The 72,089-nt window shown below is 39.0% G+C and overlaps 3 protein-coding genes across 5 annotated transcripts; 2 read left to right on the plus strand and 1 right to left on the minus strand.

Annotated features, from left to right (window-relative positions):
• Positions 1-5,609: 5,609 nt before the first annotated feature.
• LOC108100495 lies at positions 5,610-42,613 on the minus strand. 3 transcript variants are annotated; one of them, XM_043208441.1, is made up of 6 exons: positions 42,366-42,613; positions 7,665-7,880; positions 7,497-7,608; positions 7,284-7,439; positions 7,059-7,226; positions 5,610-7,006 (listed from the first exon to the last, which is right to left on the minus strand). In XM_043208441.1, the coding sequence occupies exons 2-6, from the start codon at positions 7,869-7,871 to the stop codon at positions 6,843-6,845; spliced, it is 807 nt and encodes a 268-aa protein (XP_043064376.1). In that variant the 5' UTR covers positions 7,872-7,880; positions 42,366-42,613; the 3' UTR covers positions 5,610-6,842. The 3 variants fall into 3 exon arrangements, with proteins under 3 accessions (XP_043064376.1, XP_017059933.1, XP_017059941.1); XM_017204444.2 differs by lacking the exon at positions 42,366-42,613 and adding an exon at positions 35,172-35,498; XM_017204452.2 differs by lacking the exon at positions 42,366-42,613 and adding an exon at positions 35,172-35,498 and having other exon boundaries at positions 6,884-6,996.
• Positions 15,542-18,221, plus strand: LOC108100508 (putative nuclease HARBI1). Its single transcript, XM_017204465.2, is given in 6 exon segments — positions 15,542-15,916; positions 16,202-16,224; positions 16,578-16,655; positions 16,710-17,056; positions 17,059-17,135; positions 17,921-18,221. Coding segments are annotated over 6 exon segments (1,191 nt in total). The 3' UTR covers positions 18,212-18,221.
• On the plus strand, positions 32,062-32,475 carry LOC122320288. The gene has a single exon (XM_043208452.1). It carries the CDS (start codon positions 32,062-32,064, stop codon positions 32,473-32,475), a length of 414 nt encoding a protein of 137 aa, XP_043064387.1.
• Positions 42,614-72,089: the final 29,476 nt, after the last annotated feature.

The following is a 72,089-nucleotide window of genomic DNA, read 5'->3' on the forward strand; positions in this document are numbered from 1 at the left end:
TATTAAGCAATCACAAGAGATGATGTATAAGGCGGAAAGAGAAACAATAAATAAAATACCATTCCGGAAACCGAGCAAGAGTACAGAATGCGGTAGATGTGGTCGAATGGGTCACTCTGACGATAACTTGACCTGCCCAGCGCGAAAAGTTAAATGCAACAAATGCTTGCGGTTCGGGCTTTTCGCCCGCAAGTGCAGAACGAATCTCAAACGCCAATCCACACAGCCAAACAACAATGGCATAAAGCGATCACGGATAGATGTGCGGGAAGTGCAAGATGAATGCGCTCCTTCCGGAACGAAACTGACCAAGGAAGAATGTTTCCGGATTTGCAGCGATGATGATGAAAGTGATGAACTAATAGATTGTTCGATTGGAGGACAGCTTGTCCCCCTTATCATCGACTCAGGCTCGCGTTTTAATCTGATTAGCCAAGCCGACTGGTTATCTATGAACTCAAACAAAGTTGATGTCTTCAACATCAGATCCAACTCGGAGAGACAATTTCGGGGTTATGCTTCAAACCAATTGCTTAATGTAATTTGTTTATTCGAGGCTCCCATATCAACAGGCTCAGATAAAGAGATCATTGCTTCATTTTATGTGATTGAAAATGGAAAACAATCGTTACTGGGCCGGGAAACAGCGATCAAACTGAACGTCTTAGCATTGGGATTACAGGTCAGCAGAGCTGAGTGCATTACTCCATTTCCCAAGTGGAAAGGAGTAACAGTCAAGTTATTAATTGACCCTAGCATCAGGCCCATACAACAGCCAATGAGACGCATACCGGCTGCCATCGAAGCTAAGGTACTGTCCAAACTGGAGGAGGCTTTAAGCAGTGACATAATAGAGCCAGTGGTCGGTCACAGCCCTTGGATCTCGCCTATCGTAATAGCTTTTAAAGAAAATGGCGACATACGGTTGTGTTTGGATATGCGGATGGCAAATCGAGCGGTGATGAGGGAACACTACCCACTGCCTACTTTTGAATCGTTTATGACAAAGTTGAAGGATGCTACATACTTTTCAAGACTCGATTTGAAAGATGCATATCATCAATTAGAACTGGATGAGGCAAGCCGACAGATAACAACATATACATATAACCTCAAGGAGTTTGTTCCGCTACAAACGATTAATGTTCGGAATAAATTCAGCCCCCGAGATATTCCAACGACGGCTTGAGGAGTTATTGGCACCATGCCGCAACGTTCATAATTATATAGATGATGTCATCATTTTTGGATCACATGAAGATGAGCATGACGAGACCGTCAGAAAAGTTCGGGCAATATTCAAGAATAATAATGTGGTACTGAATGACTCAAAATGCATTTGGAAAGCACACCGGTTAAGATTTGTAGGCCACATTCTATCAGACAAGGGTATTAGTGTCGATCCCGAGAAAAAAGACTCACTTCATTCCGGGACCCGAGAAATAAGGAGGAGACGAGAAGCTTCCTAGGTCTGGTCACTTACGTCGGGAAGTTTATTCCGGACTTAGCCGATTGCACAGAATCATTGAGGAAATGGTTAGGAAAAGACACCAATTTTGTCTGGGGCCCCAAAGAGAAAGAAGCGTTCGACGTTCGTTAAAAACACGCCTGACTGAGATACCCAGACTTTCATACTTCAATATAAAACATCGAACACGTCTGATTGCTGATGCAAGCCCGGTGGCACTGGGAGCAGTACTGCTACAATTCACAGAAGATAGCGAACCAAGTTTATGTCGTGTGTCTACTCCATGCCCAATGTCCCCGTTCCACCACCGATGCCTCTACCAGGCAGGCAACCAACCACCCCCAGCGGAACCCAGAGAAACAAGGCGGCGGCTGGAGCCCTAGCAGAAGCGATTGCGAGGCGGATGACCAAGCCTACTACATGCAGGACGATGCAAACGACGAGCTGCGATTCATGTTGCAGCAGCGGGAGCGACGCAAGGATCTCGATTGTGCCTTTTATTGCTGGTCTGGCTCGCCTATCGTGTTGGCGTGGATTCGGCAACCTCCGTGGGAGTCTAACGTTTTGTATTGTATGACGAAGGGAATGTCTTGGCATCTTGTTCCAACCAATCTCAATCCGGCGGACGTCGTGTCGCGAAGCTGTACCCCTAGAGAATTACTGGAGCATTCCCTTAGGGCTAATGGACCGCTATTTATTTTACAAAACTCGTCGGAATGGCCTTCCCTGCTAGATGTAGTAGATGATCTTCCGGAGCGTCGTTCCGCAGTTCTAATTGGAGCCGTTTGCTTTTATATTTCTATATCTCTATTTCGATACATGTTTCGCTTTATTTCGAATTGCAGAGCCAAAGCTTTACCTTCAGATCGTCATCTTTCCATTGAGGAGAACTCGGGGACCGTACTTCTCCTAAGGAGCATCCAGCAAATTCACTTAGCCAAAGAGTATGGGTTTCTTAGCCAAGGCAATTGGTGCACATCTGTGGTGGGAGTTAGGAGCCGCTCTTCAAGCCTCTCTTTGTTTATCTATGTATGTTATCTATAATCGTCAAAGCGACGGTATAAAGAAGCCGCGTTTTCGGCTTATCTCACCTCAGTTCAAAGCAATTACTTATCTCGCATACATTGTACGCACTAAATACAAAAAAACGAAACATTAAAAGGAATAGTTGCTCCAAATAAATATACATTTAAATTAACTTAACCTACTCGTGCGTTAATTAATTACAAGGGTGGAATATTTGTTGTCTTCAGTGATGGATTACCGCCTAGGCCCGTGAGGCCCGGGCCTAGGGCGGCACAGCTTGGGGGGCGGCAAATTTTTCAGAACGTCAAAATTGTAAATCTGATATAAAATAACGAAAAATCATTTTATTTATTTTATTTATTCTGATTTTTTTTTATATTACAAATAAATTTGCATGAAATAAAACGTAATTCATTTAACGATTAACTTTTTTTACCCGTGAGTGCAATACTGATAAAAAATATTTTATAACAGAAATAACTGAATATTGAAAAGCTGAGGAATTTTCAAAGCTCTGTTGACTTGTTGTATCTTTAGTAAAGTCAATCTTATAATTGAGACGCTTCTAATATTGAACAATGTTTTCTTATTTTATTTTCAATGATTTCGGTGTTTCATATATGAATTGATATATGTAAGTATTCATTTGAAATTCATATTTTTGTTCCTAAATAAAAATATTTTTATTCTTCAAAATGATTTCTATAGAATCAAATAAATATATTCCTTTTATCGTCAATTTTTTGAAAAATAGAAACAATTTGAAGAAAATAAAAATTTAATAACATTGATGTTTCATTTTCGCAATATTGGCAAGTATATTGACGCATATTAACACTTGTATAGCTTAAAGCAATAATTCGTAATTATTGTAAAATTTTATTAAAATTCAAGTACATATTTATGTATATATATATTCGACCGATTGATGTGATATAGTTGCATACATGTAATATTGTTGTGAGTCTGAATAATACATGAATTTTGATCCATAATATTTATTTAACCCGAAAACTTCAGGATGACGAGTCACGGGAAAATGAAAGAACAGCTTTCTTTGGAGAAGAAAAGTTTCGAACCAACGTTTACTATCCAATTTTAGATACTTTAAGTGTACAATTGACAGGACGTAAAAGTGCTTATCATTATCTTTATGAAAAGTTTAATTTTTTTGAAAATTCATATGAAATTGATACCAATGAATTAAAAATTCGCGCAGTGTATTCATTTGGATTGTTAACTCAACGATTCTCTAATAAACCCAAAAGACATTCGTTCCGCGCAGGGGACATACAATTTATTGCATTCTCAAAATCTTAATTTTTTTGAGTATTCTGGCTACGATATGTTCGGGAGAAAAATTTTTTCCACCTTGGAGAGAGCCAAAACTTATTTACGCGCAAGTATGGACCAAGAGAGACTCAATGCTTTACCACTACTGTCAATTGAAGCCAAACTAGTTCAAGAAATTGATTACCACGGTATAATTGATGATTTTGCCCAGACGAAAGCCAGAAAGAAGATATTTAGAAGTCAAGTTATACATTATAGTTTAAGAAAACTGACTGTTATTTATGTTGTTGATATTTATTTGTATTGTTTAACAATTATAGTTTTATGAAATAAATGTTATATCTAAATAATATTAACGGATTCAAAGAAATGAAATGTATTCTCTAAGAAGGGCGGCTAATCAGACAGGGCCTAGGGCGGCAAAATACTTAATCCGCCACTGATTGTCGTCCCCATAAACAATAGGAAAGATCGAAAAATTTATATAGAATTAAGGGCACAACTAGTGTGAAGTTTAAAAAAAAAAACAATTTTTTCATATTACCGTAGATTACACCTTTAAAAATATCATATTACAATTTCAAATCGATATCTCAAATAGTTTTTGAGTTATAGCAATTTAAAGAACTGCCGCTCTTATAGCAGTGCAAACGATCATATGTATTATCTTTAAACGCGTTTTTTTCGAATCAGCATTTTCCGAATTTCTCCATACAATGACCTATCGATTTTTTGATCTGATCAAAAATCGAATTTTGGGAGACCAAACTTTTCGGTAAAATTCGATGATTTTTTTTTTAAACGCCGCCATTTTTTCAATTTTTGATATTTTTTTTGTCGGAACCGCGATCCATCTATACGAAAAATTGGAAAATCTATATGACAATTAGTACCCACCCAAAATCTACCAGCGACCCGCCAGTGCACTGCAGTGGGTCGCGACACACACACTTAGGGAAATTCTGGTACAGACAATATTATCTAGTTTAACGAGAATTTTTTTTTTTTTAATTTCATCCACGGAGAATGCCGAAATCACTGCAGCAGTTAAGGACCTTTTTTTTAACGCCGTTGGAGATCGACTCTAACTTAAAAAATATTTAATTTTTTCTTTAAAAATTTCACTATATATTCTTAAAACATGAAAAAATACATTCTGAAAATTTTGAAATAATTGATAAAGTATTTTTTTTAATAAAAAAATTCGCAAAAATCACCTTTTTTAGGCCGTCACACTAGTTGTGCCCCTTAACGGAAATAAAATTATTACATCGTTGTTTTTCATCAGATAATTATGATTTTTGGAATATAGAGTTTTCTAACAACTCTTGAAAAACAAAATAAATTTCATCAAAATCGAACGACTATATCATATAGCTTCCATATGAAAAATAGTCGAAAATATGGAAAATTAATAGAAAAATCGTCATAGCTCCGACGTTGTTTAGCCTTTGTGTATTCTGTTCGAAATATTTGATGACTGCAAGGGTATATAAGCATCGGCTTGCCGAAGCTAGCTTCCTTTCTTGTTTTTTTTCGATCTTTTCTATAGCAGTTGTATGATAAAGTTATCCCATTTTGATAAACTTTTATCCAAAATTCAATAGTGGTTAAAAAACGCCATATGCAAGAAATCAAGTCGATATGATCAAAAACAACGGAGTAAGAATTTTTTATTTCATTCTCTCGTATAGGAGCTATTCGATATCGTCGGCCAATCCGGCCCGTTCCGACTTATATACTGCGTGCAATAACGTCACAACTTTTGGGAAAGTTTCAGCCAGATTGCTTCAAAACTGAGAGACTAGTTTGCGTAGGAACAGACAGGAGGACAAACGGATAGACGGGCAGACGTACGACGTAATTCGATTCAGATCGTGATGCTGATCAAGAATGGGGTCTGAGGTGTCCCCTCAAAATTATAATACCCTTTGCTCTGCAAGGGTATAACAACATATTTTTTTATGAAAAGTAAAAATTAATTTTAAACAGTGCATTTTTTATATTCGACCTATCATATTAGTAAATATTTTTTTGTTCATAATTAAATTAATATCACATAAATCAATGTTTTTATTTTGCAGATTTTGGTCCCAGGTCGTGATTAGTAAGTATTGACGATATTTATACCCTTGCAGAGAGTATTATAATTAAGCAAGGAGTTTGCCACGAAGTTAAGACACCTCAGACCCCAAAAAACCCCAAACCCCAAAAGACCCCAAAAGTTGTGTAGTTATTGCACGCAGTACAAAATTCGAAATTAATGGCTTAATCGGATGGCGCCCCACAAGCAAGTTGTGTTTTTATCAAATTTACATGGTGTGTTCACGCTTTTTAAAGTTGTTGATCTGAAACCAAATTTATCAAATATCATACATTTTTATTGATTGTATTTATAATAATTAATAATATTATTATTTTAAATGTCAAACACATATACTTTTTAATAAAGAATTTAATGGTATTTGATTAAATGAACAATGTTTATATATAACAAGGGTTAGAGCTTCGAATAATGAAATGTTATCTATATGATTATTAAAAAAGACATACAATAGTTAACAATAAAATTTTAAATTTAAGCCCCAAAGGATACGTTTTCAGTCATAGAGGGGAACCTTTAATAATAATTTAAGTTATAAGTTCTTAAATCAGCTTGTTCATATAGAACAAATTTTTTCCTTTCTATTTTGGGAAAGAAGAGGTTTTGACAAAGCGCTCGATTGTCCCAAGTTTTCATATTGTGTCTTTTAAGAAGTAATCTAATACTGGCGTATTTGCTGTGCTTTCAAAGCTTGTATTTACAAACGTTTATAAGTATATATTTATTTAAGTTATACAATTTTATCTTTTTAGTACCATCTTTTTACACAAATTTGTGACACAGTTATTCTTAGTAATATTGTGCTTAAAAGTGCTAATAAAAACTATTAGCTTATGCCAACCAAAAAAATTTGGCTTTAAAAAAATATTTTTAAAATAATTAAATATATATTTGTAAAACTATGAATACATAAGTTTAACACATATTCATGGTTTTAGATATAGAGTACTTTTATATTCTTGTTATATTGATTGCATCGTTTAAAGTTTCCATTCGTAGTAGCTGCTTTGTATCATTTTCAATTTCAGGAGATAGTCCAGCACTACGGTCATTTAAATAGGAAGTGTCTTCCTCCACAATTTTTTCGAGAATAACATCACCAGAGCTGTTTAAACCTAGAAACATTTTTAATATCTGTTTTCGCTGGGCTAATGGTATTTATTTTACCATTACGTTTAACTATCGGTCCATTGCATAATGTTTCTGTAGAGCCGCAATTCACCACGGCTAAGTCTGTGGGAGACGTATTCCGTCCGTTCTTTTGTAAAGCAACGGCTTTGCGAGCATGACGTGTGGTCAATACACCAGTTTCGACATCTCGCTCAAGTCGATGTCCTTAATAACATTGATTTAGTTTCTTTATGAACGTGAATTCACTATAAAAAGTATTACCAGAACGTGATCGAGTCAGCTGACGTTGAACATAGTCTTCAAGATCTTCCTCTTCCTTGCGACTTATAAGACAATTTAAAATAAGTAAAAATAGTCCCAATCCGAGGGAAAAAAGACCGGTGCAAGTTACTTCATTCCACCAGGCTGAACTAGAACCTAAACAATTGATATACAATTTACAGTAAACGTAGGTTTTTAATTATGATTACTTACTGAATACATTCCAGGACATTGTTTCATCTGGAATAATGCCAGCTCCGCAAAGAAAGACTCCGAAAACGACAAACACAATACCAATATGCAGCATTCCAATACTCGTAACCACCTTTATATAAAAAGTGAAAATAATTTAATTGTTCTTACATGTTTTAAAATGTTAACCTGGCTATCAAGCATTCCAGTACTGGGATTAGACGTTTGATGAGGATTGTGATATTTACGTCTCACAGATCCTGTTGGAGAATGAAAAGTTTCACCACTCTCAGAGCTTTGAGTGCTGTAGCGCCTTTCTCGAGCTCTTTTCTGTTCATCTCGTCGTTTTCGCTGCCGTTTAATGGCCATTGCAGAATGTATTCCTACCGAATGCATGTTTTAGGACTGAAAAGAAATTATTCCTTATTTTGTCAATCTTAAAAATTCAAATAATGCATTTAAATTATAAAAGAGTTTTACAGGTTAGTTAGTTAGTTAGTTATACACGATTAACAAATACCCACACCCAATCAGTTTTTATGCAGACGTGCATTTATTTCTCTTGTGCTCCGGAAGACAATTGTTAAACCGATATAAAATAAAAGTAAACGTCGAAAAGACGCTGCGATGAAAAGTCGCAAGTAAATATTTGTGTTTTTACAAAGTTTAGGCGCAGCGCCAACGTAAGCGTTGGCTCTAGCTGCAAAAGAGCAATGCATACTTCTCTCGACTTCTCTTCGTATCGACAGCAGAAGCACCAACAACAAAAGCTTCTGCAGTAGTCGATCCACCGCGATCGTTAACCCCAACACCTTCCAACGAACTCAAGCCTATTCATAACGAAAGGGCGCGCTCTCTTTCTCCATATATGTCAGCGACGGTGCAAAGCGGGGTAAGCGACAAATGCATTTCCCCTCTTCCTGGCCCTGCCTCACCCCAACTGCCCACATGCCTGGCCACGGTTACCAGCACAGGGACGTCATTAGCAACTGTAAATGCAATGACAACAACATCATCAGTTTCGTCTGTATGCCCGATACAGTCGATCGTTCTACCTGCTGTCCCAGCGGATTTATCAACTGCAGCTAGCGCAGCACAGATGCTTCAATTAAAAAGCAAGGTTCGACCATACTGGCATGGATCGCTACATAAACATTAAAAGAAAACTAAGCCCACAGGGCACGAAAATGGGTAACGTCGCAAAAGTCAATCGGGCTTCCCCAACCCAAGGAACTGTGCAAAACTCTAATACTGCAAATAGATTTGAACTTTTGGCTGACACGTCCGACGAAATCCCTTCTAAAGTCTTGGATACGGACAAAATGAAATCGAGGCCACCTCTGCTTTATATTCGAGAGAAAAACTCCAACAACCTTGTTAATATAATAATCGATCTGATTGGTGAAGATAGCGCCCACATAATCCCCTTGACTAAAGGAGACATACATGAAACAAAGGCCCAAGTCAAAAGCGAAGAAAGCTTTAGAAAATTGTCGGAGACGCCAAGAAAAAGAACTACTTTACCTATCAGCTAAAAAGTAGTAAAGGTCAACAAGTTGTTATAAAAGGAATCGAACCAGACGTAAGCACTGCTGATTTCGAACAGGCACTAAAGGTTTTAACGTAAAAACCGTTTCAAATATACGTAACCGAAACAAACAACCGCAACCTCTCTGTAAAGTGAAACTTGTACCTGACTCCAAGGCGCTTAAGAAAAACGAAGTCCATCTTATCTACAATCTCCGCTTTCTATTGCTTCGCAGAATCACGGTTAAAGAGCCGCATAAGCGCAATGGCCCAGTCCAGTGCGCAACTTGTCAGGAATAGGGACACACCAAATCTTACTGCACACTCCGCTCTGTATGCCTCGCTTGCGGAGGGCTGCATACCTCTGCTAAGTGTGAATTAAAAAATGAGCCAAATAGCAAAAAGTGTAGTAACTGCGGAGGAGACCACACAGCAAACTACAGAGGCTGTCCAATATACAAGGAGTTAAAAAGTCGGATCAACCAAAGAGTGTTAACAGCACGATCTCACCACACACCTTTAATACCCTCCAAATCCACACCTGAAGTTTTCTTTTCGTCAGCAGCCTGATCTTAAATAAAAACGTAAGTTTTGCAAGCGTTATAACAATGTCCAACCACCACCTACAGTCTATTCCCAACCAGCAGAGCACACAGAAAATAAAATGGAAACGATGATATTCAGATTACAACAAAAGTATGGATGAATTCATTGCATTATGCGAACGACCATGCAAAGTATGTTGACAAATCAAAATATTTTGATTTAGATGCTCCAAAACACCTTATCAAAATTGATTAATGGCTCCCCTGTGCATTGCACTGTGGAATGCCAAGGGTGTCTTACGGCACCAAGTTGAGGTTGCACAATTTATGAATGACAATGAATTCGACGTAATGTTACTTGCAGAAACTCATATTATTGACATACAAGAATACGAAAAAAACACTTGAAACAAGAAAGGAAGCTTCAAATATTTCGAACAGAATACACAAAGGCTAAAAAACATCGAAGCTGCGACGACTTTTCTATTAATTTTCCATATTTTTGACTATTGTTCATATGGCAGCTATATGATATAGTCGTCTGATTTTGGTAAAATTTAATTTGTTATTCAAAAATCGTTAGAAAACTATTTATTCCAAAAATCATGATTTTCTGAAGAGAAATAACGATGTTATCATTTTATTTCCGTTAATTCTATATAGATTTTTCGATCTTTCCTATAGTTGTCCAATTTTTATAAAAAATTTTTTATAAATCAAGGCCAGTTCAAAAACTTGATACTCAAAAAATCATAGTCGTGTGATGAAAATCAATGACGTTATCAATTAATTTCCATTAATTCTATATATATTTTTTGATCTCTCCTATGGCAGCTATATGATAGAGATATCCGATTTTGATAAAATTTAAACCTAAATTCAATAGTAGTTGGAAAACGCCATCTGGAAGAAATCAAGTCGATCTGATCAAAACCAACGGAGTGAGAATTTTTTTTCAATCTCTCTTATGGGAGCTATCCGATATAGTCGTCCGATCCGGCTCTTTTTCGGAACTTTTCGGAAAGTTTCAGCACGATAGCTTCAAACTGAGAGACTAGTTTACTTAGAAATAGATGGACGGACAGACGGACAGACGTACAGACGGATTTCGATTCAGATCGTGATGCTGATCAAGAATATCTATACTTTATAGGGTCTTAGGTGTCTCCTTAAGTGCGTTGCAAACTTCTGACTGAAATTAGAATACCCTTTGCTCTGCAAGAGCAATAATTTATAACTGAAGAGATAGGAATTTCACAAAATTTAATTAATAACCTCAAGTTTAGGAGTAAAAGGGAAAGACATAAAGATTTGTTAGGTAACGCTTGGAAATGGTTAGCTGGATCCCCCGACAGTAGAGATTTCAAAATAGTTCAAGAAAAAATAAATTCAGCATTAACTAACAACAACAATCAAGTTATTCTAATCAGACTTATCGTAGAAAAAATAAATAATATCACCAAATAATGCAAATGTAATAAATAGCTTAAAATACGGACGAAACTTTCAAACGGACACTAGCACAACATTAATGTTTAATTAAAATGCTTGCTACTGTCAATGACAACAGACGTGTTTTTATATCGTTCCGCCGTGTAATTAAAAATGCATCGTAAATAGCCGAATTCCATTTCGCGAAAAGATGCTGAGATAACGCATGGGTACATGTACTCGTGTTGCCTATGGAATGGAATGGAGTGCCGTGGAGTGCCCAATGCCCGTCCCCCGACCCCTTCAACATTACCAACGATCTGCTGATAACAACAACGACCAGCACAATGCCATCGTTTAAGACGGTGACATCGACACCAGCGGTGACAACAACCACTACAACAACCACATCAATTGCAGTTTCTGTTTCGTCAGCCCTTACTGACAAGCTAGCCAATACCCAACCCAAAAATAACAAAAATGTTAATGGATCGTTAATTCAAACCGGAATCGATCGGTACGTGCAAATTAAGAGAAAATTAAGCCCACAAGCAGCTAAAAAAAACAAAAGTCACGAAGAAAGTTGAAGCCACTGTACCAAACAATGCGCTAACAAGAAATCGATTTTCTATTTTGAGTGACCCAAAAGAAGATAATACCGCTCAAAAACCTCAGATCAAGCAACTAAGGCCACCACCAATCTTTTTACGTCAGGCAAATTGTTCTGAATTGGTCAAAAAAATAACTGATCAAATAGGAGCAAACAATTTCTATGTTAAATCCTTAAAAAGGGGTAACATAAATGAAACAAAAATACAAGTGAACAACGATCTGCTGCCAAACTACTACACCTACCAACTTAAAAGTTGCAATGGGCAAACAAGTAGTAATAAAAGGTATCGAAGCAACAGTCCCTATTTATGAGATCATAGCTGGATTTAAAGAAAAGGGCTTTAATGTCAAACAGGCTATGAATATATTAAATAAAAACAAAGTTCCGCAGCCAATGTTCAAGTTAGAGTTGGAGCCGGAAACTATGCAACTAAAAAATAATGAAGTCCACCCAATATATAAGCTTCAATATCTGCTGCACTGTAGGATCGCCGTTGATGAGCCCCACAAGCGGAATGGGCCCGTGCAATGTATGAATTCTCAGGAATACGGTCATACGAAGACTTACTGCACTACAGTCTGCGTTGCCTGCGGAAATTTACACTCAACTGAGTGCCCAATAAATAAGGATAACCATTCTGCTATAAATTGTAGTAATTGTGGGGAAAACCACACTGAAAATTACAGAGGTTGTCCTGTCTATAGAGTTGAAAAGTCGACTAGGCCAACACATAACTGCAGCTCGAAATCCTATAACCCGAAACAGTTCCCCATTTATATCATCGACCACGATCCCGGGAGTCTCTTTTGCACAGGCTTTAAGTAACAACAACGGGGCGAACGCCACAGTATCTAAGGTGACAGTTCAGCAAACTACTGCTGATACAGTGCGGCGACAAATATTGAACCAGATTCCAGAAACTACTGGCCAACATGCGAATGCAAATACACAATTGCCTAATGGCGTAGAGGCAATGTTAGTAACTATAACCAACACAATGGTAGCAATACAGCAAGCGCTGCAGGAACTTATGCGCTCTCAAAATCTCCTTTTGGAGCTATTAATTAAACAAAAATCGTTTATATGGTTACCTTAAAAATATGTTTCTGGAATGCGAATGGCATTTCTCAGCACAAATATGAGCTCTTGCAGTTCCTATATCAGTATGACATTGACGCCATGCTTATATCAGAGACTCACTTAACTAACAAAAACTACTTTCACCTAAATGGCTATTCATTTTATAAAACAAATCATCCACCATAGTTGCTAGGCTCAAGGAATTTGTACAGTTCTTTGACCTTTTAGGTGACCGTTTTATAGCGGCTGGTGATTTCAATGCGAAACACCCCCATTGGGGCTTTCGACTCACCAATACGAAAGAAAGACTGCTATACAACTCTATAATAACACCAAGAAAGTAGCTTGACCTTATCTCTCCAGGTAAGCCTACATATTGGCCAACAGATCCTAACAAGAAACCTGACCTGATGGATTTTGCCGTCACAAGAATAGTGCCTAGAGTTCATGTTCATGTGGAACACTTATCAGATCTTTCATCGGATCACTCGCCCATTTTATTTCTTCTCTACGACCATCCACAGCTTTCTAAACGAACACATGTTCTAACTTCCAGTAAAACAGATTGGCTTAAATACAGAAAGTGTGTAAGTACCCATATTGATGGCTTCCCAAACATGTACCAAAAAGAAGAGTTTGACAGCTCAGTTGAAGCACTAGTGTCTGTTATGTCACTAGCTGCTCAACACTTCACACCTATTATATCGGCTTGTAATTTTAATTCTAATTTTAGCAACAGTCGAGCTCCTGGGCATATCAACGAACTGCTACGCAATAAGAGAAGACTTCGGAGGGAGTGGCAAGCCCACAGATCGCCTGCCTCGAAGGAGCAGCTTAAAACAGTCAACTATCTTCTACGCACAGCCCTAGAAGATGAAAGTAATCGATCTCAATTATTCTATTTGCAGAATCTCTCCCCTAACAGCAGACGATATCCACTGTGGAAAGCTAAATCGGGTATATGTCCACCAATCGAAAGCGAATCGCCATTACACACACAAACAGGAGAGTGGGCTCGCAGCAACAAAGAGAGGGCGAATGTATTTGCGGCGCATCTGAAAAACGTCTTCAAACCGCTTCCATCAACAAACAGCTTTGTGCTCCCAACAATCATCACTCCTGCCTATCACATTCGAATCAAGAGAAGTGACAAGAGTGATAGCGGCTCAGCAAAAAAAGAAAGCGCCAGGACACGATCTAATCTCCCCTAAAATGATTATGGAGTTGCCGAGCTGTGCAGTAAATCTTCTCACCACGATATTCAACAGCATTATAAAAATAGGCTATTATCCACAACAATGGATAAAGTCTGTCATCACTATGATCCATAAAGTTGAAAAGGACAAGTCCCAGCCTTCATCATATAGGCCAATCAGTCTTCTGCCGTGCCTATCAAAGAAATTTGAAAAGCTTCTGCTGAATCGTATAAAAGAACACCTGCAGTCCCACAATGCCATCTCAAGCCACCAAGTTGGTTTCCGCGAGAAAAACGGAACCGTTGAACAAGTAAGCCGATAACCTCAGATATACGAAATACATTTGAAAGTCGAGAGTACTGTTCCGCAGTCTTTCTAGATGTCGCACAAGCCTTCGACCGCGTTTGGTTAGACGGCTTGATTTATAAAATTCAAAATTTGCTACCACAGAACACCCACAAAATACTGAAGTCATATCTTGTGCATAGAAGTTTCGCAGTACGGTGTAAAGATTTTCTCTCCGATTACCATCCAATCGAAGCTGGAGTACCTCAAGGAAGCGTGCTTGGACCAACGCTGTATATAATCAATAACTTCAACATTTGCTGATGATACTGCCATTCTAAGTCGATCTAAATGCCCCATCAGAGCAACGCAAAATCTATCAGCTCATCTCGGGCTTTTGGAGAAATGGCTATCAGATTGCGCATAAAGGTTAACAGCGTTGGGGATGTACTGGCTCCCAGACTCCGACTGTTTCAGGTTTAAAATGAATTTTGACTTTCCAGATTGCACGACGAAAAGAACCTTTCTAGCTCCGGTCATAATTGGAAAGCTCATTTTAAAAGAGGTGACTTTGTTCAAGGTGGCGAACAGCGAGGGAGTGCAGGTGCCAGCAGCGATTCTGGAGCGTTGGCGAGCGTTTCGCTCCGACCTCCCACGAATCGAGGACATCGCCGTCAGTCGTTGAACGGAGTACGATCCCGCCCTCGTAGCCGTTATGCAGCTGCATGCGTTCTGCGACGGGTCGTAGTATGCTGCCTCTGTCTACCAGCGAGTCGAGCACGTCAACGGGACCGTCGGCAAGACCTTGCTGGCAGCCAAGACGAAGGTCACGCCAATCAAGCCGTTAACTATACCTATTACAAAACCTATTACAGAACAGTAAATTGGCGGAGTTCCGGTGGAGACTTTCTTTTGGACGGACGCCACTATTGTTTTGCACTGGCTGAATGAAGACGTACAACGGTGGAAGACCTTTGTGGCCAACCGAGTCGAATTTATCCTGGACCATTCTGACCCAAGTCAAGGTCGGCACGTGGGTACCGAAGACAACCCGGCGGACTGCGTGACCAGATGATTGACACCTAAGGAGTTGCAGAACTTTACCCTCTGGAGGAGAGTGCTAGAGTGTGGTTGCCACGCGAGCGAGATTCTTGGCCGAAGCAGTTTCCCAGCTCGATTTTACAATTCGCTCCAGCGCTGGAAGCGAAAGCGGATAATCAGCACTCTTCTCCAGTCCCTGCATTTCATCCCAGCTCATGGGAGACCTGCCACTTTACCGAGTGGCAGCAGAGGCCTTTCGTCACGACAGGAGTCTATTATACCGTAGCCATTGTGCTAAGAGCGGCGCGGATTCGGGGGTCGAGTACATACAAAAACTATATTGCAGTGATGATTTGCCTCGCAACGAAAGCAGTTTATTTAGAGCTGGTAACCGGGCTCAGCACGGAGCACTTCCTGCTGGCATTCGATCGGTTCACTGGACGTCGAGGGATGGTTCAGCATCTTTATAGCGATAACGGCACCATCTTTGTGGGAGCAGACCGTCATCTTAAAGATTTTGTGAAGCAATTCCGCGATGACTATGAGACGCTCATCGCTCCGAAATGGTCCCAGCTACGAGTCACTTGGCATTTTAGTCCGCCTCAGTCGCCTATCTTTGGTGGGCTTTGTGAGGCCAACGTCAAATCGGTCAAGCACCATCTCAAGCGCGTGATCGCGGATCGAAAGCTTACCTACGATGAGATGACCACGGTGGTATTCAGCGTGCCCTAACTCAAGGCCTCTGTGCCCGCTCATAGCGGACGCAAATGGTTTAGATGTGCCCACTCGGGCCCACTTCTTAATTGGCGACTCTATGTATGCGCCTCCGGAACACCGACCAGGAAGCAGTTCCTGCTTCAGTAATCAATGTTGCGACATTTTTGGGACGGCTGGAGAAGGGATTAGCTTAGCCATTTGCAGCAGCGTCCGAAATGGTCCAAAAACTTGAAGAACATAAAGTTGGACGAGTTTGTACTCGTCAAGGACGACAGATTTCACCCATTGCAGTGGCTGCTCGGAAGAATTCTCGGGTGACGCTAAAAAGTCAATCTGAGCATTGCACTGCATCGCGACGCTAACGGAGGTGCGTTATTCTTTTTGATTGCTTTTTATATATTACCCACTTGAAAACTACAAATATGTACAGGCAGGCTCCGGTTTTCACTTTTTTTTTCGTTTTCGTTTTTGGGCGAAAACGTACGTTTTCGTTTTAGGTTCTCCGGTTTTCACAAAATTTTTGTCATCGTTTCGTTATCGGAATGGTTCATTTTCTCATCTTTTCTCACTGTTCAAATAGCTGACTTGTTTTTGTAATTAAAAGTAAACAACGCGAAAAAATGCCTTTCACATTTTCAATTTCACTTTTCAATTTCGAAGCCAAAAGAAGGCAGAAATTGATTGATTTGAGAAAATCGAGATATCTTAGATCCAAAACATGTGTTTTTAATATGTCTGACGATCGGTAAGTCTCATTCACAGATATTTAAAATACCTCTAGTAACTTAAAATTTTACAGGTTTGTTAAATCATTTAGGATCGATAAAAATACTTTTAAAAGCATTTTGGAGACAGTCAAGCCATATTTAAAAGTAACCACACTGTCACACTCAATGCAACTGGCTGCTGTGTTGCGATACCTTGCTACTGGCTGCTACCAGTTTTCAGTGGCCAAGGACCATCACATAAACATTGGACGAAGCACATTCGGAAAGATTCTGCACATATCTATTCCGTTGATGGACAGGCTTCTACGTAAGGATGCTATTTCCCTCCAGATGTCCAGGCAACTAATGAAGAAATCTTCCGAATACTTCTTCAGAAGGTATCAACTGCCAAAAATAGTCGCCTGTGTGGATGGAACTCACAAAAAATTCAGAAGCCTGTAAACAATTCCTGTGTTTTCTTTAATAGAAAGGATTATTACAGCATGAACGCCATGGTTGTAAGTATATCGACCAAATCTGTTAAGGGGTTATATCCAGTTGCGAGGCCGAAAAAATGAGCGTTTTTGTAAATTATTTCTGGAGAGGCCTTTTATTGTAAATATATGTGTTATATATGAAAAGTTAGATAATTTTGTAGTTTCAGAATATATTTTCAAAAAAAAAAAAATGTTGGAGTCCGTCGATCCTGTAGAGGATCTCCTGAGGGTCCACTTAAAAAAGGTGTTTTGCGGTGAGGAAGATATCTCTGATCCAAATTATAAGAAATACAAAAAACCAAAAGGATTACGTAAAGAATAGACAAATACTGGTAATGACGCGGGGAATTTTCAAAATTTTGATTTTAAACATAATGGCGGCTTCCCAAACATAAACTTCGTTTTCGGCACAAAAATTTCAACTTTGAAGTGACTAAAAAAATATAAATTTACGTCGGAGCCAAAATTCCCCGCGTCATTACCTGAAAAAAATATCTAAGAAGAGCCTGTGAAAATTTAAAGCCAATCGGTCAAGCCGTCTCGGAGAAATTTTCCTCACCGACTTTGTAAACATAGTTTCAAGCAAAACGCATTTAAAGTTTTGGCTACTAGTTGAACTACGTCGGAGACTTCTTTAAAAATACACTCATTACTCGAAAACTATTTAAGGGAATACTTTGAAATTTTCAGACAATGTTCTCAAATATATATATGTACATTCAAAATAGGCAAAAAAATTTCGATTTTTTCAAAACTGGATATAACCCCTTAAATGAAGTTATGTAAAAACCTTTTTATTTCCTTAGGTTTGCAACTATAATATGGAGATCATCGCCATTGATGCCACTCACCCTGGGTCCTGCCATGACTCTTTTATTTGGAACCACTCCGACGTCAGGGAATATTTCTCCAGGAATATAAACGGGCATTTTGTTTTGGCGGATTCCGGATACGCCCTAGAGAGTTTCGTCTTAACTCCCTTCAGGAGCGCAGAGATTGGGACGCATCAGCATACTTTTAATTTAAGACATACAGGAGCCAGGAATATTATCGAACGGCTTAAATTACGAGGCAGTTTTTTGTTGCCGTATTATTAAGGGGTTATATACCTTTTTCTCCAGAGAAATACAGGGTTTTTATTTATTTTTTTTTAGCATGTTACCGTTATTTTATTTAAATACAATACAAATTTTATCAAAGTACGTGTCCTTAAGTAAATTCGTATAAAATTTCAAGAGAAAATTTTTATAATTGTGGAAGTTATAGTCCTTGCCGCAGAAGTCCTTTTTTCAATAGTGGCTAACGGTGAGAATGAAAACAAGAAAACGGCTCAACTTAAAAAAAAAAAAAAACTACGTTAGTATATAGTGTTACCTAGTTCGTGAAGGAAGGATTTTACGAAAAAAATGTTTTTACAGTTACAGTGATTTTTTTTCAATAAAGCCGATTTTACGAGGTCTAATAATTTATTTTTTCGCCCCAAAAAAATAGAAAATTTTTTCGAAAATAAAATTCCTTCGTTCACGAACTAACTATTGTATCTACAAACAATCCCCCAAAATTTCAAATCGATAGATGTAGTGGTTACCGAGATATCGTGCTCACCGCAATGATCTTTTCTCAAAAATGCGATTCCGAGATAATCGCGTTTAAAGTTTTAGGTGGACATTAGGTAATCCGTACTAGACGTCTGCATGATTACATTCATAACATACGTCTAAATGAATACATTCGAATCGAATAGAATGGAGTGAGTGGAATGATGAAAATGAAATGACATTGTACTTATGACAGGCTTGCACACATTCCTCTCTTAATTCAAGACGTCAAACGAAATGAGAGTGAATGAACGAAATGAAAAGTGAAATGAGAGATTTGGCTATGCGTTGAATACTCGAATCATTCGAGTTCTTGCTTAGGATTTCTGTACATTCCTTTCTTGAGAACTGCAGCACAAAGTCAAAAAATTTTGCATTCCAGCGAGCAGCGCGGCTTCGGAACGTACATTTTCAAACGCAAGAAATTTTTACAGAATAATTACAGAAAATCGTTGTCAAATAGCCACTAATTCGGAAAATATTAACAAAATAATGTTTATGCATTCCAATTTAAATTAGTTGTAAGTAATTGTTAATTTAGAAATAAATAAAATAAAAAACCATAAATAATAAAGCCTTTTCGGACTCGAAGAAAATTCACTGCATTTAATTGGTTTTTATTTCCTTTTATTTACATTTGCAACTCGAATCATTCGAATGCAACGTCTCTGTTTTCAACGTTCTCAATTCACTCAATTCGTTTCCTTCTACCTGCTAGTTGTGCAAATGAGTAAGCGAAAGAGAGTCAACCCTCTCACTTCATGTTGGCTTTGCTCTCAAATTCACTCAACTCATTTTGAGCATTGTGCATTTGAATGTGGGTTTTTTGCCACTCATGCAGATGTCTAGTCCGTACACCGTTTGTTGAATTGTTGAAAGTATGTAGGGTAAGATGGGGTAAAACCGCCAAAAATGTATATTTGACGATGTCAAGCTTTCATTTATAAAATGATCAATGATCCAAATCATATTTCTGAAAGTTTAATCCCTTGGCTACATAATTCATTAAGAAAGTTTTTATGTAGCTTTTTTTTTAAAAGAATTGTGATCGTTCAGAAGAAAAGTTTAAAACGGCGGTTTTACCCCACCTAGTGGGGTAAAAACGCCATTCTGGTTTTAGTGTAGTTAAGTACCCAAATAATGTCAATAACTTCTGAGAAAAATTTTTATTCAATTCAAATGGATATTACATGTTACAACGAATATATTATATAAAAGTAAAAATAAGAAATTGAAGCGAAGTCATAAGCAAGTCGTCGAACTGCTGTCCGAGAGAAACCATGAAACATAGCTGATGCTTTTATGAGATATTTCTCAAGCGATGCCTCTTGGTCGTCAGTAAAAATCTGTAAAATAAGAATTACGTGGTTAAAATAGTTTTAAACTAAGAAGAAATGTCGCATTAACAAAGGTTTGAAACTGAAAATTAAAATATTCTTATTTAAAAGATAAAATCATTTTATACAAAACTGTTTGCAATTATCTGTTCAAAAAGAAAGGCTGTTATTTTTAAATTGAATTGAATTCAAAATCATGACATTACATATTGTTTCAATTAACAAAAATTGTGAATATTTGACACTTTACCTGGGGATGATGGCCATAATAAGCGTTGTGCGCTTTGTTGACTCGGTCTCGCAAAGTCTCTCGGGGAATCCCATATTTTTCGGCAGCAACTGCCACCTTGCTGCCCTCCTGAACTTCCTCGATTGCCCGTTGAAATATATTTTCATCAATTTTTGATTTTTTTCTTGCGAGGCAGGATGGTGAAAGACATTCATTCTCGATTAAAACGAGTTTTTCCGTTATCAAATTGTGTGGCGTTTTTACCCCACCTTTTCGCGGCGTTTTTACCCCACGCGCCAATTTTTTTCGAGGTCACTTAGTTTGTACAATTTTGGAAATATTGGCTAACTTGATACATGTACATCAGTATCAAGGTTCGTACTATAAGCGGACACTTACCTCTTTTTTTTTAAGCCGTTCACTTACACTTGATTGAGCAATCTTTATAACAAAAATTTTTTGGCGCCGTCGAGTGAAACAAAAATGGCGCTAAAGAAATTGTCACGATAAAGCTGCAGTATTCCGACCGACTTCAAAAACCGCGCATTATCAATCAGAATCTACATTATCAACGGTTAATCGTTTCGGCGCTTCATTTGAATTTGAAATCCAAATGGCGGTTTTACCCACCGGCGGTTTTACCCCATCTTACCCTACATCAAAAAAAATCATACATTTTTTTTCGATTTTTTGAGCTTGAAAAGGGTTTATAACCCCTTAATGTATGCTGTGCCTTGCACAACATTTGTAGAAGGCAAAATGTGACAATTACAGAGGAATATTATTTTGACGATACAGAAGAGACTTCAGACGAAAATTAACAAGAGGGAAATAATGGCGGACAATCAGAACGCGACGAAATTGCTCTGTCTCTTCCAGTATAAACTATAAATAATAACTGTAAATAAAACATCTTGACATTTACTTAATCTGTTTATTCTCCTAGTTTTTTAATAATCTCACTGAATTTTTAGAGGAGCTCTCTCTTTAACTCCAGCCTTGTTTTTGGCTATCTTCTTCCGGATGTTGGACTTCCAGTCGCACCAAACCTGGAATATTTTTCTTTGATATATTAGCTTTCTTTTATATAGTAATTAATAGTCATACCTTCTTCCATCCTGCAACGTCTTTAATGGGAGGCCCAATTGCGTTCAACGCGCCAGCAAGATCTGCCCACTTCGCCTCTGCAGCCACTCGATCTCCTTTGACAAAGCCTCGGGCCAGATCTGGCTTGCCTTTCATAAAATCCAATATGCTTCCCCCTAAAACAATAGCTTTGCATTTAGTTTTAAATACACAAATTAAGTTGTCTTACTTACATTTCCAAAATTTCAAATAAGTTGCTCCCAGAACGGGCTGCCACCTTTTTTGCAGATTTCATTCCACTATTCTCAACAACTTTTTTACTACACTTTTGCCATTTATGAAACGAAATTAATCATATTTATTTATAAAAAGCTTATTTAACTTTTCTTTACAAACATTTTAGCTTCATTTTCATTTTATAAGTATTTTTAAGTGGTTGTTTTGTTCCACTTCAAGTACGGCAGCACTGACGATAACTTTTGGCAATAGATTTATCGGCCCCTTAGAAAAACGAAAGTTGATGTTGCCGACGGCAAATATTTTATGTATGAAATCAAGATGGGGTCAGAAAATAATTATTAAAAAAATAAATACGAATTAGATTGACCTACTGATGATGTGAAATGAACATCAATAGACCAAGGAGTCAACTATTTTTTTCCGTTTGCAATTAAAAACCGTTTTGATGTAGAAAAAGGCATTTACTTTTCATTTCGACAAAAAAAAAACTTGCCCGTTTTTGAAAACGAAAAAATCTTGTGAAAGTGAAAACGGGAGCACCAATTTGGTTTTTTTTTTTTTTTAGTAAAAAAGTAAAAAGTGTAAATTTATTAATTAACGGGTATACTGCTACCTATGTGGCAGCTTGAGCAGGTTGTAACTATAGGGGATAACAAAGGGTTGGTATACAGAATTTACATACCGTTCAAATTCAATTATTTTTCAACGGGCATTGCAAAACTGTCTGAAATCTTTTTAATACAGTTCAGAAACTTTCGTTTTTTATATAACAAGTGTTAGTCAGTCAGAATTCTGTCCAATACTCAACAGCTGATTACTTTTCCCGCCAATTTGGTGAATGTGGATATCTGAATTGGTTGTGCAGTTTCTCATCCAAATATAAATAACAAAAAAAATGTGTAGTTGATTTAAGGGGTTACATGGGTTTCACGGTTTCAAAAAATCGATTTGATTTTTTTTTGTCTTATTAAATTTTATAACATTTCTAGAATATTGTCCTAAATTTTCAAGTTGATCCGAGTAAAAGTCTCGGAGATACAGCCTTGAGAAGGTGGACGCTTGAGACCACTTTTATTGTCTCTTAAAACTTTAAACGCGTTTTTCTCAAAACTATGTTTTCAAAGTCGGTTGTCAAAATTTCTCGCAAACTACTCAACCGATCTTAATGAAACTTAACACAAGTATTCGAGATATCATTTACAAGGTATTGAACGAAGGATTTTTTTTTCAATTACAACTATTTAAAAAAAAAAATGTCGAGAAATTTTCATCGAAATTTGCATTTTTTGTAAAAACGTCTGCCAAAAATCCAATTTTCATTTTTTTTTTTTCCTTCGTCCAATACCTAGTTTATTGTCTATACTGAAACACGTTTTTTTTATTTTTACTTTGGATGATCCTGAAAGAAGTTCTGCTGACAACGCGGAGGCACCTTTTTTCCGAGGGACTGCCGGAAATGGCGTCGTTAGATAATAAAAAGTTTCATTGAAATATTTCATTTTTTATATGCAAAAAAAATGTTTGAAAAAAGGCCGTTTTTTACCCGAGGAAACCCATGTAACCCCTTAATTTATATTTTTAAACAAGTAAATATTATATTTAGTTATATATTGTCGAGTTTTTGTGTTTGTTGCATTATAATACGAATAAATCAACAATTTCGCTTTGTTGCAGATATGCATCAAAGTAGCTTAACACATAAAAAAATACTGCTAATATCCGAACTACACTGGATTCTCCGAAACGGAGTGCGAAAAATGTGTAGTTTATTTATGTTTTAATAAAAAAAATAATTGCTTTAAAAAATTTAATTTAAATTGACATATTTAAAATATAAATTACTATATATTAATATTGAATAAATGTTATTATCTTTCTATAACACGTATTAAAAAACTTTTCCTTTTAAGACCATTTGATGCAGAAATGCATCACTCCCCTTTTGTAAAAAAATAAGGTAAAACCAAAAAAATTAAAAAAATAAAAAGAAGTGTATTTTTTATTTTTACTTATCTACCAAACAAAAAAAAAATCAAGAAAATCGGAGTTATTGCCATGTAAAGGGTTAAATCAATTCGTGTGTAGTTTAATTATATGAATCTTCAAGTGTATTAAATATGTCTTAATGGCAGGTCATGTGGGTGGAACCTTTTAAGTCTTCTTCTTCTTGGTCTCCTAATTAGCCTCTTCGCCAGGGAGTTGGAATGAGAGCTAAGGCGTCTGAAGTAGCTTTCAGCATGTGCAGTGCCGGATTAGCCATATAGCAGGAGTAGCAAATGCTACGGGCCCCGCGCATTGGGGGGGCCCCGCGCGGCCGCGCTCCAACTCCTACCTATCTGATCGTAAAAAAAAAACAAAAATTTAGATAGGAACCTAAAAATAATTTGCATGACTTAAGCGTGAAGCGCTTAGGCTATGCTTTACTCCCATCTGAAAATATAAAATTCGATTTCGCCACGTTATATTTTATCTGAAATTAAACCACATTTCTACCCTTCAAGCGGCCAGATTTTCATTTTTTTTATATAGGTATACATTTATTTTGCGAGTTTACGTAGCCGAGATTGTACTTTTTTTTTATCGATTTTAATATAATATAGATTATCAGTATTTCGAGAAAAAGTAGGCAAACTATTTAAATTTTATTGACTCGTTTGACAACGTTTCGAAGTTCAGGTGTTTATTGTCATTATTGATAACGTACTGTCTGCTTTAACTAAACGTATGAAGGCATATCATAAGATTACTAGTGTTTTTGAAGTATTTCGACAGCTAAAATCTCTTACAACAGAAGAGATTTTGGAAAAATCCACAAGTATGAATTTGCTACAGGCCCCGCGCTAGCTTAATCCGGCACTGAGCATGTGCTCGACAAACATCGCCAATCTTAGGGATTTTGAGATCTCTTTCGATATCTCTCGTTCTCATAATTTCGTTTTTGAAAACGAAAACGAGAGAATCTTATGAAAGTGAAAACCGGAGCCTGCCTGATAAATAGTGAAATTATATTGTCTAACTTCCAAAGTGTTTTGTACGACTAAATAACCCCTTAGTTCTATGACCCCGAGCTGCCGGCAGAAGGGGACACATCTTAACAATATTTAACAAATTGTTTTTATGACAGCAATAAGATAAATTATATAGTTATCCGATTTTAATAAAATTTAATTCGAAATTCAATTGTAGTAAGAAAATACCATCTTGAAGAAATCAAGTCGATATGATCAAAAACAACATCGTGATAATTTTATTTTTCATAGGAGAGGGAGCTATCCGATATCTTCGGCCGATCCGGCTGATGCTTCGTGAAACTGATCAAGAAAAATTTACCTGGAAGGGTCTGAGGTGTTTCCATCACTGTGCTGCAATCTTCTGACTGAAATTATAAGACACTGCAAGGGTATAGTGAAGCCCATCTAATATCTGAGCTACAGTTCCTACTGCATCGCAGAATAACTGTTGAGGAACCGCACAAAACGGAATGGCTCTGTTCAATGTACAAATTGCCAAAAGTACAGACCTATGAAAATATACTGAACACTACGCGCAGTCTGTTTAGTTTGCGGAGATCTGCACCTCACAGAGGCTTGTCTGGCGAACAAAGAAAATCCAACATTAGAGTATTTAGACACTTTGGAGGCAACCATACTGCAAATAATAGAGGATGCCCAGTCTGCAAGGATCTAAAAAATCGAGCAAGCCAACGGAAGTCAGCAGCAATAAGCAAGGGCACACAACCATGCACTCCTTTTCATATACCACCCAAAACGACTCCAGGAGTTTCTTTTTCCAATGTTTTGGGTAAAATCAATCTGACCACATCCAATCCCTAAAGGAGTGCAACGGATCCTGTAAACATTTGAGCCAACTCTTCAACGAGGACAAGGCTCTAATAGTCAGCGAACGCTCCCAAATTTACCTGTTTTACTAATATCTTTTATAAATACAATGACTTCTATCCAGGAAACCCTCCAGCCACTCGTGGGAAATCAAATTTTTCTTCTAAGGTTTATGGTTAAAGAGAAATATGATTTAATGTCCCACTAAACTTATGGTTCTGGAATGCAAATGGCATTTCACAACACAGATTGAACTATCGGAGTTCCTTACTCAAAGTGGCATTCATGTTATGCTCATATCAGAGAACCATCTAACAAATAAAAATAATTTCCATACACATTTCATCTAGCAAATTATCCATACAAAGCATCCAAATAAAGCAACACATTTGACACAATTTTCTACCCTTATATATATGCTACAAGTTACCTTCCGGCAACAACAATATAAGTTGAAATGCAAAGCGGTTACATCGACCTAGCCGCGGTATACTGCCCTCCACGCTTTTCTGAAACTGAAGCAGAATTTGTATCTTTCTTCAACTTATTTGGTTATCACTCATAGTAGCGGGTAACTAGAACGCGAAACACACCTACTGGGGATCGTTAACCCCAAAAATAAAACGCATTATCACTCCACTCCACTTGACGTTATCTCTCCAAGCAAGCTTTCATATTGGCCAACCGATCCAAAGAAACAACCAGATCTAATTGACTTTGCAATGTTAAGAAGGGTTCCCCATGCCCAAATTATGCTGGAGAAATTAGTTAATCTATCATCTGATCACTCGCCTGTCCTTATTCAACTGTTCGACTACTCTCAATTGTTAGACCGACCATATTTTCTGACTTTTAATGAAACGGAATAGCTGAAATACAAGAAATACGTAAGTTCTCATATTGATGTCAGTCCAATTATCAACTCAGAAGATAGCATAGATAACTCAGTTATCTTTCACTAGCATCTGTTAGTTCGCTGGCCGCAAAGCACTTATAATAGCACATATAACAATAACAGCACCTTAAAAGTCCACAACATCTATCGTGAGATGTTCTCCCACTGTCAATGAAAACAGAGGTGTTTTTCTATCGCTCCGCCGTTTAACTAAAAATGCATTCTAATATAGTCGAATAGCTGAAATTACGCATGGGTACATGTACTCATGTTGCCTATGGAATTTATCAAATAGGGTTTTAGTTACTAAAATAAACAATTATATAATATAATATAACTTGTCATAGGGATGGGATGGCTTTTATTCGTAAAGAGTAAAGTTTTCTGATCGCGGTCAACTTGGTGGCCCCCAGTGCGATCTCTGTTTTCGAATGATTGCAAGTTGACACACAGCCTAATTGTGGCACCTCCTGGGTAGCTATCTTAGCATCCGCTAGATAGTAAGCTAATGCGATTTAAGGATATGCACCAGGAATGTCCGAACCCTTAATTGGGAAGGTGCCTTCATCCAACTGACGGATGCCCTCGAAAAATTAAAGGCTGACATTACCGCCATCCAGGAAATGAGATGGACAGGTAATGTCGGCTGGCGCCACCTCAGGCAAGCATACACTTATCTCGCACACATTGTTTACATATCACGAAAACATAAAACGAAGAGTTGCAGCTTCAAAATATATACTGAAATAATTTAAACCTACTCGTGAGTTTAATTATTTACAAGGGTGGCATATTCGGTGTCTTCCCCACAAACATTTTGGTGCCCCGACGTTTTCGTTAAAATCGGAATCCGCAACTTTATTTTCGTTTTGTTTTAATATCGGTTAAATATTTGTCGTCGTTTGCGGGCATTCGATCACAAACACACAAACATACATACACAGTGGGTGATTCGTAGAAAAGTCGTTGCGTGCCGGACGTGTTTTATATCTGAGTTCGCGAAAACAAGTTTTTCAGCGAAACGCGTGTGCGTCACCTAAAAGTGAAGAAGTGGGGTTGTAGTGATTCTTTCGGGCCAAAGTGCAATCCATTTTGCAGAAAATCAATGCGGTCAAAAAGTATTTAGTCTCCAACAATATCGACTAATTTGATGAAGCCGATATTCTTGCGCGGTTAAAGTGGATCGAGGCACAAAACTTGGCGTTTAATTCCGCCCAGACATCGCTGGAGAGGCTGGACTTAGCCGAGCTTACGGGCGTCACAAGGATGGAGTAAAAATCGTAATGGATGTGGAGGCTAAGCTAAATCGGGGCTTAGCGGCTCAACGCAAATTTCAATTTGGTGGGCCACAGCTGTCAATTTGACGTGTTTTGATTTAACAAATATTCGAGATCTTTCTCTGCGATCTAGAAAGCCTCGATTACCAGGTTTGGAGATTGCGCGGTTTTATGGATCCTACTCCGATCGGCTGGACTTTTTCGCCAATTTCAATACGGTTATTGGAAATAATGAAGAGCTAACTGGTATCGGAAAATTGCAGTATTTACGGTCTAGTTTAGGCGGCGTGGCTCTGGAGTCCATACGCTCGCTAGAACAGTCGAATCAAAACTATCAAAAGGCATTTTGATATTAAAGTTTTGAATTTTCAGGCACACGTAAAGGTTATATTTGGGTTGAAGGGTGTCGAGAAGGGATCAGCAACGGGTCTTCGGGAGCTCAGTGACTTCATGAACTCACATCTACGAGAAATCCGAACCTTGGCCAGTGATTCACATCGTCGCTCAAAAACTGGACCAGAGAACGGTGGAAAAGTGGGAAGAGGCCTTGGCCATTGCTGAGCTTCCAACATGGACTGCCATGGATTCGTTCCTGGAGAAGAGATGCAGGATGATGTAGAACCTGGATCAATCCGTGGTAATCCAAACACCAGGCCAACAGGTGGGAAACAACTTGTACAGATCAAACTCAAATCAAATTTTAAATTTGAGTCCAAATATTATATTCAGAAGCAAAGAAGATGCACCTTTGCCTAAATTGTTTGCGCAAGAGACAAAGTTTGCAACAATGTAAGGCTTCGCATTGCAAACATTGTCGGAGGCACAAGTCATTATTGCACATGACCGCGGACCCCTCATCATTATCGAACTCAATTTCGTCTCCATCATCTGAACCACTCCTGAACCCTTTATCAGCATTAGTTTCGTGATCACATTCGCAATATATTCAACATTTGGCTAACCCTCCACCCAGAGCCTCAAATAGTATTCCGACGGAATACGTGTTGCTTCCAACTGCCATAATTTACGTTAAAAATAGAGTTTGTGCTTTCATGCCTTGCCGAGCCATTGTAGATTTAGGTTCCCAATTGGTCTGTTCTTTGAAATAATTACTATGAGGCTTGGTTGGATCGTTTCTGGAGGGATGTCAAGTATTCCAAACCATAAGTCTGGTTTAGCTGCCGTTATTAAGTATCCAATTATTCATTCTGATGATGAAACACTAACTGCTATTGTAAAGCGATTTTGGGAAATAGAAGACGTTAGTTCTGCGAAGTTGGTTTTGTTGCCTGAGGACTTGCAGTGTGAACATCTTTTTAAGGAAAACTGCACTAGGTTTGAGAATGTTAAATATTCTGTTCGCCTCTTGTCCGCATCAGCATTCGAAACTCTAGGTAATTCCTCTTGCCTGGCTCGTCGTCGTTTCAAGAGTTTGGAAACTACCAGAAACCAGCGATACCGCAATTTTTCTTGCCTTATCATTGTGTACATCAGTCTGAGAGCACGAGCACAAAGCTTGTTGTCGTCTTTGATGGGTCTACTAAAACGACTTCTGGTACCTTACTTCTTACAGGGCCGATCATTTAGCAAAAAATCTTTGACATATTGCTTCGATTAAGGTTCTTTAAAGTAGCTCTTTGTGGAGACATCTGCAAGATGTACCGCTGCGTACGTGTACGAGATTTTTTGCAGTGCATCGTTTGGCGAGAAAACTCAACGGATGAGTTGAGTGTTTACAAACCTATGGAACAAAGCCAGATGCTTTCTGGCTATAAGAGCCATGTATTAGCTCTCTTATGATGAAAAGGTATCATTTCCAATTGGAGCAGAGATTATTCGTAGAGATTTCTATGTCGAGCATTTAATTTCTGGGGGCGATACGATTGAAGAGTCAAGCAAGCGTTCATCCTGTTGCATGGATTCTGCGATGCTAGCATATCAGCTTATTGAGCTTGCCTATATTTCCGGTCGGAGGACAATGAAGGCACAAAAGCTTATCTACTTTGCGCAAAGTCGAGAGTAGCCCCGTTGAAGGCCTTAACAATTCCAAGATTGGAACTTTCAGTAGAACTTTTCTTGGAAAGCTAATCGTAAACATCAAGGAAACGATAGATCTCGATTATGCCTTTCATTGCTGGTCTGACTCGTCTTTCGTGTTGGCGTGGATTAGTCAACCTCCGAGGGAGTTCAACGTGTTTGTATCCAACCGAATCGCAAAAACTCAGGAGATAACGAAAGGAATGTCTTGGCATCATGCTGTACCCCTAGAGAATTGCTGGAGCATTTCCTTTGGGCTAATGGACCTCCATTTCTTTGGCATAACTCATCGGAATGGCCTTCCCTGCTATTTGTAGCAAAGGATCTTCCGGAGCGTCGTTACGCGACTCTAATTGGAACCGTTTGCGTTGATGTTTCTGCTAACTGCAAATTCCTTAACTCGTTTGATAAGTTGCAGCGTGTATTTGCGTACGTGTATCGATTTATTTCGAATTGCAAGTCCAAGGCTTTACCTTCAAATGGCCATCTTTCTGTTGAGGAGATCAACTCGGGGACCGTACTTATTCTGAGGAGCATCCAGCAGGTTCACTTAGCCAAGTAATATGGATTTTTTAGCCAGAGCATGCCGTGTCCACAGAAGAGTAGTGCCTAGCGGCCGGGATAGATTGGAAGTTCATACCTCCACGTGCCCCACACTTCGGTGGTCTATGTGAGGCCGCTGTCAAATCGGCCAAGTTTCACTTCTACAGAGTCGTCGGTCCATCCATCTTATCCCTCGATGAATTAAGAACTCTTGCTTACGAGATTTTTGCTATCTTTAATTCACGTCCCCTCTATCCAATTTCAGAAAACGCTGAAAGCCTTGAGGTGCTAACGCCGGCGCATTTCGTAAAGAGTTCCAGCTACACCAAATTTCCTGTTGCTGAAGGAGGGCAACATTTCAGCGAGGACGGGGTCGTCAAAGTAGCTATGGTTCATACAGCTACGGGCATCGTCAAGAGAGCCGTCGCCAAACTGGCCGTTCTGCCCATCGATTCCCATCAAGTTGGAGCTGTACCTCATCCAACGGGGGGAGTATGTTCGGAGCAGACAGCCAGCACCTAATTTGGTGCACATAGGTGTAGGGATTTATCAACCGCTCTACAAGTCTCTCTAATGTTTGTTTATCTATGTTATCTATTCTAGTGAGAACGACGGTATAAAGAAGCCGCGCTTTCGGCTGGCGCCACCTCAGTCATGCATACATTTATCTCGCACACATTGTTTACATATCACAAAAACATAAAACGAAGAGTTGCAGCTTCAAAAAAATATACTGAAATAATTTAAACCTACTCGTGCGTTTAATTATTTACAAGGGTGGCATATTCGGTGTACTCCCCACAAACAGCCACCAAGTCTCCAATTTCACCCCAGTGAGTGAATGGCTGGCTACAATCCGCGTCAAAGCGCACGCGCACGCCCCGACGAAGGAGAAGGACGATGCTGTTAAGGATGCATTCTACGCGAGACTCGAGGACACATACGACGGCTGCCCAGACCACGACGTGAAGATCATCCTCGGGGACTTCATCTCAAAGGTTGGGCGCGAACGCATCTTTGACCCCACCATTGGTCGATTCAGCCTCCATGAGACCACCTCGAACAACGGTCTTAGGCTGATTGACTTCGCCGCGGAGCGAAACATGGTAATGAGTAGCACCAGATTTCGGGCTCCTCGACATCCACAAGGCCACATGGCTGTCCCCTGATCAAAAAACGAGCATCCAGATTGATCATGTTGTGATAGACGGAAGTCATGCCTCAAGTGTGATGGACGTGCGTACGTTTCGTGGAATCAACATTGACTCGGACCACTATCTTGTCGCTGCCAAGATACGCATGCGGCTATGCCGAGCGAAAAACATACGCCCCATCACGCAACGAAAGCTTGACTTCACTAGGCTGCGATCACAACGGACAGCAATAGCCTACTCCACAGACTTCTTGGAACTGCTCCACCAACTTAACCCTCTCCCTGTTGACGCCGGCGGACTCTGGGCGCACATATCCCACTCCATGCGAGCCGCTGCCGAAACAGCCATTGGGTTCAAGCGCCCACCCACACGTAACCAATGGTATGACGAGCAGTGTCGCGTCGCAGCTCCGGCAAAAAACACCGCCCACAAAAAAACGGTGCAGTCTGGCGCAAGACGAGCTACGTGTTAACGTTACAGGGAGAACAAGGCACCAATCTCGCCATTGGAGGAAGCAGCCCGATACCACCAATCGACGACAATGTGGATATTCCACTACCTAGCCATGACGAGGTCCGAGTTGCTATTATGCGGCTCAAAATCAACAAAAGCCGGTGCTAATGGACTGCCTGCAGAGTTGTTCAAGGCCGGCGGCGAAGAGCTGATAAGGTGCATGCACCAGCTCTTGTGTAAAATATGGCTAGAATAAAGCATGCCCAACGATTGGAACCTCAGCGTCCTTTGTCCTGTACTAAAGAAAGGTGACCCGACGATATGCACCAATTACCGGGGAATCAGCCTGATTGCCATCTCATACAAGATACCATCGAGCGTTATATGTGAACGACTGAAGCCATATACCAGCACACTGATCGGATCTTATCAGTGCGGCCGCAGACCTGGTAAGACCACCATAGACCAAATCTTCACATTACGCCAAATCCTAGAAATAACCAACGAAAATAAAATGGACACACACCATCTCTTTGACGATTACAAAGCTGCATTCGATAGCCTGACGAGGGAACGCCTATATGCCACCATGGCTGAGTTCGGTTTGCAGAATGACATTGAGCAGCACCATCAGCTCTGTCAAAGTAGGAGCGAACCTCTCCGAACCTTTTAATACCATTTGAGGTTTCAGACAAGGCGACCCCCTGTCGTGCGACCTCTTCAATTTCGGGATGGAAGGGGTTCTTCGGAAAGCCGGTGTACATCCATCTGGCACTATTTTTTATAAAAGCGTGATGTCACTGCTGCATTTTCCGCTACCGAAAAAGAGTCGGCAAAAGTGGGTTTGGCGGTAAACGAGGGCAAGATGAAATATATGCTGTCGACAAGCAGGGAGGCGCGGCGCCTAGACTCCCATGTGGTAGCGGACAGCTATACCTTCGAAGTGGTCAAGGAGTTCACGTACCTTGGCACTGCCACCAAAAATGTCTTCAGTCGGGTGATCAAGCGAGGAATCACACTTGCCAATAGGTGCTACTTTAATCTGAGTAAGCAAATGTACAATAGAGACCTCTCTCGCCGAACAAAATTAAAACTCTACAAGACACTACCTGTGCTCTTATATGGCGCAGAAGCATACGGACGGATGCAGCAGCGCTTGGAATGTTCGAGAGAAAAATTCTTCGCAAGATCTTTGGTCCCGTTCGGATTGGGGACGACTTTCGCATTCGGATGAACCACGAGCTGTACGTGTTGTACGACGACGTGGAAGTGGTCCGGCGCATCACAATATAACGTCTGCGCTGGCTCGGCCACGTTGTGCGTATGGATGAAGAATCTCCAGCTCAGAAGGTATTTGAAACGAGGGTCGACTACGGGCGACGACGAAGGGGACGACCAAAGCTCCGATGGAAGGACCAAGTGGAGGAGAACCTGACTGCACTGGGTATTTCCGATTGGAGGAGGCGCGCGAAGAGCAGAGGCGTCTGGAGTGAGAAGCTGAGGTCGGCCAAAACCCAAATCGGGTTGTAGTGCCACCTAATAAAAATAAAAATAATAATAATAAGAATTATATAATTAAAATTAATGCATAAAATTGTACCTATATTTTTCGATCTTTTGTATGGCAGCTATATGATAGAGTTATCCGATTTTAATAAAATTTTATCCGAAATTCAATAGTGATAGATAGAAAAAGCCATCTAGAAGAAATCAAGTCGATCAGATCAAAAACAACGGCTTGAGAATTTTTTATTTCATTCTCTGGTTTGGGAGCTATCCGATATAGTCGGCCGATCTGGCCCGTTCCGACATAGGTATATACTGCGTGCAATAACTACACACCTTTTAGGAAAGTTTCAGCAAAATAGCTTTAAAACTGAGAGACTAGATTGCGCAGAAACGGATAGGAGGACCGGAGGACCGGAGGAGGTGAGGCTCATTGTCGTGTTTGTAAATGTTGAAAAACATTCGTTACATTCATTTTTTATACAAAGCAGAAAATAAAGGCCAGAACATCGGGAATTTCCAAACGGCAATTTCTTCCGTCGATTAATATCACTGCCAATGCATTTTTGAGTCAATTTTTTTTTTTGGTCCCTTTGGATTATTAACGCTAAGTCACTCCAACTTTAGCAGAAGTTTTCTCCTCAACGATCATTAAATTACACTGTGCGACAAAATTTAACAAAATCTTTGTTTAAGTTACTTTTTTGATTGTTTTCGGTTAAGGTGCATAAATTATGCACAAAAATATCTATGCCACCTTTAAGTGATACTATTTATTTTTTCATGGTAAATTTTATGAAATTATTATTATGAAAATAATTAACACAAAATATTGTTTTTTTTTTTTACTTTCAATAAACTATTATTTTTTTGAAAGTGAATTTTTTTTCCTGATTTTTTTTTGGCTTTTTCAGAGGTATCCTCGCGTAACAAGTTCCATACGTAGTCCCCAGAGTATAGAGCTGGTAGAAACAAATTTTAAAGCATTGTGATAAAAACCTAACGGTATACTTGCTTAATACATTTTAATTAATAGATATTGAACTTGCATGAACGCTTATAACGGTGAAAAAATATTTTCCCAATATGTGATTATAAGGCTGTAAAATATGCAAAAAAAAAAAAAAAATAAGAAAAAATCAACTTAAACATTTTTTGTCACACAGTGTTATTGCAAAACGAAAGCGGCTATCAATCATGGGCATTATCAGCAGTCCCGCTATTTTCTCTTGCCACGATTATGTGCAATAAATATTTGGCAGATTTATTTCGCCCGCCTTCAGTTTATACTATAATCTGACTTTAATATGAGAACATCTCGTGAGCGGTGCGAGATATCTAAAAAAAATTATTTGTTTGGTTAAACTGTTTATTTTGGGCCAATTAAAAAAAAAGGTCTCAAATCATGGCACCCCAATAACTTTAAGCTCCCCCAATTTTGTTATGTCGGAAAAATAATAAATATTAAAGCAATATAAAGAATCTTTTTATGATTTACAGAGAATAACAACAAATTTACAACAAAAATATTTATTTTAAGCTATTTGTATGCAATATATAATATCATGCTAGTTGATAAATTCAAGCAATTTAAACAAATAATAAATATTTGCTTTGCCTGGCAACCCACAGTTGACAGTTGATGTACGAAAGGCAGGAATACCTTTACATGAATAACTACATGGTGAATCCGACATGAAATTTTCATCGGCTCTGAAATGAAAGTTTTAATTTTTTCGACCACACCCGAATTTTCGATATTATTTTATTTTTGCTTAATTTGCTTACTTAAATACTCTCACTTATATTTTATTTCTTGGTAAGGGTTGATCCTTCACATTTTGATAAAGAAGAAAAACTTACCTTTCTGTGTCGATTTGATAAATTTATTAAATTCTGTACTGCTCACTTAGGAATATTTATTATTAAGAATCATAGCACGGGTCATATATGTATGGAGTAAATCCTTTTTACAACGCAAATGTTGGCCACATGGACCCTATTTTCAGTTAACTGATTATCGATTGTGCAGTTTTTCGAAATTGTGTTAACTTTTTCCAAAACACTCTCAACACTCAGTATAACAACGATTTTAGATAACTTTTGCAGGAGATTTTTTTGTTATTTACACAATTCCACTATAAGCATTGAATGCTTTTTCAGAATAGTAAATTTTGCCTATCATTATGAAAAGGCTTATAAAATCCTGCAAAAGCTTTAATTCCATTGGTTGCTGTCCACAGCGATAAAAGCTTACTTGTTATCATTCAAAGTTTTGGGGTTGTTGTGTACCCTGTCGTCCTTCAGAACTAGTTCGCGAAGCAAGCGAAGCAGTTATCCTCTGATGGCGTGTACACCAGCAAATGCACTTTACCACCAAATTAAAGGTGCAAGATGAGAAAAAATACGGTACGAATATTCATGAATGGGTAAAGTTGCGCTTTAGCGGCTTTTGCTAAAAATGGGCTAGGATTTTTTTTTTAAAGGGATACCTTGGGGCCTAAACATTAATAAAAAAGTGGCGGAAAGCGTAAATTTAAATTATTTATGTGTTAAAATAGCAATTATCACTGCCGCGAGACAACCCGTTTTAGAACATTGCCATGTTTTTCAAGCGAAAAACTTTACCGGGAAGAATGTATTGTGGATGAAGAGTGCTGCAATTGTGTGAAAATTTAAAAACAAAAGAAATTAAACATTTTCACCATGTCAGACACTGCCAATTTTAATACTGAACGCTGTAAAGGTTGCGAAATGACTCAGAGTGATTTTATGGTAGTGAGTGAATATATAGAAAAGCTATGGCCAGTTGCTTTTTTTGCTATTTTTACAAATAAATAATTAGAAATCAAGCTTTCCGCCACTTTTTTATTAATGTTTAGGCCCCAAGGTATACCTTAAACAAAAAAAAAAATCTTAGCCCATTTTTAACAAAAGCCGCTAAAGCGCAACTTTACCCATGAATGTAAAGCTTTAATAAAAACTTTATTAACCCTTGCAGAGCAAAAGGGTATTATAATTTCAGTAAGAATTTTTCAACGCAGTTGAAGGAGACACCTCAGACCCCATAAGGTACCTACATATATTCTTGATCAGCATCACCATCTGAATCGAAATACATTTGTACGTCTGTCCTCCTGTCTGTTTCTACGCAAACTTTACCAAAAGTTGTGTAGTTATTGCACGCAGTATATAAGAAGGAACCGGCCTGATCGGGCGACTATACTGGATAGCTCCCATACAAGAAGTCAAAAAAACAACGGAAAATAAATTATTACCTCGTTTTTTTTCATCAAATTGACTTCATTTCTTCCAGATAGTGTTTTCTAACTACTATTGAATTTCGGATTACATCTTATCAAAATCGGATAACTCTATCATATAGCTGCCATAGGAAAGATCAAAAAATGTATATATAAATAGGTATTGAAAAAAAATTATAACGTCGTTGTTTTTAATCCTATGAGCATGATTTTTGGAACATAGAGTTTTTCAAATACCCTTGAATAGAGAAAAAAATTTCATAAAAATAAAAGAAAAATTTAATTTAGATAACCCTGATGGCTATCGTTATTATTATCGCGATATAAGAAGTCCCAAATAAGTCCACGTCTCCAGGAACTTTCACGGTGGGTCTCTCATGGTATGGGCTGCCTTTGGATATAATGGTAAGTCTCCTATGTGCTTTATATCTCATAAAATGAATGCACAAACATATGTAGAAATCTTCTACTCCAATTTGGAGAGAATTGTTTTGGTGAAGAATGGACTTTTCAACAGGATAATGCACCTATCTACTGTGCAAAGCATACAAGGAGCTTCTTTTCATCATCGCAAATCCCAATTTTGGAATGGCCAGCTCGCAGCCCGGACTTAAATCCAATTGAAAATCTTTGGGGCATATTATCCCAAAAGGTTTATGCTAATGGGAAACAATTCAGTAGTCTTAAAGTAAAGAAAATCGACATAGAAATACTGAAAAACTTAATTAATTCAATGCCAGGACGAATTCTTAAGGTATTAGACAACAAAGGATGCACTATTTAAAATATATATATACTTTTTCTTACTAAAATTACCGTTAAGCTTGCTATTTTGACTTTGTCCTACTTACTTATTTCGTTTGAAAGTTTTTTGATTTATTTTCTATAATATTTTGTGAAAAGTGTTACATATTAAATAAAGAATAATTGCAAATTTGTTTTTTTGAAAAATATTCAAGCGTTATTTTGTTAAACAAAAAAATTAGGTGTCCTACATACTTATTTCGGGCACCTTAGTTCTCCGTACCATGAACTATCGGTTTTTTGATCCGATCAAAAATCGAATTTTGGCAGGCCAAAAACGACCAAAATTTTGGTTAAGATTCGATTTTTTTTTAAACGCCGCCATTTTGTCAATTTATGATATTTTTTTATTTATCGTAGGTCATTGTATAGACCATGGTACAATTATACAAGGTAGTCTCGTCGGTAAAAGCACTACGTTATTCATTACTCACAACAAGTGCGAGTGAGAGGAGTCTGCGTAGTAAGTGCGAGTGAGACGACAAAAAAAGCTTTTTGTTAACCCTTAGATGGTGCATGGGGCTCAAATTGTTCATTTATAGTAAAAAGAGTTGAAGTTTTTTATAATTTAATTTTTAAAAGTTTTGAATTTAAAATTGAACGTTGTTTTTATTATTGGAGAGTTATTTCTTTGTTTAGGTTCTTAATTTTAAAATAAGTGTCAATATTAAAGTAAATTTTTGTAATATCTAAATTAATGTTTCTTAGCAGCTATTAATAGTTTCTCCTTTACATTTTTTGTTATACTAAAATTATCTGAAACGACATGTTAAAAAACAAAAAAAAGTTTGCAGCCAAGGGCAGAACGACATCTTTGCACAAGGGTTAATACTCTAAAAAAATTCGTCCGCACGCGTGCTCATCCTTCAACAAGCACGAACGCACTGACTAAAAAGGGATATTCCTAAGTTTTCCCCTCTTTCTCACTCTTCGAATACGATCTCGTTGCTTGCACCCGACGGCGGCCCGACTCCAAATTTGTCTTCTATCCTTTCGTTTTTCTAATTGCACTGTTGTCATTCTCCGTTAGAAACAAAAAATTGGTTTTCGATGGAAAATACGGCTAAGGGGCGCTCGACTTATGTATACAAACCCAAATTTTTGATCGAGTATGGCATTACGGACTACTTCATAAGTTGAAGTCATTACTTCCGACTGGCCAATTCCTTCTACTGAAATCATACCTGCTTGATCGAAGTTTTATGGTCGAGGTGAGAGGGGAAAGGTCAAGCATTAGATTTGCTCGTGCTGGCGTTCCGCAGGGAAGCGTTCTGGGTCCTGTTCTCTACACCCTGTTCACATCAGACCTGCCAAGTTCTGTTGAACCGGGCACACTTTTGGCCACATATGCTGACGATACTGCCTTTCTTGTGAACTCTTCCTGCCGAATCGAGGCATCAAGGATCACCCAGGAATTTCTGGACTCGTATGGCAAGTGGGCTAACAGGTGGAATATTGCCATAAATGGCAGGAAGTCGCAACATTGTAACTTTACTTTGAGAGGAAAGGTCCTACCCAGAGTCGAACTCCACGACGTCACCATCCCACAGTCACCCAGGCGCAGTATCTGGGACTGATCCTAGAAAAGCGGCTTACCTGGAAAGAACACACCAAGAAAATAACAGCTACATGTCGGAGTAAACTCAGGAAGTTGAACTGGTTGCTTAAGCCAACGAGCAAGCTCAGCCTTGGCAACAAAGTGTTGCTGTATAAATCGATCGTGATGCCGTCGATTACATATTGCATTCAGATATGGGGCATGGCTTCTGACACTAACGTCATGAAAGTGCAGAGAACCCAAAACCGAGCGCTACGCATGATAGCAAACGCGCCTTGGTACGTTCGAAACGACGCCCTAGCAAATGATCTCCACATTCCCTCCATTAGAGAGCAGATCAACCTACACTCGAGTCGTTACAGCGATCGCCTCATAGCGCACCCCAACCACCTAGCAGCGTCTCTACGTAATCAAGCTATCCGAAGAAGACTGAAACGGAGACACACCGGCGATCTCTGGACAAGAGGACGCAATGTTTCCCGAGTCCTGAAACAGTAATTGTTACTGTACATCTCCTGTTATTGTTTTCATGTTATCTGTTCTTTGTTATGCTTTACGTATTATAGCCATTAGGTTGGCTGATCGACGTAAATAAAACTTATTTGTTATCATGAAAAATCACTGTATATTCTTTTAAACCATGTATAAATATATTCTGAAAATTTGAAAATAATTGATCAAGTAGTTTTTTTTATAAAAATTCTCAAAAATCACCTTTTTTTTGGGCCGTCACACTAGTTGTGCCCCTTACTCCTTTATGTACATACAGTGGTGGCCATAAGTATTTTGTCAAAATAAAAGTGAAATATACTCGAAACCTGAACTTGCTTCTTTTAACTTTTGGTATCAATGGAAAGGTAATTCAAATGCCTTTTGAATGATACCATACTTTTCTCAACTCATTCGATATTTATTGAACAGGGCAATTTTAAAAAAAAGTAAAAAAAAAACTTTTTCCCTCGGCTTCAAAACTAAAATTTTTGGATGCAAAAAGTTTCTTTAATCAAAAATAATAGGAACTGCAAAAAGAATTTTTCAAAAATAATTTTTTTTCTATTTTTTATGATTTTTTGAAAATGACTAGAAATACGCATTTCAGCCATATTTTTCTCTTTTCCATACAAACTTTTTCCGACATTGTCACCTTCAAAAAATCATAAAAAATCACAAAATGCATAAAGGCTAAACGCAATCAAAGCTATGACGATTTTTCTATTCATTTTCCATATTTCCATATATGGGAGCTATATGATATAGTTGTCCGATTTTGATCAAATTTAATTCGTAATTCAAGAGTCGTAAGAAAACTCTATATTTCAAAAATTGTACATGTCTGATGAAAAACCACGATGTTACAACTATATTTCTGATATTTCTATATAGATTTTTCGATCTTTCCTATGGCAGCTATAAGATATAGTTGTCCGATTTTTATGAAACGTTTTTCTCAATATAAGAGTTGTTGAAAAACTTGATATTCAAAAAATCATGCTCATGGGATAAAAAACAACGATGTTATCAATTTATTTCCATTAATTCTATATATATTTTTATACCCTTGCAGAGCAAAAGGGTATTATAATTTAAGTTAGAAGTTTGCAACGCAGTGAAGGAGACACCTCAGACCCCATAAAGTATATATATTCTTGATCAGCATCACGAGCAGAATCGAAATATGTATGTACGTCTGTCCGTCTGTCCGTCTGTCCGTCTGTCCGTTTCCGCGCAAACTAGTCTCTCAGTTTTAAAGCTATCGTGCTGAAACTTTCCCAAAAGTTGTGTAGTTGTTGCACGCAGTATATAAGTCGGAACGGGCCGGATCGGCCGACTATATCGGATAGCTCCAATACAAGAGAATGAAATAAAAAATTCTCACTCTATTGTTTTTCATCAGATCGACTTGAATTCTTCAAGATGGCGTTTTCTAACTGTTATTGAATTTCGGATTAAATTTGATCAAAATCGGATAACTCTATCATATAGCTGCCATAGGAGGGATCGAAAATTATATATAGAATTAATGGAAATAAATTGATAACATCGTTGTTTTTCATCAGACAAGTTTGATTTTTGGAATATAGAGTGTTCTTACGACTCTTGAATTACGAGTTAAATTTGATCAAAATCGGACAACTATATCGTATAGCTCCCATATGATCTATAGTCCAAAATATGGAAAATGAATAGAAAAATCGTCTTAGCTTCGATGTTGTCTAGCCTTTATGCGTTTTGTTCGACATATTTCATGACTGCAAGGGTATATAAGCTTCGGCTTGCCGAAGCTAGCTTCCTTTCTTGTTCAATCTCTCCTATGGCAGCTTTATGATAGATTTATCCGATTTTGAAAACGCCATCATGAACGCCATCCCCTTGCAGAGCAAAAGAGTATTATAATTTCAGTCATAAGTTTGCAACGCAGTGAAGGAGACACCTCAGACCCCGGAAAGTGCATATATTCTTGATCAGCATCACTATCTGAATAGAAATACTCTGTCCGTCTGTCTGTCTGTCCATCTGTCTGTCTGTCCGTTTTTCTTCAAACTAGTCTCTCAGTTTTAAAGCTATCTTGCTGAAACTTTACCACAAGTTGTGTAGTTATTGCACGCAGTATATAAGTAGGAACGGGCCGGATCGGGCGACTATATCGGATAGCTCCTGTACAAGAGGTCAAAAAAATTACGGAAAAAAAATTATTACGCCGTTGTTGTTCATCGAATCGACTTGATTTCTTCCAGATGGTGTTTTCTAACTACTATTGAATTTCGGATTAAATTTTACGTTGAGATCTTTAGTATTTAATACTTCGCAATCCACCTGCTTAATACCACCTTAATATTTCCGTTCAGACCAGAATTTTCTGAAGGTAATACCAACGACAATTTTGGTGGTTCACTGTTATTATACTTTCCGCTGGATGCACTGTGTAATCCAGGTTAAAAGCACATAAAAAGAATTTTCTTTTCACTTGATAGTATGCATCAAATTGATTTGTTCGCGCTTTTTGTCCAACCTTTTCCTTTTGTTTTGATAAGGTTTACTGTTTTTTTCCTTTATATCAGAGGTGACGTGACACTATCAATACACATTTTAGCCTTCCTTTGTTTATTGTGCATTTCAGGCTCAACGTAATCATTAGACAGTACAAGATCTGTTGGGTCAAATTTCTTGTCATTGAGACTATATTCCCACTTGTCCAGTTATGTAAATGTTGGGCTATCTTAAAATATTCCGATGGGTTACAACTACCATATCGGTACTTTTTGATAGGCCAAAGGAGGAGGCTCCTTAGACATTTTAGACCTTGATAAGATTTTAGAACTGTTTTCTTTTATTGTTGAATTCAAAAAATAAAGAGGTGGAACGCTCGTATCGTCTGATATACGTGTATATGGCAAACGTTTTTGGTTATGTTCTCTTTCTGATTCAACTTACAATAGCCGCCGACCGTGCAAATTTGGTTCTTTTACTTCGGTGTCCAATATGTTACTGTATTCCCTTGAAGTCGGCTTGTTGAGAAATGACTGGAAATTTGCCATGGCAAACGTTTTTCTACTACGTTTTTCTTTACGCTTGCAGAAGTAAACATTTTGTTACGATAATTTAAATTCGTTATGTTACTTTTAAGAAATGTTTCATTTGCATCAGAGCACAAAGCGTTAAGAATTTTCGGTTTCACATTTGCAGCATTTGGAAAACGCAATTAACTGATCGCGTAGTGACATGTTTTCCTGCCTGAAAAACAATAATTTATGTTAATATTTTTAAAAAGAATGTCTTGAAAGTAAGCGATAGAGCATTTAAAAAATCTTATTTAAACAAAATTCTGAAGTATAGTTTATATATGTCGTAGAATAGTAACTTTGCCCACTGTATATGTACGGCATAGAATTGGTTTGACCACTGTACGAGTTACTACGCTTTCGAGTTGCGACACAATGTTCTAGGAAGGCCAACGAGTGGCGACACGTTGTTCTAAGAAGGACAACGAGTGGCGATACATTGTTCTAAGAAGGACTATGGTTGGCGAGCGTTGTACTAAGAAGTGCAACGGTTCTAAGAACGCACTGCAGCATAGATAGAGCTTTGCTGCTGAGTAAGGTCTGATCGTAGGGGCGTGACAGAGATGGCAAGATAGTCTGCTAGGACTATAAAAGCGGATAGAATTGCCAATGCAAGAGTAGTGATTTACGTGCCACCGAAGCGATCAGAACTTGCTGTGCTTTCAATATGGAAAATCTGGAGCCATCTCCGACATCAGAAGTGGGATCTGCTTTGCCTACTGATCATGCCACTGATTCGTATTTATCAGCGTTGGAGCTTCAAAACCGCAACCTAATGGAAATAATTAAAAACATGCAGACTCCAAGGGCGCTGCAATCGGATGAAAAAGCGTCAAATATAAGACTACCAAAATTTAACCCTGACATTGCTGGAGCGGAGCCCTCATCTTGGTGTAGCACGGTGGACGTCATCTTCGCAGACAGCGTTCTCAAAGGTAGCAATCTGGTGAAAGCCCTAAGTAAGGCATTGGAAGGCACCGCATCACAATGGCTTTCAAAAATATGCTTTGCCGGAATCACTTGGGTGCAATTTAGAGAACTATTCGTGCAACGTTTCGTCGGAATCGAAACTGCTGCTGGTATGGTTTTGAATGTGTTAAATAGACGACCAAAACCAGACTAAGGCTCTGCCGAATATGGTAGCCGTATTGTAACGATGCTGATGTCCAAATGGAAAGCCAAGGAGATTGAAGAAATAGCTGTATCTGTAACATTGGCTCACATGGCACAGGTTGACAGTAAGTTGGCGCGCTGGATTTTCACCACCAACGTTAAAACACGCAACGAACTACAACAACAGCTTCAGGCACACTCCTTCAAGAAGCGCGGCGTAGAAGACGATGCAGCAGGCTCGGACCGCAAGAAGTTTTAATTTCCTATCGTGGTGAAATGCAATTACTGTAGAAAGGCGGGACATAAATATCCAGAGGTGCGTGCCCGCTTAGAAAAGGGCCAGAGTGAAACCTACAGCGGCAACAATATGGCAAGTGTGAAGGATAGATCTGGTATCAAATGCTTCAAATGTGCCGAAATCGGACATTTTGCAATCGCTTGTCCTAACGGCCGTTCAGGTGGACACGAATAATGAGAAGCGTGTGGACATCCGGTGAGTCAGTTCCTTTTTGTTTTAATTCTGGTATAGAATGTTCGCTTGTAAAACGTCGGCGATAAATTTAAAGGAAAAATAATGAAAATGTTTGTCAAAGCTTGTGCAGCATAGATAGAGCTTTTCTGCTGAGTAAGGTCTGATCGTAGGGGCGTGACAGAGAATTGCCAATGCAAGGGAAGTGATTAACGTGCCACCGAAGCGATCAGAACTTGCTGTGCTTTCGATATGGAAAATCTCGAGCCATCTCCGACATATACAAGAAACTATTAAGCCGCGTAAGAGAAAAACATTTGTGTTAAAAAAAAAATGATATAAAATAGTAACTCACGGAGTTAGTTTTTCAAGCTTATTATTGTTTGTTAATGTCAATTTAAACCTTTTTCTATTATGACAGTTTGAATCCCTAAGCTATATCTATAATATAAAACTGAAACGCAAAATGTGTTGGTAAGCACATAACTCAACATTTGTCTTCATTTTTCTTATTGCACTGTTGTCATTCTCCGTTAGAAACAAGAATTTGGGTTTCGATGGAAAATACGACTGAGGGGCGCTCGACTTATGTATACAAACCCAAATTTTTGTTTCTAACGGAGAATGACAACAGTGCAATAAGAAAAACCGAAGACAAATTTGGAGTCGGGCCGCCGTCGGATGCAAGCAACGATTCGTATTATAAAAGTGAGGAAGAGAGGGAAACTTATGAATATCCCTTTTCCTTTTCTACACACACGATTGCTTGAATGCCACGAGTCATCAGTGGACAGCCAGAACTGCAGGGAGTTTTTGTTAGGGGCCGTCCATAAAACTCGTGACGCTCCTAGGGGGAGGGGGGTGGTGGTTTTCATCAGAGAGTCACGCTTTTTTGTAAGGAGGTTGTAATTTGCATATGTGATTCGTTACATAGGGGGGAGGGGGTCAAAAAAGCCAAAATTAGCGTCACGAGGTTTATGGACGGCCCTTTACCATACCCCTCCGAAACGGCTATACCGACTAAGTCTGAGAATCGGCCAACATCTGTTTTTCATCCTCTTAAATCCTACTCGACATACCAAAAATCGCATATAAACTGGGCCGATTTTGATGAAATTTTTTGTGTGTATTCCAGGGGGTTTGAGGATGGTTTAGATTTACAATATGTTAAAAAAATATTTATTATTTTTGAGGTTTTAAATGTTTTAATAATTTTATTTTTTCGCTTATACATTACAAACTTAGTAGGTAACTATACAAAAGTCTAGAACTGAGTAAATTATGTACAGAAATGATAAAATCATGTTTGGCAGACGACGTTGTTGGAACATAGGCCGTAGTACAGTGAATGTTAGAAGAGGACGTTGCCATCTGGTGGCGAATCGGAGTTCGCCGGGGTTTGCTAGTGTCTAATATATCCCCGCTGTTATAATCTATATAATCTATTGAACAGGTATTGTTTTCCTTACAATTCTATTTCAAATTTGTTATTTAACTAAATTCAATCTTGACTATTATATAAAGAAATGCATTTGAAAAAGGGGTAGATTCTCCTGAATTGAAAACGGTTTGACATAAAAAAACAATTAAGGAAGCTAGATTCGGCAAGCCGAAGCTTATATACCCTTGCAAAACACATAGAGACTAAACAACATCGATACTTTGCCGATTATTCTTTTAAGTTTCCATATTCAGTATTACCAGATGGCCTACAAGGTATCCTCCTAGATGGAGCTGTGTTTCCTCCTAAAAATCAACAAAACCTCCTAAATTTTAGAATAAAGCTATAAGTCGGTTGTAATTATAGCTGGTTTTTTGAAACGCGCTTAAATTTAAGCGTAACCTATTAGACTTAATGCAAAAGACAAAGAAAGACATATTACTTGAATGAAAGCTAAATTTTTGTAATACGCTCGAATGGTCGGCTTTAAGCAATAGGGGGAAATGTAACAGCCAAGGATGGACATTATCGCATAAATTCTAAAACATTGGCCATTGATTGTCCAATTATTAGATATTAATTAATTAATTGCGTATAAATAGCCAATTTTTTGGCTTCATGTTGGCAGGGATCTGTTCAATCTCCTCAAAGTCTTTTTTACCGTTTTTTTTAATGAAAATTATTATTTCCTCCTAAATTTCATCCTAGAAATTTTTTCCTCCCAAAAGTTTTCCGACAAGCTTGAAAACCTCCTAAATTTATGAGGAAACCTCCTAATCTGGCAACACTCTATACACCCGGCTACGCATAGGACACACCCAGGAAACTCACGAACACCTTCTACAAGGCTGAACTCGTCCGGCATGCCAGTTCTGCGGTGGTAACCTTTCCATAGATCACTTGCTTGACTCTTGCCCGGTAGTAGGGAACACGCGTAACTCAATTTTTGGAACATCCCTCCCATCTTCCCTCCTTTTATCCCCTACAAAACCTAATATACAAAAATTACACGAATTCTTTAGCAAAATACAACTCCGACTGTAAAATAATACTATTAAAAATCTTTATATCAGGCCGAAGGACTTAGTATCCAGTGCCTTACATTACATTAACTTTAGTATTAAATACTTAATTTGTTAAAATAAAAAAATAAATATGTATGAAATGAAATTCTCCACACCATGAATATAACGGTTTTTCATATTTGTTTGTTATAACATGTTTTTTTACAAACAAAGTCGAAAAAAAAGCGTTTTTTTTTAAACTTCAAATTTTTTAATGGAAAAATATTTTTTTTAAATAAGAAATAATTCATGTTGTGCGCTGTACCTTTAAGTTTAATGTCCAATTGCTGTTTTTTGTTTAAGACGAGATCCTGGACCTGGAGACTGCACGGCGCAAAGTTCATCCCTCAAAAAACGACTCCACATTATTGATCATAAAAAGAATCGCTAAGATTCTCTTAATACCCTACTTGCAATCCACTCCCAAAGATACCCCTCATTTCAGGCCTTCTAATTGTATTTTCCCCCTTAAATTTCTAATATATATTTTTTTTTCCTTTCTTTAAGTCTCGGAAATCTAAAGTTTTGGATTTGTATAAATATAGACAAGTCTGATAAATTAGTTCGCCAAAGAAATTTCACTTCTGACATGTGTACCTAGTACGCACGCACTTTTTCATTCTCTCGTATGGGAGCTATCCGATATAGTCGGCCAATCGGGACCGTTCCGACTTATATTATGCGTGCAAAAACTACGGAATTTTTGGGGAATTACATAGTTTACATAGAAACAGACAGGAGGACAGACGGACACACGGACAGACAAACACACGTATTTCGAATCCGATCGTGATGATGATCAAGAATATATATAATTTATGGGGTCTGAGGTGTCTCCTTCATTGCGTTACGAACTTCTGACTAAAATTGTAATACTTGACTAAAATTGTAATACCTCTGCAAGGGTATAAAAATTATGCTTGTTTGATAAAAACAACGATGATATCATTTTTTCGTTAATTCTATCTAGATTGTTCCATCTCTTCTATGACAGCTATATGACATAATTATCTGAGATGATCAAATTTAATTCGAAATTAAAAAGTAGTAAGAAAACACCATCTGGAAGAAATCAAGTCGATGTAAAACAAGAAAGGAAGCTAGCTTCGGCAATCCGAAGCTTATGTACCCTAGCAGTCATCAAATAAGTCGAACAAAAAACATAAAGGCTAACAAATTGTCGAAGCTATGACTATTTTTCAATATTCGTCTATAGTTTCGACGATTGTTCATAAGCTAGCTTTAAAACTGAGAGACTAGCTTACTTAAAACGGACAGGCGAATTTTCAGATTTTGATGCTGATAAAGAATATATATACTTTATGGAGTCCGGTGTGTCTCCTTCACTGGGTTGCAAACTTCTGACTGAAATTATAATATCCTTTCCAAGGGTTGTCAATCTTTTTCGAAAACTATCGATATTGATCGTTGTTTTGGGGATGGTTTTAACCCAAAATGTGATCCTAGATTCTCTGGAATTTACCTTTTTTTATAATTAAGAGAAATAATTTTGTTTTGGCTGTTTTACATCAGTACTTTATTAAAAAAAAAAAAATTGTTTACAAAATGCGTTAAGTCTTTCTTTTTCGTAAAATGAAATGGTTTAAAGTGAAAAAAACGAACAGAGTTCTACTTAGCTGTAATCAGATCTCCGTTAAAGTAGATGAATTTTATTTCAAACGGCCCAGCTATTAAGAGTGTTTTTAGTACAAAATATTTTTATTTTAAAAAAGAAAACGGCAGTTCACGTGGACGAGCGTTCACTGCAGACGAAGACATTTGACGATTATTAACCATAGTCGGGTTTAACTGAACAAAATGTGTCTTTTCGTTAGATGCAACTGCGGCTGCTAGGTTTTTCGGGCCCACCATATAAAAATTACGTACTCGGGATTTTTCGTGTCGCATTAAATCTTTGTCCCTTAATGTATTTATTTGGGTGGCATTTACTCCAGATTTATGTTTTTTGGTATAAGATTTCCATTCGTTAACGATACCTGGTCGAACCCTAGCTGGGATCATATGTTCCTTTACGTTGAGTTCTTTAGTATTTAATACTTCGCAATCCACCTGCATTAACTTTATATCTCCGTTCAGACCAGAATTTTCTGAAGGTAATACCAACGACAATTTTGGTGGTGCACTGTTATTGTACTTCAGCGCTGGAAGCACTGTGTAATCCAGGTTAAAAGAAAGCACATAAAAAGAATCTTCTCTTCGCTTGATAGCATGCATCAAATTTATTTGTTCGCGCTTTTTGTCCAACCGTTTGCTTTTGTTGTGGGTAAGTTTACTGTTTTTTTCCTCTATATCAGAGGTGACATTATCAATATCATAATACATTTTAGGCTTCTTTTGTTTATTGTGCATTTTAGGATCAACGTAATCATTAGACAGTACAAGATCTGTTGGGTCAAATTTCTTGTTATTGAGACTTGATGATATGTTCAGAGTCCCACTTGTCCAGTTATGTAAATGTTGGGCTATCTTAAAATATTCCGATGGGTTAAAAGAAGACTTAGACGAATTACAACTTCCAGAACATATCGGTACTTTTCGATAGGCCAAAGGAGGAGGCTCCTGAGACATTTTAGACCTTGATAAGATTTTTGAACTGTTTTCTTTTGTTGTTGAATTCAAAAAATAAAGAGGCGGAACGCTCGTTTCGTCTGATATACGTGTATATGGCAAACGGTTATGTTTTTTTGGTTATGTTCTCTTTCTGATTCAACCCACAATAGTCGCCGACCGTGCAAATTTGGTTCTTTTACTTCGGTGTCTAACATGTTACTGTATTCCCTTAAAGTCGGCTTGTTGAGAAATGACTGAAAATTGCCGACATTAAGAGTTACTATAAACGCCATGGCAAACAATAATGCTACGTTTTTCTTTACGCTTGCAGAAGTAAACATTTTGTTACGACAATTTGAATTCGTTATATTGCTTTTAAGAAAAGTTTCATTTGCATCAGAGCACAAAGCGTTTAGAAGAGAATTATTGGCATTTTTGGTTTCACATTTGCAGCATTTGGAAAACGCAATTAACTGATCGCGTAGTGATATGTTTTCCTGCGTTAAAAACAATAATATTATGTTAATATTTTTAAAAAGCATGTCTTGAAATTGAACGATAGAGCATTTTTAAAATGTTATTTAAACAAAATTCTGAAGTATAGTTTATATACAAGAAACTATTAAGCCGCGTAAGAGAAAAACATTTGTGTTTAAAAAAAAATGATATAAAATAGTAACTCACGGAGTTAGTTTTTCAAGGTTATTATTGTTTGTTAATGACAATTTAAACCTTTTTCTATTATGACAGTTTAAATCAGTAAGCTATATATCTTATATATCCCTGATGTTATATGTAAGGAACAGTTATTGTTTTCCTTACAATTCTATTTCACATTTGTTATTTATTTTCTAAATTTTTCTATGGTTGCTTAGTTTAATGCAGACCTAAATATATAACTTTTTGACAACAAAGAAACTATATTGATTTTTGTTTTAATTTTCTTCAATTTCTCCTATTGTTCCTGTGGCAGCCATATAGCCCTCGGATTTTAACTAAATTTAATCTTGATTATTATATAAAAAAATACATTTAAAAAAGAGGTAGATTCTCCTGCATTAATAACGGTTTGACATAAAAATCTGAAAAAAACAATTAAGGAAGCTAGATTCGGCAAGCCAAAGCTTATACACCTAAAGGCGAAACAACATCGATACTTTGCCGATTATTCTATACGTTTCTATATTTTCGATGACTGTTCATATAACAGCTATATGCTAATGTTGTTTGATTTTTATGAAATTTATTTTGAAATTCGAGAGTCATTAAAAAAATCTATATTGTAACAAGAAATGAAGCTAGCTTCGGTCTTCGATCTTCCTATGGCAGCTTAATGATACCGTTGTCGGAGTTTAATGAAATTTTATTCTCAAATCCAGGATTATTATAGAACTCAATTTTTTTGAAAATCATGCTCGTGGGATAAAAACAACGGCGTTATAATTTTTTCCATTATTTATTTATATATTTTTCGATTGAAGATCGAAGTAGTTAGAAAACGCCATCTGAAAGAAATCAAGTCGATCTGATCAAAAACAACAGGCTAAGAATTTTTTATTGAAGTGAAACTTCTTTAGGTGCGTTATGGAAGTTAAGTCCTTCTCCTTAGCTTGTATTGGTCCTGGAGAAGGACCTGCTCAATACCTAATCATTACGGAGATAAATCCTCAGTTCGTTACGTCCTCAGTTGTCCAGAGAGTCGGGGTCCCAAGCTTTCCCTCAAGCAGAAGACTTCGGTTTTGGTTTAAACGTTATAATTATTTTTATTAAATGTAAATATAATTTTGGAAAAGTAAGTAGCTATCCAGTCGCTGTCCAATCTAGAGTGCCGGTGCATTCTTTCTTCCGTTACCGCCAGCCCTCGGTGGGTTGGCGTCGACGTCGGCGTCAGCGTCAGCTTTTGTCGATCTTGCATTTCCCACCGTACTCCACTTGCACGGTAAGCAGTCGGCAGGCTGGCGGATGTTGTTGTGCTGACATGGCAGTGGGTCGGTGCCCGGTCGGCGCATGTTGGCCGGCGGATATTGTTGGGTCGAGACAGCACCGGGGCGGGGGCAGGTAGTCGGTGCTGTTAACTGTTAACTCTTCCCCCTTCGAAAATCTGCGTCCCGCAGATCAGCAACTCTTCACGGGAGCCGCACTGATGGTGTGCGCCTCCAGTTCGACGATACCTCGATGCATTGGAATGCCCTTGGTGGAGGTTATTTTTCTCCATACGATGTATAGTAACAAGGCGAAACCGAGGATCGTCACTGCTTCTGTTAGGATTGAGAATAAAAAGTTGTTAGATATTGTCGACAGTTTTCTTAAGTTTTGTAGGCTAAAATCGTGAACATATTTTAGCGAAAGCTGGTATCCAGTGGCGGTTACTTTGCTCAGTACGGCCGGCATGGCTATCACATGCGCTGTTGAGTAGCTACTGTAAGACATGTTCCCGATGTGGACGGTCTCGTTGTCGTATTGAATTATATACGATCCCAGTAGGTGACGTTTCCCAGAGTCCGCTATGACCGTTCCGTTGAAATTTGTCAGGTACAGAGTGCCGTTGTCGACCAGCTCCACTACCTCCTGGTCGTTTCTCAGATGATCGCAGAGAGCGTGTCCTCCTTTTAGGAGCCTGGCGATGCAGCTGGCCTCGTCTAGTTTCTTTAAGTGTTTTTTCCTGGCAAACGGTCGTATTTCCAATGGAGAGGCAGTTTCCCAATACCGCATAGGTTTCTTGGGTGTCCATCGCCATCCTGTGGTATTCCAGGACCACCTGTTTACCCTCCGTGATCGTCGGATAGAGGAGCATAAGCTTGTATCGGATGTCCACAACTTTGGGTAACGCCAGCACGTATAGCAGGCAGGTTCCGTTGGTCAAAATTGAGGGTTCTGCGAACTCCACAGCCTTCACCACATTTTGGTATGTCAGACTGCGAGTTTCCGCTAGAATGGTTTCTACCTCTTTTTGATCCAAGAGATTTGTATTTACCACAGACGCCTTCGCCAGTTGATAGGCTCGTGTGATTTCATCCACCTGCTTAAGCAATATCATTGCCTTGTGCATTAGGATTGTCGACAAATGGACTTCCCCGTCGATGGAGTTCACTCTTGCCGTCATGGCGTCGAGTTTTTTTATCGCGTCGTGAGTAACATCAAACAGTCTGGTGTTTATTTTTATCTGTTGGTTACTGTTTTCTACTATGCTGCTTTCGGACTGGATGATGGTGTTCCAGTCCGAGGCGTCCGGGGACCCGGCGACCCATTTCCATGCCGATCCTAGCCAGTTTATGGCCCTAGGCGTACGGTGGGCCGACGTCATTCTTTTAATGCCATCGGTGGCTTTTTCAAGATATATTATATCTTAGTGATGCCACTCTCGTATCCGTGACCACCGATGTTTCCTCGGTGGTTTTGTCGATAATCTTTTGTATTTGCCCTAGGTCAATTACATGGGCGAGTTTAAACTCACCGTTTACACGCCACACCACGCCTTGTTGCAGTGGAACGACGGGCGTATCGTATCTGAAGATGTGCAGGGGAGTTGCGACTTGGATAGAGAGACATGTACTTGGGAGAGAGACCCAATTTTGTTCATTTAGTATTTTAGTCTTAGGATAGTGTCTTATATTTTTTGTTAGTTGTTATTATTTAAACAATTATTTTCAATTTTATGATTTTTTTTGTTAATTGTTATTACTTAATCAATTATTTTTAATTTTATGATTTTTTGTTTGTTTTGTATATATGGAGTAAGTATAGGGATTTCTTTTAAAGGATTTGTGAAACGTTTTCAGCGAAATGGTTTTTTTTTTAACTTTTTATGTGAGACTTATGGAAGATTTTTCCTGATTTAGTTTTGACCGTGACTCTACCATTACCTTCTACCTCCTCCGGTTTAAATCGATGTTTATCTTTGCTCTTGATTTGTTTATTAGAAACATACACGGTGTCCACTTGGTTATACGGTATCGGCCTATTCCTGTTTCTATTGAGCCTATCGGTTGAGATTTTCTGCCTATGCAGGAGTAGGCCCCTTATGTCTTCTTGCGTCTGTTCTTTAAAATTGGTAAGTCCCTGATAATTTATTCTGGAAGTTCTATTGAGGAAGATGTCGACTGGCTTGTGGTTCGTCACCGAGTGGATAGTGTTATTATATCTGTCCACGGTAATAAAAACCAACTCAATTACCTTCAGGTTGCGGTTATCGTTTTTTAGACACCGGTATATTTCAAGGAAGGTCGAGTGGAACCTTTCAACCTGGCCATTCACCTCACTTTTCTGAGATGGTGTGTAATAGACGGTTATTCCGAGGGATTGTAAGTAGTTGAGCGCTGTGGGGCAGAGTAGGCCCCTTTCGTTGTCTGACACTATCGTTTCTGGTGCTGTGAAATAATGTAGGACTTCGGTCAGCTTCTCGCGGAGATGGACAGCTGACTTTGATTCTATCGGGAAAAGTTTGGCAAATTTTGAAAATTTATCGATGCAACTCAGGAATTTGAGATTCTCGATCGTAAAAAGGTCAATGTGCAGGATTTCGCATGGGTAACTAGGGATAGCGGTTAGTTGCAGTTCCGGTCTGGCCGGGTGCCTATCGTATTTAAACATTTTCTCCCGGCAGCGCTCTTGCAGAGACTGCAAGTATGTCTCAGGAATTTTTATGCCATTAATAATTAATGGCTTCAAGTATTTCATTAAACAGGGTAGCAAATCTTGTGCGCAATCAATGGGGATCCAGTGACGCGCGTATCCCGTATGTGGGGTTTCGCAAGAATATTCCAACGTTTCTGGGTCAAAAACAAGTTGATTTCTAAACACGTTAATAGGGGCTTCCACGTGGAGGATTAAGTCCGATGCGTCTTGAAGCGCACTGTGGACGGTGGCAACGGAGTCCGTTGTTGAAAATGACGCGGTATCGGCACTAAGGTAGTTTACATTCGAGATGATGCGGGAGAGAGCATCAGCAACCACATTGGATTTGCCCGGCTTGTAAATAAGCTCGCAGTTGTATTCTTCTATGCGCGCTTTTCAGCGTTTCAGCTTAGCATTATAGTTCCGATTACCTAACGAAAAGGTTAGGGGTTGGTGATCGGTATAAACCTTAATTAACGCGGCACCATAGAGGTAGGATCGTAAATTATCAAGGGCCCATATTATTGCCAGCATTTCTTTCTCGTTTACTGCGTAGTTCTCCTCTGTTTTGTTCAAAGACCGAGAAATATAGGCGATTGAGCGGTCTTTGCCGCCGTCACTTTGAGAGAGAACTGCCCCTATGGCGTAATTGGAAGCATCTGTGGTCAGATGGAAAGGCTTATTAAAGTCTGGGAATGCTAAGACCTCTGAAGAGGCAAGGATGGTTTTCAGGTCGTCGAAGGCCCTCAGGCCCTTTTCATCAAGCGAAATTGAAATATTCTTGGATTGAGAAGCCTTGATCTGTGCGTGGTCTCCCCTTGTGAGGTTCGTCAGAGGTTTCGCGACTTTAGCGTAATCGCAGATAAATTTCCTATAATAAGAGGTCATTCCCAGGAAATTTTTAAGTTCTTTCAAATTCGTGGGTGGAGGCATTTCTTTAATGGCTCTGACCTTCTTTTCATCTGCGCGGATCCCATCCGCCGTTACTACGTAACCCAAAAATTCAACTTGGGTGCGCAAAAACTGTGTCTTTTCCAAATTCACTTATAACTTGGCCCGCCTCAATTTCTCAAATATAGCGCGTAGGTTACGCCAGTGAGACTCGTAGTCTTTGCTAAAGACGATAATATCGTCGATGTAGACATAACAAATTTTACCTATGTGTTCTCGTAACACGTCGTCGATCATCCTTTGGAAAACAGCCGGGGCGTTTTTCAAACCGAATGGCAGGCGCAAAAACTCATATTTCCCGTTCAGGGTAGAGAACGCTGTTTTGGGTATGTCGGATTCCTTCATGTGAATTTGATGGAACCCGGACGTTAAGTCAAGAGTGGTAAATAGCTTTGCCTCCCCAAGGCTGACAAGGTAGATGTTATATCAGGGATCGGGTACGTGTCGGAGATGGTAACTGCGTTGAGACGCTTGAAGTCTATCACCATTCTGTACTGTTTTTCCCCATTAGGTTTCGGTTTCTTTGGGACTGCCCATACCGGGCTATTGTAGGGGCTCTTGGAGGGTCTAATTATTCCCTCGCGCAGGAGCTCGTCGACTTGGTTTTCCACTTCCCCTTTCATGTTTGCAGGGTAGGAATAACTTTTTGAATAAATGGGTTCCTGGGTACTCGTCCGGATTTCGGCTCGAACACTTGTGTCCACGGCCTCGCCTGGCGAGAGTGGATCGAAAATAGTGGAAAATTCGGAAATAAGGGATTCAAGGCATTCCTGTTATTATTAAATAATCATTTTTTCTATCAATAATTGCCTTAAGGGATTTTAAAGTGTCGTCTCCAATAATGCCATGGAAGGCAGTTAAACCAGGAAGAACAAAAAAGGTGATCGGAGAGTCATTACCTATGGGCCTGAAAAAAGGTCCGGTCAGTTCATGCGTTATTTGTATCTCCCCTCCAGCGGATTGGACTGGGAAGGGCTTCGATAAGGGCTTGCATCCCTTGGCTATCTGGGGGCTAATGAAGTTCTTATTCGCGCCAATGTCTATCAGAAACTGTAGCTTGGCCCCATCTTTCGCGCCATACTCTATGTATGGAACGCTAGAGAGGCGTCAGACATAAAATTTACCGTCCCAGTACTACCAGCCTCCGTGTGAGGGTGGCCAGCCTGGTGGTCTGGTAGGGCTTCGTCGTGGTAAGCCTCACTGACGGTTTTTTCCTCATGCTGGCTCAAAGTGCCCTCGCCCGAGGATGGGGCAGCATTTAATTGATACAATCTTTGGGATTTCCGGAAAGGGTTAAGGTTAGATGAGGTGCTTGGACTGCTTGAATTATCGTTACCCTGGTTTGAGCGATAGGAGTGGCCAGACTGGTGGGGCTCCATTTTGATCGCTCGGGGATTCGAATACCTATGCGGGGACTGGGAATTCCTGCCTGCGTTCTGGTACTGGTATTGGTTTTTATAGGAAGGGTAATTAGATTGGGGCCAAGAGTACTTTTGGCGGTAAGGCTGAGAGGATGAAAACTTGTTAGGGTATGTGACATCATTCGTTGAGGTCAGATTCTGCAACTCTAAACAGATTGCGTAGGCTTCCGGCAAATTCTTTGGGCCGCAAATCACTAGTAGCTTCGAGAGGTCGCCGCTCAGGCCTCTAATAAAAACATCCAAGGCTCTGTCCCTATAAGTTTCGACCAGCGCACCAAGAATTTCCGGGTTTTGGTTGCTGTTTTTGAGGCAGCGTATAACCAGCCCAAAATGAGCATTTATTCCTGAGTAAAATGCTTCCATAGTCTTCGCCCCCTGAGTCATTTGACCCAGCTGGTATTCTAGTGTGCGCAGATCTCGCTTATCGGCATAGTGGATCATTAGGACGCGTTTTGTCTCGGACCAGTCATCTTCTGCCACGTTGTACGACAGAAAGGTCGTCTCGGCATTACCCCTAATCTTTTGTCACTAACTTTCTTCACATCCTCTCTAACATCGAACATCTGACCAAGCAACAAGGCCAGAGTGGCTTCAAATTTAGTAAGAGCTGCTTTCATTTCCTCCATATCAGCAAATCTATTCAAGTTTTTGGATTAGGGGTTTTTCGGTGAAGGCGGAGTGACGGTTGAGTTTCTGATTTAATAAATTTTTTTTTACTAGATTCGCTGAAAAAGCCTCACTTACCCGTATTTTGTGTTTCGTGCAATTCTATTTTGTATTCCCTCGTTCTCGATAAATGTCGAAGAGAGTGCTTCGTGTATTGTGTGGTTGGATACTTACAAAGTGCAGATTCTATTTAGGGAAAAAATAATGATTTTAGTACAGATACAATTATTCTTATTTCAGGCGGGAAGTGAACTCTGGCGTGTGCTCGAGGTTTTTTTTTTTTTTATTTGCTTCGTGAGTTTCTATTTATTATAATTTTTTTACTTGGTGAATTTTTTGCAATTTGTTCCAATTCCTTTTTATTCGGCGTTAGGCACGGTGGGCTGTATCACTCCTTTTTAGTTTATCACCTACTAAGGTACGGTTGCCACACAATCCACTAGGCGGCTCTTCCTGTTCTGTTAACACTGAGCGTATTTAGGGGATTACCCACGTCACTTTCTACGTCATATAATTTTTATAGGAAGGGGCCGCTCGTAAACAAGTTACCGCAGCGGTTATCAAATATATTTCTTATATTCGCAACACATTATAGCGCCCGTGATTCTAAACCACCGCGGCGGTTTGGTTGCTTCTTTTATTTCACGATAACCGTTTGCGCTCGTGAATCAGATCACCGCAGCGGGTCGGTCATTGTTAATAATTATTCTCTCCTCGTTCATTATTTTGGCTTGGAATCGATAGGGAACACATTTTTTCATTTTCATTCTATTTCCACTTCTTTTTACATTTTCTTATTTCTTCTCACCATTTCCTTTCTTTCTCTCGCGACACGCACGATTTTCACTTCCCACCTTTTAATCCTAGGAATCCTCATTGCTTAATAATGAGGTCCCTGTTCGGGCGCCAGTTAAGTCCTTCTCCTTAGCTTGTATTTGTCCTGGAGAAGGACCTGCTCAATACCTAATCATTACGGATATAAAATCTCAGTTCGTTACGTCCTCAGTTGTCCAGAGAGTCGGGGTCCCAAGCTTTCCCTCAAGCAGAAGACTTCGGTTTTGGTTTAAACGTTATAATTATTTTTATTAAATGTAAATATAATTTTGGAAAAGTAAGTAGCTATCCAGTCGCTGTCCAATCTAGAGTGCCGGTGCATTCTTTCTTCCGTTACCGCCAGCCCTCGGTGGGTTGGCGTCGACGTCGGCGTCAGCGTCAGCTTTTGTCGATCTTGCATTTCCCACCGTACTCCACTTGCACGGTAAGCAGTCGGCAGGCTGGCGGATGTTGTTGTGCTGACATGGCAGGTAGGTCGGTGCCCAGGCCAGTGGGTCGGTGCCCGGTCGGCGCATGTTGGCCGGCGGATATTGTTGGGTCGAGTCAGCAACGGGGCGGGGGGAAGGTAGTCGGTGCTGTTAACTGTTAACTTGGATTTTCGGGGACTGAGTAAGACCGATTCATGACCGTCACGAAAAATCGAGGATCCCCATCCCTCTCTAACCGCTTACGAATGATCTCTCTATCCTTACTTGAGCGAGAAGACGATTTTTAAGCCGAAATCATTTCTGTGCCGAAACGAATTCATTTACAGCAGTAGAAAAAAACAGTTTAATTGATGTATTAGCTTTTTACAGCTTAAGTATGCATTAACTATTTTTGATTGGCACCATATTTCTTATCCATTTTTATTTCATTCTCTTTTATGGGAGCTATCCGATATAGTCGGCCGATCCGGCCCGTTCCGACTTATATACTGCATGCAATAACTACACAATTTTTGGGAAAGCTTTAGCCAGATAGCTTCAAAACTGAGAGACAAGTTTAAAGAGAAACGGACAGACGGACGGACAGAACTATTTCAATTCAGATCGTGATGCTGATCAAGAATATATATATACTTTTTGGGGTCTGAGTTGTCTCCTTCACTGCGTTGCAAACTTCTGACTGAAATTATAATACCCTTTTGCTCTGCAAGGGTATAACAATTATAACGTCGTTTATTTTAATCGCACGAGCATGATTTACAAAACATGGAGTTTTTAGTAACTTTTGAATTGAGAAAAAATTTCATTGAAATGCGACAACGTTATTTCATAGCGGCCATAGGAAAGATCGAAAAATCTATATAGAAATACGGGAAATAAAATTTTAACATCGTTGTTTTTCATCAGACAAGCATAATTTTTGGAATTGCATATTAAATTTCATCAAAATCGGACAACTATATCATATAGCTGCCATACGAACAATAGTCGAAAATATTCCATATTATTATTTTTTTTCCCCGTTTATAACTCCTCCTGGGAGCATAGGGCCTCGACTAGATTCCTCCATCTTACTCTATTTCTTGCTGTCTGTTTCGCTGTGTACCATGTGATGTTGTATTGGGACAGTTCTTGAAGGACGGTTCTTCTCCATGTTGTTTTAGACCTGCCTACAAGTCTGTTTCCCTGTGGGTTCCACTCTAGTGCCATTCTAACTATGCTTTCCTGGTCCTTTCGCAGTGCGTGGCCTATCCATCTCCATTTTTTATACCCTTGCAGAGCAAAAGGGTATTATAATTTTAGTCAGAAGTTTGCAACGCAGTGAAGGAGACACCTCAGACCCCATAAAGTATATATATTCTTGATCAGCATCACGAGCAGAATCGGAATCCGTCTGTACGTCTGTCCGTCTGTCCGTCTGTCCATCTGTCCGTCTGTCCGTTTCCGCGCAAACTAGTCTCTCAGTTTTAAAGCTATCGTGCTGAAACTTTCCCAAAAGTTGTGTAGTTGTTGCACGCAGTATATAAGTCGGAACGAGCCGGATCGGCCGACTATATCGGATAGCTCCAATACAAGGGAATGAAATAAAAAATTCTCACTCTGTTATTTTTGATCAGATCGACTTGATTTCTTCAAGATGGCGTTTTCAAACTGTTTTTGAATTTCGGATTAAATTTGATCAAAATCGGATAACTCTATCATATAGCTGCCATAGGAGAGATCGAAAAATATATCTAGAATTAATGGAAATAAATTGATAACATCGTTGTTTTTTATCCCACGAGCATGATTTTTTAAATATCAAGTTTTTTAACCACGTTTATATTGAGAAAAAGTTTCATAAAAATCGAACAACTATATCTTATAGGTACCATAGGAAAGATCGAAAAATCTATATAGAAATAACGGAATTAAAATTATAATATCGTTGTTTTTTATCAGATACGCATGATTTTTGGAATATAAAGTTTGAATTACGAATTAAATTTGATCTAAATCGGAAAGCTATATCATATAGCTCCCATAAGATCTATAGTCGAAAATATGGAAAATGAATAGAAAAATCGTCTTAGCTTCGATGTTGTTTAGCCTTTAGGTATTTTGTTCGACATATTTGATGACTGCAAGGGTATATAAGCTTCGGCAAGCCGAACATTCGGCAAGCCGAAGCTAGCTTCCTTTCTTGTTCTTCCTGATTTGGAGTCTTATTGCTGTTTCACCCGTCATATTCCAGAGGTCAATGTTGGAGAACCTGTTTGGCCAGAAAATCCCGCATATTATTCTGAGACACTTGTTGGTGAATGCCTGCAATTGCTGGATTATTATCTTTGTTGTGAGCCACGTCTTGCTTCCGTATAGTAGGACGGATTTTACGCATGAGTTGAAGATCCGTATCTTTGTTTTTCTGCTTATTTGACGGCTTCTCCATATGCGGAAGAGTCTCCCGTAGGCAAACCTGGCTTTGGCTAGTCTACTCAACACATCTTCTGTCACGCCACCGTTGTTGGAGATTAAGGTGCCAAGGTATGGGAAACTCTCGACGTATTCTATTGAGTTTCCATCTACGATGATATTTCCTTGGCTAGCGTGATTAAGGCGCATCGCTTTTGTCTTCGCCGTGTTAATTTGTAGACTCACACGGCTGGCTAGGTTCACGAGGTCATCAACTTTGGATTGAATATCACTCAGTTTGTGAAAGATAAGGCAGATGTCGTCTGCGTAGTCCAAGTCTTCAAGGTGTCTGGTGAAGCTTCATGTAATTCCACGTTTGTGTTTGCACACTTCTCTCATGACCTCGTCCACCACAAAGTTGAAGAGCAGTGGGGATAGTGGGCATCTTTGCTTGACACCGGTGTTTGTTTGGAAAGGTGCACTTGTCTTCCCGTTGTGCAGTACCGCCAGGTTGGCGTCACCGTATAACCCCTTTATTAGGGCGATGACTTTGTGCGGTACTCCCTTCCTAGCAAGCGCTCCCCATATTGCTGCTCTATTTATTAAATCGAACGCCTTCTTGAAATCGATGAACAGGAGGTCCACAGCTTCTTCGGTTATGATGCGTAGGGTGTTGGCTTGGTCTTCGCAGCAGTGGTCTGAAGCCTGCCTGTTCATCTCTTAGTGTAAGCTCGAATTTATCCGTCAGGCGTTCGTTCAGAATTGTGGATAGGACTTTGTAACTGGTGTTCAGTAGTGTGATCCCTCTCCAGTTGTTGCAATCGCTAAGGTCTCCTTTCTTGGGTTTTTTCACTATGACTCCGCATTTCCAGGAGTCGGGAATGTGTTCGCTCTCCATGCACTCGAGAAGTGCGGATGCAATATTTCTGCCATCAGTTAAGTGTCAACTTGGAGGATTTCGGCTGGAATGCCGTCCATCCCGGCAGCTTTGTTGTTCTTTTGCTTCTTTATTGCATTTCCGATTTCTCTCACTGAGGGTGGGCGGATGATATTCTCCGGTTCCCATTTGCTGGCGCATCGCTTTTTTAGTCATCGCTCCTGTGTTGGCGCCATCTGTGGATTTGGTCGTCGTCGCTTGTGAGAAGTATTCCGTTGGCATCTTTGACTGGCTGGGTCTTTCTTCTATAGCCTCCTGAAATTTGTTCAATTGTCTGGCATAGTGATCGCATGTTGTTTTCATTTGCTGCGCGTTCTGCATTATCTGCCAGTCTATCCAGTAGGGCTCTCTTATCATTTCTGGCTGCTCTCTTGACAGCTTTGCATAGTACGCGGTGTTCGTCGCGTCTATTACTATCATGGTCAGCCAGTAATTTCAGTGAGTTCCTTTGGTTGATCGTGTCCCACGTTGCGCTAGAGATCCAGTTGTTTCTTCTTCGTTGTTGGGTGCCAATGATGCCTTCTGCGGTGGTCCTTAGTGTATCGCACGTCTGTTCCCATGTCTGGCCTTGCTGCGGTAGTAGGTGGGTGCGTAATGTTGATGCAAGTCTGGCGCTGATGTCCGTTTGGCCAAGTAGGTGTAGGTTGAGGGGGGACGGGCGGTGGGTCCTTGAGTCAGCATTTCGCGGGCGATTGCGGTCCAGCTTGATTGAAAGCTCCCCAATGATCAGCTCGTGGTCGCTGTCTATCGATGCTCCCCTCTTGTTCCTTACATCCAGTAGAGACTTCCTCCATTTTCTGCCTATACAAATGTGGTCAATTTGGTTACGTGTATTTCCACTCGGAGATGTCCACGTGTATTTGTGGATATCTCTGTGTGGGAACATACTGCCCCCACTAATTAACTGAAACATTTGGCATACTTCTACTAGTCTATCTCCATTGTTATTACGCGTGCCTATACCGCGACCCCAGTGGCTGACCTCATTCTGGTAAAATTGGGTCCTATTTTTGCATTGAAGTCGCCCATGAGAACGGTGATGTTGCCTCGAGGTATGTCAGTGAAAGTGGTAGTAAGGGCGGTATAGAAGTCGTCTTTGATGTCTTCGTTTGCGTCTTCAGTTGGGGCGTAGCACTACACGATTGTTATTGGTCTGGCCCTATATCTAAACGTCGCTTTAATGAGTCTGTCTGAAATGGGGGTCCAGGGGTGTAGCGTTTCTTTCGTTCTTCTGGCTACGAATATCCCTACTCTATATCTGCTTCCCTCATTATTAACACTGTGCAAGACTAAGTTACCATTTGCTGATGTTGTTGCCCCACTGCCGCTCCATCTCATCTCACTGATCCCCGCTATTGTGACCTGAAGTTTGTCCATTTCTCCTTCAAATTGCGCTAATCTAGACGGCTCTTTTAGAGTTCTAACGTTCCATTGTTCTATTCTTGTCCTTTTAGATACGCCTATAGTCGTCATTGAAGGGGGTCCGTTTGTGTTTAGTAATCTTTTGTTGGATTCAGTAATTGGATTGATTTCAGTCGAGCTGGTGATTAGCCAGAACCGACCTAAACTAGTGGTGGGGCTGCCACCTATCGCCATCTAGGAGAGGCGTGGGGGTTACACACTCTGAGTTCCCGGTTTGGCGCATATTTGCATCGCAGCGCCGTCTGGCGGGGGGATGCGAAAAGTAGATCCGAGGGGCCTGGGGAGCTTTTTTCTACTTCTACTGGTGGCAATCTTACGGCGGCGAGAATGATTAAGAAACGTGCTTTCTACTAGTGATCTTGTTGTTGTTCAAGTGTGTATACTAGGTGGTAAACACGAAAGTTTTATTGCTGTGTCCATAGTGGACGGGGGCTGTGTGGATCGGGGGAGCCCAAATTTTTTACTAATGTTAAGTGAGCGTATTATTATTATTATTATTATTATTAAAATAGAATTAAAACAAAAATCGTCATAGTTTCGATGTTGTTTAGCCCTTATGCATTTTGATTGACATATTTGATGACCTCAAGGTCATATAAGCTTCGGCTTGCCGAAACCTGTCTCCTTTCTTGTTGTGCCATTATGTCTACATATATATATTTTTCAATCTTTCCTATGGCAGCTATATGATAGAATTATCCGAGTTTGATCAAATTGAATCCGAAATTCGATAGTGGTTAAAAAACTCCATCTGGAAGAAATCAAGTCTATCCGATCAAAAACAGCGGACAGAACATTTTTGAAGTGAAACTTCTTTAGGCGCGTTATGCATGTTCGGGGACGGAGTAAAACCGATTCATGACCGTCACAAAAAAACGCGAGGATCGCCATCCCTCTCTTCTATCCTCTCTCGCTCTCAGCGCGCTCGCACAAAGTTGAGAGCGTAAGAATCTTAAAAATGAATGCGGTTGCGTGTGTGAGAACAAGCAAGTGCGTATGTATGCTTACTTGAGCGAGAAGACGATTTTTAAGCCGAAATCATTTCTGTGCCAAAACGAGTTGAAAAAGGAGATATGACGATATTTTCATTCAATGGTCAAAGGGTTAACAAACATGCATCAGGTAATGTTCTAAAAAATTCGGACATATGCTTTCCGAAACTTGACTTGACGATGACAGGCTTGTTAATGTTACAAATTTTGATTGCATTGTACAATACAAGAGACCCAATGTAAGAGCGGTCGGTGTACGCAGTGGCGTATCTAGGGTTACTGGCGCCCGGGGCAAAGCGGAAAATTTGCGCCCCCCTACCCCTCTGTCCAATGAACGTGACAGATTATTGTTTTTTCAAATTAATAACATTTAAAATATTTTGAGTATTTGAAGGTTTATTAAGAGTAAGGTTTTAAAATTAAAAAAAAAAATTTTTTTTTATTTTTCGATCTCTCCTACGGCAGCTATATGATAGAGTTATCCGATTTTTATAAAATGTAATCCGAAATTTGGCAGTAGTTTATAAACACCATCTGGAAGAAATCAAGTCGATCTGATCAAAAACAGCTGTATGAGAATTTTTTATTTCATTTTCTAGTATGGGAGCCATCCGATATAGTCGGCCGATCCGGCTCGTTCTGACTTATATACTGAGTGCAATAACTACACAACTTTTGGGAAAGTTTCAGCAAGATAGCTTCAAAACTGAGAGACTAGTTTACATAGAAACAGACAGACGGAAAGACGGACCGACGGACAGACGTACAGACGGATTCACAGACCGATTCAGATCGTGATGCTGATCAAGAATATATATACTTTATGGGGTCTGAGGTGTCTCCTTCACTGCGTTGCAAACTTCTGACTCAAATTATAACACGCTTTGCTCTGCAAGGGTATAAAAATTATAATGTCGTTGTTTTTAATCCCACGAGCATGATTTTTATAACATCAAGTTTTTTTTAACACTCTTAAATCGGGAAAAAAAATTTCATAAGAATCGGAGTACTATATCATATAGCTGCCATAGAAAAGTTCGAAACATCTATATAGAAATAACGGAAATAAAATGAAAACATCGTTATATATAATCAGGCAGGCTCCGGTTTTCACTTTCACAAGATTCTCTCGTTTTCGTTTTCAAAAACGAAAATTGGTGCTCCCGTTTTCACTTTCACAAGATTTTTTCGTTTTCAAAAACGGGCAAGTTTTTTTTGTCGAAATGAAAAGTAAATGCCTTTTTCTACATCAAAATGTTTCTTAATTGCAAAAGGAAAAAAATAGTTGACTCCTTGGTCTATTGATGTTCATTTCACATCATCAGTAGGTCAATCTAATTCGTATTTATTTTTAAAATAATTATTTTCTGACCCCACCTTGATTTCATACATAAAATATTTGCCGTCGGCAACAACAAATTTCGTTTTGCAAAAGGCTCGATAAATCTATTGCCAAAGTTATCGTTAATGCTGCCGTACTTGTAGTGGAACGAAACAACCACTTCAAAATACTTATAAATTGAAAACGAAGAATAAAATATTTGTAAAGAATAGTTAAATAAGCTTCTTATAAATAAATATGATTAATTTTCTTTCTTAAATGGTAAAAGTGCAGTAAAAAAAGTTGTTAAGAATAGTGTAATGAAAACTGCAAAAAAGGTGGTGGTTTCACTTAGATCCGAATTTGTACTACAAACCGCAACTTTAATTGTTAATAACAAAAAAACGGTGCAAAATTTTCACTCTCCGCCAACGGATTTCGAAGTTTTAGAAAAAAACACATCGTTTCCATATTTCACTTTATTTTTTTAAGCTGTTTTTACCGTGGACCGCACTTGTAAACAATTACCCTGCCTTCTTTTGGCTTCAAAACAGGCAATTGAAAATATAAAAGTCATTTTTTCGCGTTGTTTACTTTTGACCAAAAAAAGTCAGCTGTTTGAACAATTCCGATAACGAAACGATGACAAAAAGTTTGTGAAAACCGGAGCACCAAAAACGAAAACGTACGTTTTCGCCCAAAAACGAAAACGAGAAAAAAAAGTGAAAACCGGAGCCTGCCTGATAATATATATACAGTCGACTCTCGTTAATTCAAACCTGCGATAATTCGAACCTCTCTATAATTCAAAGTTATCACGAGGTCCCTACGAAATCTCTTTATATTTCGAACTAAATCAATACATTTTCATACACTTGGTAATTCGAACGAAAAATTAATTGTTTTTTAACAAAACCACGCGTTAATTCGAAGTCATCAGCGTCTAACACTCGACAATTCAAAGTTGCAGAGAAAAAAGGCGGAAATTTTGGGACAAGTTCAAACTTGCCTTTGTTTTTGTTTTGATTATGTAGTTTGACCATTTGACGCACACACTTCTTTCGAATTGGTTTGTGTAGTTATTCAGTTACTGTTACTCTTTCGTTGGTATGCATATTAAAAGTTAGTGTTAGCTATGAGCCCTAGAAAGTATAAAGAACCTTTGGCAGAGGTGTCAGTTAAGGAAGCAAGATCCTCATTTGATACCTTACAAAGCTTATGTCTACAAAACGAAAGTGATAAAAAAGTATTTCAGGCACTTTTTCTCTTAAAAAAAGTTATTGAGCAGTGTGAACAGCAGAATTGTGCTTTAAAGCAAGCCAGTATAACAAAGTTCTTTCGAAAATTTCGAAATTTCTAACCATTTGATATTTTAAACACTCGATAATTCGAAATATTTCAAGAGTCCCTCGAGTTTCGAATTAACGAGAGTCGACTGTATATATAACTCTATATACCTATATATATATATAGAGTTTTCTAATGATTCTTGAGCTTTACATTAAATTTTATCAAAATCGGAGACTGTTTTATATAAGCTGTCATATAAACAATATGGAAAATTAATAGAAAAATCGTCATAGCTTCGATGTTTTTTAGCCTTTATGTATTTTGTTTGACATATTTAATGACTGCAAGGGTATATAAGCTCCGGCTTGCCGAAGCTAGCTTCCTTTCTTGTTATAATATTGTTATTTATGTAATATTGTATACTTGTAAATAAATTGAACATTTTTGGAACTGTACATTAAACGATCGTCATTCATCTATAAGAAAAAAATTAGATACAAAAATCCATGCTTCGTCCTTGAATTATTTAACCTCTAATCTTGAAACTAACCTAAAACAGAAAATAAGAGATAATGAAAGGATAAGAGATAGAGGAATACTAGAAGTTTCACTTCTGTCGTGCGTAGGCTGGACACACCCTTTTTTTTTAAATCTCTCGTATGGGAGCTATCCGATATAGTCGGCCGATCCGGCCCGTTCCGACTCATATACTGAGTGCAATAACTACACAACTTTTGGGAAAGTTTCAGCAAGATAATTTCAAAACTGAGAGACTAGTTTACATAGAAACAGACAGACGGACAGACGGACCGACGTACAGACAGATTCACAGACCGATTTAGATCGTGATGCTGATCAAGAATACATATACTTTATGGGGTCTGAGGTGTCTTCTTCACTGCGTTGCAAACTTCTACCCTTTTGCTCTGCAAGGTTATAAAAACAGTAGGTACCTATGGAAATCGCGTCTTATAGTGTAAATATTGAAGAAATAAATTTAAAAAACTTAATTTTTAATTTATGTGATTTTCAACACTTTTAATATTTTAATGTCAATTAAGGGGGGAAATACAATTGGAAAATTTTTTTTTTCGAAAAAATTTTTTTTTTTGGCTTAATGTATTCTAAATATGTCTGGGAATAAGCCTTTAAAAGCATAAAGCCGTCCGGTACTTATTTTCAAAGTAATACGCAATTTAGTGAGTGCGTGTCAATGGCTGAAATGGCACAACGTAAACTTTAAAAGCTTCTACTGAAAAGTCGTTTTTTGAGAGTCGCCGTGCAATGTACAGGTCAGAGATTTTATTTAAATCAAATGCGGTTTTTTGCATTATGTATAAAATCAGTCTTCGTCTATCTCTCGTCGCGAGCAGTCATCTCTCGTCGTAAGCCGATACCTTTTTTTCAAAAGTGGTTCCCGAACCTTCTACCACGTGGTTCTCTTCGTGCGCAGACGTCAGTGCCTGTTTTCTTTCGTGGCCTCGTTCCACACGGTTATCCGCTAAAATAGTTCCTTTATATTTTTTCTCCAGTGCCAGTTTTCAAGCCTAAACTTAACAGTCTCAAGCTATTGAAACCATGCCCCCTAAGCCCCCTAACTTAGGGGATAATCGCTATGCATGGCTTAGCGATAGCCCCAAATCAAAAAAAAAAGACCTTTCCAAAAACTTCAAGAGGTGTTCCCAAAACTACCCGAAACAACAACAAAAAATCCAAAGTTTATCATCATATCTTCCAAAAACACAAGCAACAAAATTTCCGAGTTTTCGTGCTTTGCTGTTAACCGTGCGTTAAATATTATAAGCAAAGAAATTCTGTCCATCTCCACTCTTCGGGATGGCAACCTTTTAATGCTCGTTAAAAACAAAAACGCTGCCGGCAAATTCACGAAAATAAACAACCTAGCCGGATTATGCGACATCGAGTGCAAATTACATGAATCCCTCAACTTTGTTAAGGGAACCATCTACGCCCCTTGTCCAATAAACATCCCCGAAGACGAAATTGTTAAAGAACTGGCCAGCCAAAACGTTCATTCGGTTTTCAAATTTACCAGGAGAGTTGACGGGACCCCAAAACCCTCTGGAGTTATTCTTGTAACTTTCGATCTCTACAACCTACCCAGCAAGCTTGACATTTCATGGCACACCGTCAAGGTCAGGGAGTACTTCCCCAACCCTATGAGGTGCAAGAACTGCCAAAAACTGGGCCATACAGCCAAATTTTGCAAAAACTCTCCTACATGCGAAACATGCAATTCTTTTCCCCCCCATACCCCATCCCCTTGCTCACGAACCCAATGCACAAACTGCTTAGAAGAGCATGCTTCCTCTGCTCCCTCTTGTCCACGATACCAACAACAAAAAGAACTAATAAAAATCAAAACAACAAGAAAATGCAGTATAAGAGAAGCTAGATTACTTCTCAAAGAGCAAACTCCTTCCATAATTACATCAACAAACTACGCACGTGTTTTATCCAACAACGGCCCTGCTAACAAAACAAACGACCATAGCAATGCTCATCTAAGCACTGCCAACATCACCAACCACTCCCAAGAGACTGCCCTCCCGGTCTCTCAGCAACAACCTCTCTTATACACTCCTTCCTCAAGTAAGACAAAAACTTTCAATACAAAGAAAGATACCGAAACACTCACTCGCTCCTCATCCACTCTCTTGACATCTAGTGCTCCCAGCGCTAGCTCGGACCAACAACACAACTCTACGATTTGCGACAATCTCACTGCACGCATAGAACATAGCCGCACTATTAGAAGTGTAGCCGATAAGTTAATAAATGATATGAAATCCATCTCTCCCACAGACACCGCCTCTGACTCTGACTCTTAATAGCTCACTTTGACTCCCTCTTACCAAAACTAAAACAAATTCCTCTAACATGGTCATTAATATCTTACAATGGAACATTAATGGTATCTTCAATAACTACCACGAACTTAAATTACTCATAACCGAATTTTCTCCTGATATTCTGTGCCTTCAGGAGACTCACTTGCCACATCATTTTACAAATTTTCAATGCCCTAAGGGCTATAAAGGGTATTTCCTGAACTACCCCCAAAACACATACGCAAAACAAGGAGTAGCTATACTCATAAAAGAACATATTCCACACTCAGAAATCAACATAAACTCTGACCTCCTTTGCAACGGTATCAAGCTGGAACTCCCAAACATAATTACAATCTTAAACATGTACATTCCTCCGTGTCAAGGTTTTTCTAGCAACGATTTATCCTACGCGCTAAGCCAAATTACCGAACCTCTTCTGCTTCTAGGAGACTTCAACTCCTGGAGCCCTATGTGGGGCTCAAACTCAAACTCTCGTGGGAAAAAAAATAGAACAAATCATATCTTCTAACAACCTTGTTGTTCTCAACAATGGTTCTGGAACTCACCTTTCCACTCACAATTCTCTGACTGATGTTGATATATCTTTAATATCCCCCACAATAGCGCACCGCTGCAGTTGGTCCCTCAGTGACCAATTGCACGGCAGCGACCATTTCCCCATTTTCATTGCGCTAGCCATGCCATTTTGCTCTGATGTAACTCTACCTATTCCCAAATACAAAACCGACCTAGCCAACTGGGAAAAGTTTAGTAAAATCTGCGCTGAACTTGAAGCAAGATGGGCTCCTGGTTGCTTAAACCACCAGGTCGCTCTTCTCTCCAAAAGTATTAGAGCTGCTGCCAACTCCTCCATCCCTCAAACAAAGCGCATCCCGCATAAAGCAAAAATCCCCTGGTGGAACCCCCAGCTACAGAAGCTTAGGGACTCCAAACAAAGACTTTTCCATATTTTCAAATCCCAAATGTCCACATCTAACCTCTTAAACTACAAAAGAGCTAATGCCCTTTTCAAGAAGACAGTGCTTCTCGTAAAGCGCAAAGCTTTCGAAAACTTCACCTCCCGAATCTCCCCAGCCTCCTCCTGTAAAAAGATATGGTCAGACATTAAACGCCTCTCTGGGTCCCCCCCAGTGATCATCAAATGCATCAAATCAGACAACAGCTTATTGACTGATTCCCTAGCCATTTCTGAAAAATTCAGCGAAGTCTGGTCCAAATATGGTGCGGATGATAACTTTAGCAGCGAATACATAGCCCGTAAAGATTCCTACCTTTCCTCATCCTACAATCCCACTGCCTTATCACCAACAGCAAAATCTCTGGATTCTCCTTTTAACATGTTTGAGTTCGAAACGGCCCTTCATGCAGCCGTAGGTAAAACTCCCGGTGCCGATAGAATCTCCTATCCCATGTTAAGGCACACCCCACAAAGCCTTAAACAACGTATCCTGGACGTTTACAACTCCATGCTGTCCACAGGCAGTTACCCTCACACATGGAGATCCTCCACAGTCATTCCCATTCCTAAGCCAAACAAAAATCCATCCTCAATAAACGGGTTTCGCCCTATATCATTAATCCCTTGTCTCAGCAAAATAATCGAGAAAATGATGGCCCGCCGACTTATGTGGTACATCAATCGTCACAACCTGTTAAACGGCAACCAGGCAACCTCTGGACCGGCAAACGTGTCCAACGGAATCCCTCAAGGGTCGCCTCTATCTGTTGTCCTCTTCATCATTGCCTTCGACGAAATCAACAACTCTCTGGCTAGATACAAGGAAATAAGAATATCTTTATACGCAGACGACGCCATAATCTATACCAAAGCTAAAAATCTAAGTAACGTAAAAAACATATTCATTAATGTTCTTCAAGATTTAGAAACCTGGGGTTTACACTCTGGTGCTTCTCTTTCCATTGATAAATGCCACACTCAGCACATTTGCCGCAAAATCCACTGTTGCTTCCCAACTTTGGAATTCAACAACAAGGCTATCCATCCTGTTCCAAACTTAAAAATACTTGGGATCACTTTTGATTCCAGGCTTAGCTTTAAGGAACACTGTATTATATTAAGAAAACAACTCGAATCCCGAGCTAACATAATCAAATTTCTCAGCTCCAAATTCTCACACATACACCCTAATACTCTAACCAACCTAACCCGTACCCTCATCCTTTCCAAAATTGATTACGGCCTACCTATCTACGGCTGGTGCGCAACATCCAACTTGAAGAAAATCCAACCTCTATATTACTCATCAGCTCGTCGTTCAATTAATGCATTCCCAACATCTCCAATACAGTGCGTTCTGGCTGAAACAGGATTACCAAGCATTCTCGATCGTTTAGAAAGGACCACAAAGAACCTTATTCCAAAGCTACTCACTAGCCCTAACCGATCGCTAGTAAAAGATTTTATATCTACTTTTAAGAAAAAACGGAAGCCCAGAGTTCTCTCAACTCTTCATAGATGCTCCAGCTTCACGGATTTGCTGGGCCTACCACCGCCCAAACAAAAAACAAACACCTACCTCCTCCCACCTTGGAAACACATATCTTCTGAAATAAACAAGCAGCTACATCACTACACTAAAAGGGAAACACCTAAAGAAGTCTTCCAATCAGAATTCGCACTTCTGAAAAGCCAATTAGGCCAAAGGAACTGGCTTTATTTCGACGGCTCTAAAACAACGCGGACATCATCATTCGCTGTTGTGAACAGTGACAACGTCATTTTATCCGGCGGAACCCTTCCGAGCTTCAGCTCCATATTTACCATCGAGGCCTTT

Source organism: Drosophila ficusphila, unplaced genomic scaffold (genome assembly GCF_018152265.1).
Source record: "Drosophila ficusphila isolate 14025-0441.05 unplaced genomic scaffold, ASM1815226v1 contig_47, whole genome shotgun sequence".
Lineage (NCBI taxonomy): Eukaryota > Metazoa > Arthropoda > Insecta > Diptera > Drosophilidae > Drosophila > Drosophila ficusphila.

What these genes read in the sequence shown, in the direction of transcription:
- LOC122320288 (XM_043208452.1), top strand. Translation starts at nt 32,062, where the DNA reads ATGCCCAACGATTGGAACCTCAGCGTCCTTTGTCCTGTACTAAAGAAA.
- LOC108100495 (XM_043208441.1), bottom strand. Translation starts at nt 7,871, where the DNA reads ATGCATTCGGTAGGAATACATTCTGCAATGGCCATTAAACGGCAGCGA. An exon ending in CTGGAATGCTTGATAGCCAG is followed by an intron (nt 7,609 to 7,664) that starts GTTAACATTTTA and finishes TTTTATATAAAG; the next exon opens with GTGGTTACGAGTATTGGAAT. An exon ending in AATGTCCTGGAATGTATTCA is followed by an intron (nt 7,440 to 7,496) that starts GTAAGTAATCAT and finishes TCAATTGTTTAG; the next exon opens with GTTCTAGTTCAGCCTGGTGG.